This window comes from Neomonachus schauinslandi, chromosome 3 (assembly GCF_002201575.2).
Source record: "Neomonachus schauinslandi chromosome 3, ASM220157v2, whole genome shotgun sequence".
Taxonomy (NCBI): Eukaryota; Metazoa; Chordata; class Mammalia; order Carnivora; family Phocidae; genus Neomonachus; species Neomonachus schauinslandi.
In genome coordinates, this window is record NC_058405.1 from 108,991,786 (window position 1) to 109,063,874 (window position 72,089).

Sequence of the window (72,089 nt, forward strand, 5' to 3'; positions counted from 1 at the left end):
ATGGTGGACCTCTCTCTGACAAATGAACTGACACAACCTATGAGCACACCACTGCTCTCTTGGCCTGGCTTTGCCTGTTTTGCCCACTTCACTCATTCTCCTCAGGCCAACTTGAGACTGGGTCTGGTGCAGAGACCATCAGTTTCTATCTGTTCTTTTGCATCAGAAGAGGCTAGGAAGTATGAATTGTGTTCAGATGGAATGAGTAAATGGAAGGGAACTAAATGCCTTCCAGGTGGAGATGGGTTGGGTGTCCTAGGAAAGGTGTTACAGGAATTAGCATTAGTATTGGATTTATGCAGGTCTTGACCATCTTCACATTCAGCGTCATTCTCTCTCATCCCTTCTGCTTGTTCCCTGAGAAAACTAGCATGCTGTCCCCAAAGAACTGCCTTGACTGAATTCTGGCCAAGGCAATGCTGCCGCCTGGCACTAATGAACATGGTGCACTCAACCGCCCAAGCAGTTGGGCTCTGCAGGCTGGGACCATATTTTGAGGTGACTGTTTCCTGTTCTGTGCTGTGTCTTCTCGAGGAGTGCCACAGGGACAAGTTTCTCTATGGTCTCAGAACCAGGAATAATTGTGTCCTCCTGAGCAAATGGCATGTTCTTTGTTTTAGGGACACTCTGATCTATGTAATGAATCACATTTCCCTCTTCATATAGCCTGTCTGAAAGCTCAGATTCAAATTTATAGACTACTCCTGGCAAGTAGATAAGACTTCCTTGCAATAATTTTGTCTTTTAATTTCACTGCATTTTCCCTTAGACTATTTTATTCACCAATTTTAGATTTAGTTTATTGTATCAGATGCGGTTTTTGTTGTTGTTGTTGTTAAATAAACCAATTAAATCCTTTTGGGAAAAAAGAAATAAAAATAAAGACCAGTATATTCATGCAACACCTTTACTTTAGTTTTGTTGATTTCCCAAGCCTTAATTTTACACCTTTTCTTCTCTAATCTCAATATCAATCCGTACTTCTTAGCAGCATAATCCCTTCTGGATTTGTTTTTTGTTTTGTTTTGTTTTTTCTAATAGGAATTTGACCATTATATTAAAAGTAAGGTGTTAATAGCGATCCCTACAGTTGCTACTTTCTAGCTATGTGAATTTAACTAGATTACTAGATTACTTAATCTTTTTCATTTATATAAGAAGAGTAATACTATTTATTTTTTGTGAAGGTTGTGAGGATTATAAAAAATACTGTATGTAACATACATAGTACCTAATTTGACACATAGTAGGTCTTTTGTTTAAAAGTCTAAGTGGAAAATGCACTGGACTTGCAGTGAAATCTCTCTCTCTCTCTCTCTTTTTTTTTTCCCCACTTATTAGCTTATGACCTTGGGCAAATCATTTTACTTTTTTGGACCACATTTTTCTCACATATAATTTTATGGCATGGCAGAGAGAGCCCTTAGGATTCTAGCTGTGCTATTCTTGGATTCTTAGGCTTGTCCTGAGTAACACGTGAGAGTGTGTCCTCACTCTGTTCGCACTAGGAATGGTATGAATATATTCACCTGGGCATCGAGAGGTCTTGGAGAGAAGGGGATCCAGATCTGAAGCAGGGAAATGAAAAGGCCCATTGTTCTGGTCATTAATGTTCTTCACTGCTGTTGGTTATGGTATTTGCAAAGGTAGTAGCATCTTCTGGAATACCTCAATTGTGATTATAGTGATTATAGTCCTGAATTCAAGTGGATTTCAAAAGACGTGTCATTGTGGATGCTACTCTCTGTAGTGAATGATTTATAACCGGGTGCTTGGCAAATACTTGGAGAGGTAGCAGAGGAACTAAGGGAGATGCTGCTTCTGATCAATGACCATATTCGCCAATGACTACATTTGGTTCATCACGGAGTCAATCATAGCAAGTGTCTGTGTCCAAGATATAGTTTCTATTCAGGAGATATTGGGCAATAGGAAGACCCCAAAGCAAGAGGAAACTCATTTATCAAGAAGATAAAGAAGAGTTTGTGATAGATATAGAAGAATAATCTACACTGAAATGAAGCTACACTCATAGCCATTCATCAAGATGCAGGGTAGTTTTGTGGTTTAAAGGCACAGCATTTTTCAGTGTGTGGTTTTGGCCAAGTTATTGAATCTCTCAAAGCCTCAGTTTCCTCATATGTTAAAGGAATAGTGATACTTACCTCATAGGGTTGTTCAAAGGAGATAATTTAAGTGCTGAGATATGTTAGTTATAGGTAACTAGTATTATCAAAAGCTATTGGTATTATTATAAACTGCAAATTCACACCGGACTTCAAGGTTTTGCTATCCCTAATCTAATAAACTGTGCAGACTATAAGAATAAATGTTAAAAACAAAGCATTAGAGGGGCACCTGGATGGCTCTTTCAATTGAGCGTCCAACTCTTGGTTTTGGCTCAGGTCATGATTGCGTGGGTCGTGGGATCAAGCCCTGCATGGGGCTCCATGCTCAGTGGGGAGTTGCTTGAGGATTCTCTCCCTCTGCCCCTCTCCCCACTCTCTCTCTCTCTCTGGCTTTCTAAAATAAATAAATAAATAAATCTTTAAAAAAACATTAGATGATCAAATGATTGGAGTAGAGGGCATATGCAGAGAAAAAAGTTCTAATAAATTTTTGAATCAGTGCATCATGTCCATTAGTTTTCATCCTATCATTTTATCCCTGGGATCTTACTTTCAAAAGGTAGCCATCTACTTGTACTTTTGATTGATTTCATTCTTTGTATGTGAGGTGGGATTATGAATTAAAGACACTAGTTTCTATAAACTTCCCTCATTACTCCATAGTCCCATTTTGCCTACTTCTTGCACAGTTTCTGTCTCCTGCCTTTCTGTGGGATAAATTTAAATTTGCTTACCTTGTTCAAAGAGAAAGCATTATGACACTTAATCCTGAAAAAAAATCTTTATAACATAACTTAAAAAATGGTAAAAAAAAAAAAAAAAAAAAAAAAAAAAAAAAAGTAAAAAAAAAACAAAGCAAAACAAAACAAAACAACAAAAACCCTGAAGAAAGTGTTCAGATACAGTGGAATGATTGTTACAAAAAACAGAGAAACCACTGAAAACTAGTCTGGTTTGGGTTCAAGTATTTCTGTCTCAATGAGCTTCAACTTTTGCTTAATCCACTGAAATTCACTGTATTCAGGGAAATGTTGAGATTTGAAATGGTAAAATGTGTGGTAGTTACAGCCTCAGAACACAGCACCTGGGAGTGGTGGTTTTCTTGTGTTTCACTGTTTGAATCTTTCAGGAGAGAAGTGAAATTCTATAATCCAAATTTCATTGATTTATTTAGTTTTGACCTGCATTCTCATGTCAATTTCTCCTATGTCAAGTCATATGTTAGTCCATTTGGATTTGAAAACTGTACAGATAATTTTGTAGGCAGTATTTTCATAGAAAAGAAATCAGGACTAAAATCCAAGATATTGGCTGCCAAAATACTTAAAAATCAGGATATCCTTAATTCAGTTTTCAAAAGATGTTCCATAATTACTAATTTATTCTTGAATTAGATGCGCTAGTGTCTTCAAGCAGTTTTACTATTTTTTTTATTTAAACTTTTTAAAATTGTGGTAAAAAAATAACTTGAAATTTGCCATCTTAACCATTTTGAGTTAATTGCAGTTCTGTAGTAGATTCACACTGCTGTGCAACAGTGCTCCAGAACTTTCTCATCTTGCAAAACTGAAACTCTATACTTGTTAAACAAGAACTCCCCATTTTCTCATCCCCCAAACCCTGCTCAATTCAGTTTCTAAGTGGGGCATGTATATGTTTTGTGATTACGATTTGATAAGGCCAGAGGTCATTTAGGTGGATTGCAAATTGTAGGGTATGGTGTTTTTTTCACTTGAAAGTTGGACAAACGGTAGGAAATGAATGCTCATAGTTAGCACTTTTATTGGTTGAACTATAGGCTACTACTTAATGGCACATATGAAGTACTTGAAAAGCAAGCATCACTCATACTTTTGAGTAGTGAAGTTTACAATGAAAATCAAAACCAAAACAGGAATCAGACAGAAAATCCTGATAATGAAGGAAGGTAGCTTTTGAAATATAAAAATAATTGGAAAGTTGTGATATTATTTTCTTTTGAGATCTTTAGAAAGGCGAATATTCATTTCAGTATTGTGGTTTTGTTGAAGTACTACCAGCATGCCAAGGAACATGTTTACAGGTCCTGAGCTAGCCCCCTTCCTGGACTTTTCAAAGCTGTGCCTAAGGAGTCTGGTGTGACCACAGTACAAGGCAAAATCTAGAAGGAAGAAATGCTGAGATGTGGGTAGTGATATCTCAGAGCCCTCATTTGCTTAACTGAAAGCATTTTTTAAATGTTCAGGGAAATGAACGTGATGGAAGACGTTTCAGTGCCAGAGACAGTGAGGGCCCGACACCCTGGTGCAGTTCTCCTCCACTTATTTAAAAAATCAAGGTGATGAGATGTCATCTTATTGGCTACCTCCTGGCATCATCTTTATAGCCTCCATGCTCTAATACAATGGGCAAAATATGGCAAGATGATGATGATGATGATGATGATGATGATGATGGTGATGGTGTTGATATGATGGTGATCCTGAGAATAGTGGTCACCCAAACTCATGGATGCTCTATTCTTACCTCAGGTGTCTTGCCTGATAGGTCTCAGATTTTGGAAATGCAATGTTTGATGATACTACTTAAGCCTCTACAGGATTAAATTTACAGATCTTACGACCCAGAGGTGTTTAAGACTTGGTTCTAGTGTGTTTCACGTACATTTTACATTAAACAGGTTTTTATGTGTCAATTTGGGAACTTAATTGTCATTTATAAACTTGTTGCCTTGCTGAAAATGTATTTTGAGTCCAAAACAAATAAATTAAAAATTTTAGGGAAATGACCCTTTTTAAGTAGGAAATTGTTTCAATTTGTTCTTGTAATTCTATATCAGCATTTAATAAAATATTTTAATTTGGTTTTAGAATGAAAGCTATAGCTTAATTTTAATAATGGAGGAAAACAGTAGAGTGGCTAAAAAATGAACAGTATTAAGTATATTAAGTTCTTGATACATATTGGTTGAATTAATTAAATACAGTCATTTATATTTAGTTATTTGACTTTGAAATACAGGGTAAACTTCAATTGAATTTTATAGTGATACTTTTCTTACTCTTATATTAACGTGAATTTTCACATCTCTGAACTCACATGTTTTGCTTACTTTGGCCTTATTTTTATTTGGCCACTACTTATTCTGAGTAGTGGGGAGAGTGAACTTAAAGTTATAAATATGCTTCAAGCAATCTACAAATCCAAGCACAGATAATCAAGTATAGATGGTGTTAATACTACTTAGGTAGTGATAAGCTACAGGAAAATGTGAGGGAGAGGAGTAAGAAGTTACAGTGAGTCACTTAACCAAATCTGGGTTGCCAATATGCTATTGAGAAGGTTTTTTTGTTGTTGTTGTTGTTTTTTTAATTTTAAGATTCTTCCTTCAGTGGAATATAAAGAGATAACCTCAGTATTAATGATAGCATATTGGCATATGAAGGGAAACTATATGTTACATCTCTTACCTCATTTCTTGCTTGAAGTGATAAACTGATTTGGCCTCCAGGCCTGAGTTTTTTCCTTTCTCAAAGTCCCATTTGATTCTCTCTCTTGGTTGGTGGGGACAGCCTTCCTGGTTGGAGGAAGACCGTTTTTAAGGCAAGAGAATATGGGTGGCTGCATGCCTTTACTAGGACCGATACTAGAATTAATATAGCGAACTCACTCTTTCACCCAAATGGTCATCTATACCTTGGGGACATTAAACAATGTGGAAAGGGTCCAGGGAACACTAGAAATGGCACCAGATTAGAACCCTAGAGACCTTGTGGATAGGTGTACGAAAACTCTAATAATTTCATCAGTATTTACCATTAATCAATTAATATTTCTATGTGCCAGGTGCTATATGCTTCATCTTGTTCAATCCTCACAAAACCTTATAAGTAAATCTGATTAATCCCATTTCAAGATTTAAAAAAAATAGTTAGAGAAAAACGTGTTAAACATGTTTCTCAAGCTGATGCAGACAGTAAAATAGACCTGGAAGATCGTCAGACCCCAACACAAATATGTCAATTATTCTGCTAGTGGTGGTGGGGATTGGGTACAGACATGGTTACTGCTCTTTGGGTGATGATTTTACCTAGTTATTGCCAATTAGTTAAATTTAAAGTTATTTACATTTCTCATTTGTTCTCCTTCCTTCTTTTTCACCTCTGGTCATTTTCTTCCCACTTCTGATATCACTCCCAAGTTGGTAGTAAAGGCCATGATTCCTGCCCATTTTCTCCTCTCACCACAAAACCTGGATCAATTAGGACAAAGGAGCCAAAAGTATGGTAGCCTGTCAGTTTCTCTTTCTGTGAGCTTTAGCCCAGCTCTCAGGATGAATTTAGATTAGGCATACTCAAGGATATCCATGAGTAATAACTATAAGCTTTGTCATAGATAACTGTATCGGGTGTGTTTAAATGTACAACTCTGTTTTTCTATTATTATGTGATATTTCATGTTGACTTGTCAAACTGAAAAATACCCATATTGATTTTGCAGAAAGCTTCACATGTGAGATAAATGCACTCAAAGACTCCTCACAAGTAGCTCTTTGGAGCTTCAGATGTGAAATGGATCATTCCTCAATCTGTAATAGACCCTTCTGTGAAGCTCTTCAATCAAACCTGAGAATTCAAGGTGAAATTGAGGGGAGGATGGGAAACCCCTATAGGGGGATTTGAGTGGACTAGCTGAGAAAGGAACCGGGGGTATTTGCTGCCTCTTTTTTCAGTTTTTTTTTTTCTTGCACGTAGGAAGGCTGTCAATCACTGTGTGACCTTGCATGCCGTGCACGCCGTATGCGTGTAATACCTGGGTACAAGGGGACAGACATAGAGGTGCTCATAGAGGTGCTGTCATATGCGCCTTTGATTTCTTTCCACTTGCCAGTTTTTTTCCTGACAATTTGCAGGTTATCTTTAAAGTGGGTATTTTATACAAATTTATTATACAGGGTTTCTCTTTCCACCAAATCATTTATATTGTTATATTTGTTAGAGTGAAATTGTTATCTTTTGAGAAAAGCATAAATAATCTTCTAAAAAAGTTAGTGACTCAAAATAACTACTTTAGTTAAAAAGAATTGTGATATTTTGTTAAGTAGTGATCCTGGTAAGGGCATCTTATTTAAGAATCATGTTTGTAGATCATGTAAATGACTTTTAATTAGTTTGTTCTCAGGAAAGCAGTAAGAGTTACCCCTAGGAAGGAAAACAGCATCTTCTGAAATTAGTTTTGGTGTCACATTTTTTATTTATTTGGGAGCACATTTTCATTTGGACATTTCTACGTTAATTAAAAAAAAAACTCAAAAATGTTCAATGGGCTATTTAGTTTGGGGGAGCAGTGAATCCTGACACCAAACTAAGTAATAAAAACTGTGCTTTGGAATTTATGCTCAAACACAGAATATGTTTGATAATAGTTTTTGATGCTCAAGCTGCTACGAAATGATTGCTATCCCCTCGCTGTGTTGTAGTTTTTCCTAAGCCACGGAGACGGTGTTGTTTGTAAAGCTCGCATATTAGTATAATCTTAAGAGCATATTAATTGCCCGGGAGGTTTATGTATTTGTTCTGCACATGTGATTAAAGATCACGGCAGCTTATACAGCATAATTTTAGAGATGGAGAAAATGACTATTGTAATACTTGCTACTCTCAGTTTCCTCTACAGCTATGCCCTTACACCTTTCTTTTTCAGGCATTTTGTAGCATCCTAAACAGAAGGATATTGAAGGGAGCTGATTCTGCTTTGATCCTTGTGCTTGTTGTCAAAGCGCTTGGGATTGAAGAGACTGTTGGCTACAATTGACTGTGACAATTAGGAGATGATCAGAGCCCTAGAGTGGAGCACTTAAAGGGTAATTTACATGTCAGTTTGTCGAATAAAAAAAAAAGATATTCAGCTAAGATTTTTTTTTTTTCCCCCTCAGAGCCTTGTAAACTGCAATTTGTGCTCTGGTAAGAAAAACCTGGCAGAGGAGTTAGGATAGCCATTACCATTTGAAAAGAAGCAATCATAAGGCCGCTGCTGAGCCCTTTGTCCACTAAAAATGCTGATTTGCAGCAGTGAGTGAAAAAGTGGAACCATCACTAAATAAAACCTTGAGCTAGGTAATAACCCCCCCGGCCCCCACCCTTGCTGGCTTTTTAATGTTGGTTAAAGGTGTTTTTAAAAAACGTATCTTAAATCCGATACTTACTATCATTATAACATTGTTATTGGTCATGAATGTCCTTTCCTAAAAAAATAATATAAAGGATGCATTGAGGAAGTGGTAGGTGGAATACAGGCCAACAGCCAATTGAAAGGCTGATGCTGGCTATCAGTGGTATCTTAACTCTGGTCCCTTTGTATGGTATCACGGTTTTCCGCCAGTCAATCCTTTACACTCTGTTTTCCCCCTAACATATCAGTGTGCTCCTAGGTTTTCCCATTTTTATTTATACTCTGATTTTAAAGTGGGAACTGTATTCCTAACCTTCACATATTTAGCCTATTTGGGTGCACTTGGCTAAAAACATAATGCACTTTCTGTCACGATTTGCTCTTCATATGTGGTCATCTCTATACTTTTCTGTTTGGTAATCCATATACAGAAGTAAAAAAAAAAAATAGCTAGAAAGTGAAAAGAAGATAATTGCCAGTAAATATATGGTGATATATATTTAACTGTCAAATAGAGTCAGAAAAATTAGTTATTTCAAGAATTTTTGAGTCTTACCCCCTCCCTGGAAATCATTAATAATAGTAATAATAATAATAATAAATAACATGTAGTTGCAAGCTTTTCATTTGGAAAATTATCTAAAAAAGAATGTATCAACACAGCCATCCTATCCAGACGTAATCCAATTTGGTGTGTATATTTAATTCAGAGATACATATTAACTTTCAATGGCAGATACATTTTATATTCCATTTTTTTGGATCCTTGGCTACAATGACAGGCATTTGCAGAAAGGCAGCAGGTTAGAAATGTCTTTATCTTAAAACACCAGCTTTATTGATGAGAGCTAAGAATATGCATGACCTTCAAAAGCCAGATTTTCCAATAGCACATTGCTGTTACTCAAGTCCTTCACCTGGATACTGGTGTTGGGTTTTCAGGCCACCCTTCCATTAAAGACATTCACAATTCCAGATAAAAGGGCTTTATTTCTCTTCATTTACATCTAATACCCTCACAACAATAAAATTTTTTTTCAAGGGATGCTTTACGAAAGGACTTGCATTCTACTTATGGAGGTTTCTGAAAAACACAATAGTCAATGGGGAGCTGATTGAGAGAAGTCAGTAATTCACAGATACTCTGTTTTGCAGGAAGGCCCTGAACTTCTTTATAAAGTTTTTTAACTCTAGTTTTCCTTGTGTGCACGCCCCCTGCCCCCCCCACCCCTTGCTAAGAAAAACACACCAACAAGGGAAAAAAAAAAAAAGAATGAATAGGTTAGTAAGTGCTAAGAGGATAATGAGACAGGGAGTCAGAGAAGGTCTGGGCTTCCTTAAGGTGTGTCTGCAGAATGCAGGCAATGGTAAATCTGTATCAAAAATCAGGCACAGCAGGAGGTGTTCGTCTCCCAGGTAATGGGTAAATGATGAGCAGATGAGCCATCCTTGTATCGATTTAAGCATTTTGTTCCAGCCAGTCACAATTAACTTTGATTTGTTTTTACTTTCCTCTTATAGGTTTGCATTTAAAACACTCTTGGAGCACTAATTGTATAAAATTCTGGTAACTGCACATTCTCTTTTTAGAGAGGTAATGAGCGAATGAATGAAAAGGCAGGGATTATTTGCCATTCTAAGAGCTGGGATTGTCAGAACATTTCTACTTGACTGAAATTGTTTTGGAAGGTGAGCTGGAACAAGAATCTTGCAACTAAAATGAAGTGACTCTGCATGTGGTTTTGGGATGTTTCTGTTCATCAAAGAACTCTACAGAACTGCTCTGGGACTTAGAAGTTGATTTAGATTTTATCTATGAAAGAATATTTAGGTGAATCCTATGAAAACATTTTAAAGTACGCATATTTGACTCTTAACAAGTAAGTGGGAGTCTTTTGAAGGCTCATTTGGAATTATTTGAAAAGAGTTTTCCTATTACTATCACAGTGTTTTTTCAATATACAAATTGCCCTGTTGTGACAAAATAAACTATTGAAATGCTTTGAAAAGTTTTTAGAAATGTGCCCAAGGAAACAATATATAAATTGTTAAAGTTAATTCACATGTCAATTTATTGAAATGTTGCTGCTACTGAAAAGTCCAAGAACCTTTAGCACAACATTGCAGAACATTTACAGTCTTGTTTTAATGAGTAGCTCTTTCTTTGTATGTGTTTGGAGGTGGCAATAGAGTTGCCAGATATAGCAAATAAAAATAAAGAATTCCCAGTAAATTTGAATTTTTGATCAATAGTGAGTATTTTTTCATATAAGGATATCCCATGCAATGTTCACATTTTATCAGGGAACCCTAGGTGGCACTCTGATTGGACAGAAATTGCAACCATGCATTGAATGGACAATCTAATCATTTATAAATTATAAATTGTCACCTATAAATCATTTTACCTTTCACTGTCAGATTAGCTAGGCCAACAAGCTTGCCCCCCTTCAAATAGAAACCAAAAGGCTTTTTAACTCATTAATGCTGAGTTTAATTTCCCCATTACGTTCCCTGAACAAGCTGTGGACTCATCATTTCAAGTATTTAGTAATTTCTGCCTGACTAATATAATGGAGACTTCAGAGAAGGTGACGGAGAGGTCTGGCTTACCCACATTGATCAGGCTCTGACTGGAGTGTTTCCTGGTTATGGGGATAGAGAACTGAAGGATACAGCGAGAATATATTATCCTTGTGAAGCCACATCTTTCCTTTTGTGGCAGTATTATGACTACATAGGTAACCAAGTTGGAAACCCTGCAATTCCGATCCCAGTAGGAGCTTCTGGGAAAGAAAAGATTCTGTGTCCTTACACTTTTATTTTATTGCATTGAACTTTGTTCACCATAATCTAGTTGCCATGAAAGAAGCTAAGCTAGAACCTAGAGAAAACCATATATCTGATGTATCTTTGAAACCAGCATTCAATTCTGTCAGTAGTCGGTTTGAACTGCTATCACAAAGTATCATAGGCCGTGTGGACAAACAACAGAAATTTATTTTTCACAGTTCTGGAAGCTGAAGTCTGAGATCAGAGTGATGACACGGCCAGGGTGTAGCGAGAACCCTCTTCCATGTTTGCAAACGGCTATCTTCTTGTGTCCTCCTATGGTGGAGAGCAGGGAACTCTGATCTCTTCAGTCCCTGACAAGGGCACTAATCCTGTTTAGGAGCATTCTACCCTTATGACCTAACTGTCATCTCCCAAAGGCTCCACCTCCTAATACCATCACATTAAAGGTTAGGGTTTCAACATATAAATTTTGGGGGGGACACAAACATTCAGTCTGTAACAATTTTTCCCTGTCCTGGTGCTTTTCATGGTCTGTCAGAAAGACTATTGTGCAGGAAAGTTTAGAGTCCTGTTTCTCATCCTCTAAGCCCCATTTTGATTTCAGTTGTAGCTTCAGTGGATGGTTCTTCACAAGCCCAGTCCTCCAGAACATTGTTTGAGTCTTCCTAATTTCTGCCTCAGAGCCTTTTCCAGAATTGCAGAAGCCTGCTCAGTACTTCCTCAAGGTTGGCCTGGAAATGTGGGAGATAGTTAATACCCTCAAGGGCAGCCCTCAACCGATGGGAGGCAGGAGCTTGTGGACAAACTTTTCAGCCATCTACCTTTCAGGCAGTTCTGAGAAGCACTCAGCACGCTTATGTAGGTATCTTATTCTGGGATCTTATGTAGATTATTTGGATTTTCCACCAAGCCTACTTCATTCTGTATATTTTCTGTACATTTTCTTGAAGGTTCAAGGTTATCCCTATTTCTAGGGATAAACAACATGCATCCAATTCCTCATCTCAGGTTCTGTTTTAGGGCAACTCCAACTAAGAGACCCCTGATGCTATCTTCTTCCCAGCACATGGCCCTCTCCTTGCTCTGGGTCTAGATATTTTGCTTCCTTTGGTTCTACCAAAGTTTACTTTTCTTATTATCAGAGGAAGACAGTTCTGCCACTGTACCTACTATTAAAACTGAATCATACTGCTTAACAAGCACATCAAGCACATTCACTTCACCCAAACTCCATTAAAATGAGAGCTACTTTTTATTGGACACACACTCCACGTGAGGGTGTATGCTAAGGGATCCGTGAATAATGTCTTGTTTAGTCCTCAGCATATCACCAAGAAAGAATCAGTATTTCTGTTTCACAGATGAAGAAACTGAGGCTCAGAAAGATTAAGGGATTTCTTTCAAAACCACAAAGCCCATTTTTTAAACTACTATTCTATAGAGCCCACCATATAAAGCTCTTAGAAATTAAAATTAAAATTTTTTTATCGAATACTAATATGAGCAGCTAAAGAGATGATTGGGTAGGGAGTAGAGACAAGAATTGGCAAATATTTTTTTAAAAAAGCTCCCGCTCTTGGGGCACGTGGGTGGCACAGTCAGTTAAGCCTCTGACTCTTGTTTTTGGCTCAAGTCATGAACTCAGGGTCGTGAGATCGATCCCCATGTTGGGCTACACACTCAGCATGGAGAAAAAACAGGAAAGTTCTGGTTACTAGATTTGTTCACAAAGGTCATGCTGTTGGTGACATTCTTGTAGTCTGCTATAGTTGTTAAAGCAGTCAATCTCTCTTTCTTTTGGCTTTATATGAAAGCAAGAAGGAAAGACCAAGGTCATTTTTTTTTATTTTTAAATTTTTAAAAAAGAATCTATTTATTTATTTGAGAGAGAGAGAGAGAGGAGAAGGACAAGTAGACTCTGCACTGACTGGGGAGCCTGACACGGGGCTCGATCCCATGACCCTGATCTCATGACCCTGATATCATGACCTGAGCTGAAATCAAGAGTTAGAGGCTTAACTGACTGAGCCACCCAGATGTCCCCCAAGATCATAAGTTTTATTCATGAAATACAGTAGTAATAAATTTTCATATACCAAAAAAAAAAAGCCCAAAATGCTTCCTATATCAAATTATGATTGAACAAAAATTTGAAGTTTTGGTTTCATTATGAGACCTGGGAGCTCTGTGTATCTGTATTTTGGCTCACGGTGCCTTACATATGGTAGGACTTGATAAATATACACTGAATGAATTAATTTGAGTATTGTGGCATATAGTTTAAACTGACTTCAATAAGGTCAAGTTTTTAGTGATCTGCTTTACTAAACAACTGATTTTAGCATCTTTTAAGATTTGTTACTTGAAAAAAGTTAAAATTTTAACAGAGTCATATAATTTAAGACAGTGTCTGGAACAATATAATCACACGCTTTGCAATGAAATACGGTGACTTCAGTTAATTTAAATCTACTGGAGGCAAAGAGAAGTGGAAAGATTTCATCTGACGTTACACTAGGCACATGACTAGAGAGGTATGGGCGTGCTAGAGTGCAAAGGTCAAATAGAGTAAAAGGCGCCTTTGTGGAGACAGGGAGAGCTACCCAGAGCAGCCAGGAGAAGATCTGTTCTCCACTTAGAACAGGATGAAAGAGTTAGTAGCCCTTCTTTACAACTGAGGCTGGGGTGGGGGGGGGCATGTTTCCCTGGGAGCTTTCCTCTGTCTGACTCTCCCGAGCTTCTCCAAATTAACATATCTCATAAATATTAGAATTTTGACCTCCTTACAAACTGACTACATTTTGGGATCAGTCCTATAAACCTGTCGTCTTTATCCTATTGCATCCCTTGATGTAGAAGTAGGGGTTTACCCATGCAAATCTTTTTATTGGTAGAATTTCAAATTCTCTTCAAATTGCCATGCAGTTAGGAATCCAACTGTATGGCAGTTTCTAAAAACTTCATGAGGTTGTTTAGAACAATAAAAGGGATGTGCGGTATGCAATTTCTATTTGTGCTTGTTGGTTACTGTTGGTTTCTTGTGGCAACTATAGTAACTTATAGGCCCTCAAGAGTGAAAGTGGAAATTACCCCAGTGTCAGGGCCATCCTCACCGCAGCATTAGCTACACCAGTGAAAAATAACATCAGATATACTCGATCTTTCTATGCTTACTAATGGAAGCTATCTAACAAGCAAAAATAGGTTTTGTCTATTGGATTACAGACTATAAAAGAGAAGTCTAGTATTCTACCATTCAACATATGGGATGGGAATACTTTCAGATTCCATATAAACTAAAGGAACCTAACATGTATATAAATGTCTACAATTTTACTCAAAGGAGACTATATGTGTATATATATATATATATATATATATATAAATTTTTTTTAAAGTAAGCCCTAGGCCCAGGGTGGGGATTGAACCCATGACTCCAAGATCAAGAGTTACATGATCTATGACTCAGCCAGCCAGATGACCCCAAAGGATTCTTTTTAAGTTCTTTGTACAGCAGAACCAAACTTCTCCTTGCCTACGGGATAAGTTATTTTGATTGGCTAAATTTTAATGGCTCATTTAAAATGTAAGTAGCAGAAAAAAATATGATTATTATATGTTTAGTTTTATGCCAATTACTATGTCTAAATGCTAATTAAGATTAGGATATATGAGGGATGCCTGGGTGGCTCAGTCGGTTAATTGTCTGCCTTTCACTCAGGTCATGATCCCGGGGTCCTGGGATTGAGCCCTGAGTTAGGCTCCCTGCTCAGTGGGGAGTCTGCTTCTCCCTCTCCCTCTGCCCCTTCCCTGCTTGTGTGCTCTCTCTCTCTCTCTCAAATAAATAAACAAAACCTTTTTAAAAAAAGATTAGGATATATGAATCAGTGCAGCTAATAGGTGAATAAACATAAATTATGCAATCGACCCAGGTAGAAAAATTAGACTCATCTACACCTTTACGTAACTAATGCTCACAGTGAGAACAGACTCCATCCAGAATATTTCTTAGACCAAATTTAGGAAAGTCCAGGGCATCTTCTCTCAAAATGCCTAAAGCCATTATCTGATAGAGACTAGGTGACCAATAACATTAGTCCACTACTACTAAATAGTACAAGGTGTGCAAACAGAATGGTCTGGTAGAATAAAGCAGACCTCAGGAAATATGATTTCCCAGCAATCTAGTTAGGTAGACTTGCACAGTCCTATTACCTCTCGGATCTCCTTTCCCTAATATTTTAAATAAAGAAATAGAAACACAGAACAAAAAATTGTTCTTTGGTTAATAACACCCAACCAACTTAAAGGTGTTAGATAAATATCATAGATTATAAAGCTATATATGTGAACTAAGAACTATTCAGTACCATCATTGGGCAGACATTTGTGAATTTTACTGTTGGGAGCTTTCCCTTCTCTGTACTAATGCCAAGCATTATTTGATTCAGAACTTTTTTTTTTTTAAGATTTTATTTATTTATTTGAGAGAGAATGAGATAGAGAGAGAGAGAGCATGAGAGGGGGGAGGGTCAGAGGGAGAAGCAGACTCCCTGCCGAGCAGGGAGCCCGATGCGGGGACTCCGTCCCGGGACTCCAGGATCATGACCTGAGCCGAAGGCAGTCGCTTAACCAACTGAGCCACCCAGGCGCCCCAATAGTCTCTTTTAATTAAGAGACTAGATTTCTTGTGTCCAGGAGTCATCACTTAAGAGCATTTGATGACCATTTTATTTATTTATTTATTTATTTATTTATTTATTTAAGATTTTATTTATTTATTTATTTATTAGAGAGCGAGCGAGAGAGAAACAGCATGAGAGAGGAGAGGGTCAGAGGGAGAAGCAGGCTCCCCGCTGAGCCGGGAGCCCGATGTGGGACTCGATCCTGGGACTCCAGGATCATGACCTGAGCTGAAGGCAGTCGCTTAACCAACTGAGCCACCCAGGCGCCCTGATTCAGAACTTTTTGATCCTTGGAGTTTAAACGTTTGATGCACCCATACCCTTTCACAGAAAAAAGAAACATATTTTATTCTTACACATATATTACCTATAATTGTTGGCAGAGTTGGGACTACTACCAGAAGTGAGGGATAGAAGTGACAAGCGATGGAGATCCACCAGCTACTATGCAGATACCAATGAGCACTTTGGGAAGTAGCCTAATATGCTTGTGGGATAGCCATGCTTTCTCGCCTTTAGACTTTAGACTCAGGAAAACTGCTTCAACTTTGTTAAGTAAAGATGACTTTACTTGGGAATTTTGGCTGTTCTTTCTATTTAGAAGATACTAAGAAGATAATAGCGGACTGTAATGAACTTCAAGCTTTAAAAAGCTCTGACCTTTTGACTACCTTGCAAGTCAGTATTGACTTTGATGTAGAAAAGCTCTCTAGTTCTTCCTTAAATGAATGATAAGCAGCATGGTTAGGATTACATAGTGAGTGTTTTGTCCCTGGATCTCTCTGGTCTCTAGGCCAGATCAACATACAGGGTCCCTATATTTAAGCTATTCTTCGGTTGACAGCATCCTTACATAACTTCTGCTTGTCACCAGGGACCTGATTATATTATCACATAATTAATTTATTGACTAATAGCTTAGTTATCTTAAAGAGGTGCTGACTTTATATCTAGGCAACAATTTGGGAACTGGCAGAATCTAGTTTATTAACTTTTATATCATTATACAACGATTCTCTAAGTGTGATATTCTCTGAACACTGTATTATTATATAATATGATATTTAATAGAGTACTTAGAGAATAGGTGACCAATAACATTAGTCCACTATTACTAAATAGTATAAGATTTGCAAACAGAATGGTCTGGTAGAATAAAGCAGACCTCAGGAAATATGATTTCCCAGCAATCTAGTTAGGTGGACTTGCACAGTCCTATTACCTCTCGGATCTCCTTTCCCTAATATTTTAAATAAATAAATAGAAACACATGATCTCTTATTTTTCTCCCAGCTCTATGTTCTATGTATTTGTTGAATGATGATTAAGAATGTAATGACATCAGGGGCGCCTGGGTGGCTCAGTCGGTTAAGCGGCTGCCTTCGGCTCAGGTCATGATCCCAGGGTCCTGGGATTGAGCCCCACATCGGGCTCCCTGCTCCGCGGGGCGCCTGCTTCTCCCTCTCCCACTCCCCCTGCTTGTGTTCCCTCTCTCGCTGTGTCTCTCTGTGTCAAATAAATAAATAAAATCTTTAAAAAAAAAAGAATGTAATGACATCATAAATACTATAATTGAAAGGATATATTTTCATTTTTCTTGACTGTTTCAAAGTTTGATAAGTTTAATTTAGGATGAGTACTAACATTTTCTGTGGAACTCTAAGAGTACCTTAAGTTTATGACTAAAACCTTTGTTTTTTGATGGATAGGCAAAAAATAATTAAAAATTTATAAATGTTTTGGCTTTCTTCACATGTGTGAAAAATCCAGCAATAAAAACAAATACTTGCTTCATTTAGAGAAGGGTACACAGGGTTTTGTTAATTTCAGGATGATAACAAGGTGTAGAATGATAGGATGTAGGTCTGCAGATTTATGTTTGGTACACTGCCAGAAACTACAGGGTCGAAAGAACATGTCGATTTATGTATATTCTCAAGGTTTTGTTATCTAGTCCTTAGGCTGTTTGACCATTTGCTGTGAGTCATATTCTATTTCTAATTCTTAACCTTAGACTAATACTTAGAATAAAAATATGATTGACTCATGGTTAGCTGTGGAATTCAGTAGGTTATGAATACAGATGGCAAGAAAGGTAAAACATCAGGAAAAGTTCATTTGACCAAAACTAAGAAAAAAATTAATTTTAATGTCGTGTATTATTTGAAATACTTGAGAAACATACTCATTCATCAGGTCTGAAAAATGTGTTCAGAATTTGTTATTTTATATTATTGAACTATTAACTCTTATATTTCAGATCCATAGCTGCTTTATTGTTTTATAGTCGCTGTATCTTTGAAGTGGGTCATTTTTGACAATATTTCACACCTGGGATGGCAAGTTTAATATTACTGATGGTGTCAATAAGACTTGATTATTTTGATATCTTCTACTGAGCAGAGCTTACAATGTTAATAATGTTTTTCAGCACTTTACTGCTTTAGATTATCTTCTTATAAGCCCACATCCTGTACATATTGTGCCTTTCCCATTTATTATAATTGATATTTATAACTAGGAACTACTCATCATTATAATGTATCAATAATAAGACAACAAATAGTATTAATACGATGCTCAGCATTTGTAATTTCCAGAGGTTCAAGTACCTAAGGGTTCTATGGTGGGGCCAAAAGAAGGAATAAAGGAGCCTTCTAGACTCTAGATAGAAAACATTCAAAAATTGATTTGATATCAAATTTAAGGAGAAAATATGCCAATTAAAAATACAGTTTTTAGGATTCAATTCAGCATTTGTTACTTATTTGTCATTTTCCAATTTTTCATATGCAGCAAATTAATTTCAAATCATTTTGCTCTTCCACATGCCTTTGTGTATTGTGTTTCTTTTTTCGTATTCTTTTGGATAACATTTGAAAAGAAAATAAGACTACAACAGTCATTGATTACAGTCAGGATGGAAGACAGTTGTAAGACCGAGGAACAGGTGGGGCATGGATGATGGGAATATTCACTTTTTGTGCCACCATTTTGTAGCTGCTCAAAAAAATTTTTTTTCTTTTCAGCAAATGGTGGATATTGTGTCTTTATAAAAAATGGTTCTGTACTGGATCCATCTGCGAAGTATAAACATGTCATCAGCACTCATTTTCCATCTCCAAAAAACATTCCCCATGTCCATATTTGATTTTCAAGTGCATCTGTGCACTGGTGGAAATCCTCCCAACATGCTGCCACACAATTGCAAAACCCACACATTTCTGTCTTTGAATCAAGCTTTCACAAGAGCCTGGCCTCCTCCGGGTATAAGCTTGTTTCGAAGTTGCAAAGGTCCGCCGGGTGACCCCAGTAAAAGGAGCTTCAGTGTCTGTGGTAAGGTGAAATTATTCCTTTTAGGGGGATGATTTTGTCCATGCAGTTTCTTCTACTCTGTTCCAAAACTTTTTTTTTTTTTGCATCTCATAATTTCTCTTTTCGTGCCCACACTACTCTTCCCTAATTATTAGCATTATGCTATTGAGTTTCTCAATGACTAAACTCAAATTTAAGAAAGAAAGTTAGTTTGATTATTCTGAAAGTTTAAGTAGGAAAAGCAGGGAGTTCATCTCATAAAGTTGAAAGGCGAGCATCCTGAATTCTGTGAGTCCCTAATGCTATTGATGATCACATAACCTGAAAGAATTTAAAACATCACTGGAAAAATGTAATCTCTTCCTGAACCCACATTCAGAAGTGAACTCCTTGGTAAAGAAGGAAATTTGATTTTACCTCATTATTTTCCCTACGCAGAGCCGGAGTTACCTTCGCTATGGAGCAGTGGAGTAAGCCTTGCCTGTCATTTTTAATCAGGTTGTTTTAGGTAATTTTGGTTATGCCCCTCATTACTGAATTGTTTATCAATAGGCGCAGCAAGTGTCACTAGCTTTTCTCATCAAACCAGGTCTGACAAAGCCCCACAGTGCATGGGAAAGAGGCAGCTAGGTGAAGCTAATGCCATAGATGTTTGATTCATTAGGAGCTTATTGTTAACGGGGATGTCTGATTGTAAAGGCTCAGTCAAGCAAAAGAGTGCAGAGTAATCAGTCGGATTTATAGTTTGCACGGCTCAGAAAAAAAAATCAACATAAACCTTTGGATATAGCAGAAACAGAAAAATCCCCTTTGGGCAGCCCTAACCTGGAAAGAGCCAAATAAGGTCATGCTACATGAAGGTTTCCTGTTAGGTGATGGGAGATAGAGACGGATTAGAGCCATATGGCATGGCCTATCATACCTTCTGACTTAAGATAACAAAGCCAAGCTTTGTGCTTAGCTGTTTTTGACTGACATCATCAATTTTATTTTATGTTGGTCACCTCCGGTAACAGGAAAAAAATGGCCTAGGGTTGATAACACATGCTTTTTTTTTTTTTTTTTTAGTATTAAGATGCCTAGAAGCTAGTTTTGTGCTGTTAAAAATTTCAAAGAATTAGTAGCTTACTCTTCTATCACCCATCCTCCAGCAACTGTCAGCCCCCCTCCCCCCTTGTTTTCAGTTTGTACCTTGCAAATGAGAGGCAGCCTTATTCAGAACCAGATGTAAGGCTCCTAGAGAATGAGCATAAGCTGGTGTACTTTAAGCCTAATGGGAAGTTTTATATGCAAGGGCCTTGAACTGATTAGTATAATTCCCTCTTTAATACAGCTGTCCCTCCAGATTAAGGTAAACCAAATGTTGCAATCAGAGATTAGTGTACCTTGCCAGTTATTAACATCCCCGGTGCTCAGCAAGCACGTCAGATGCTAATGCTGTGTATTTATTTGCCATTTCCCCATTGTAACTTGAACTTCTGCACCTGTCAAAGCATTCCAGTGAAGAGAGGGGCATTATTGGAAAGCAAAAGTTTTATACCTGTACACCTGTTTTGTTTTGTCACAGCTTAGATTTTCCTTTGGCCTGCCAAGACTGCCAGGTGCTTTAATCTGCTACTCTACTGGTTTTGTAAAGAAAGACTTTGTGTGTTAAATTGCATTTGTTACTTTCATATGCTTTCTTTTATGCAACTGGTGAACTGCTCATCTAAACTGGTGGTGCGCACGCACGCGTGTGTTTGTGTGTGTGTATTTTCTTTTGCAGAAGAGGTAAAGGGTGAAGTTTCTTTCTCAGAAAACACACCTATGTCCTCTGTGCTCCTCAGATTCTGCAGTGTCTTAAATCACAAGGTGGGTCTCACAGCTGTAATATATTTGGCAGGATATCCTGCCTTCTTGCAGCCCAGATGTCAAGAAAGACAAAGTCCTGGCTATCTCAGAAAGATCTGGCTCTGTTTCTTTCCCTCCCCAGCCCCCATCCAGGGCATGCTTGGACTTGAGGGCTGAACATCTATAACAAACACATTGGAGAAGTTTGGGGTGGTCGCTCCAGTTGTGTTTTCAGTAACTGGTCCCGTTTGGGTGTTCCCCGATCCTTTTCATCAACATGGCAGGTGGGCCAGCAAGTAAGGGAAAATCTTGGCAAGTTTGATGAAGAGGCCTTACATGTGTCGAGTAAAGTGCCTTTGTGATTTTTATCTTCATTGTTTATTACTCAGAGATTGAGAATCAAGAGGTGTTTTTTCTGAAAAATGCAGAGCTTGCTGCGGAACCACTAGGGTCATCTCAGGGTCTGGTTTTGTTTTCATATGTGGGATTAAAGCATGTGGCTCTGCTCTTACAGAGCAGTCACCTGATGGCAACAGCACTGGGGCAGTAGCAGCTCCCCCTGAATTTTGCCACAGGTGGGAAGGAGCCCCAGTTTTCCAGCCAGCCTGTGACACTGCAAGCAGCCACCGGTTGGGGTTGGTGTCCGCCTTGGGGGCGCATTTCCTTCCCTTGCCTCCTTCTTCCCCACTCCATTGTTGTGTCCGCACGTTGATTGCCTGGTGCAGAGTTTCTACATATTATAGCTTAATTGCAGATTTTTAAAAAAGACAAAAATATGTTCCTATCTTAGGAATTATGTCTTGCAGCCTACTAAATATGCTAATGCAACACTAAGCAGGGATAAAGTTCTTGCCATACCCCCCAACAGTTGCGTGGAACCCGCTGCCAAGTGATTGTTAATTGTGAAGCACAGGCAGGCTTTGCAATCCATCTTAATTGTCGTACTTACTTCAGGTTTCGTGATAAGGCTCGATGTTCTGTTGAAAGTGACAAGGTTGACAAGGGGAAAGGGTGTGGGCCTGAGCCTGTGGTTCTGAAGGGGTTGCGTGCTCTGACCTGCCGAAGGTTGATATGGATGGTCTGCGAGGGGATTTTAGTTGCCATGGGGTCCCCAGGCGGTTGAATGGAGAGACTGTCTGTCCTGCTTTTTCCTGTTAGGATCCTGACACGTGGAGCATTGATGAACTCAGCACAACGTTGAATGGGAGCTTTTTGGCAGCTGAGACACTGGGGCTAAGCTGCAGGTCAGAGATAACACCAGTGCGGATCTCCTCCTGCACACAGTTACTAGCGCACTTTCTTCCCTCCTCAGTGCAGGAAATGGCTCATGTTAAATACGGTCACTTTTCAGTTTTCCTTTCTTCTAAAATGGAGCTTGACAGATTGGACTTTTCAGCTCCCCCCTTTTTTCACCACCTCTGCTTCTACCTCAGAAATACTCTTCAGGAAGCAGGAGTTAATCTTGGTGAGGAAACGATAAGGTGATGCTTGATTTTTCAGGGGAAAGCAGAAGGATATGACTGCCTCGGTGCTGCACATAAACGTGTAACTCCCCACCTTCGAGGCTTTTCCCTTCACATCTCTTCAGTACAGACCAGAAGGGGCGCAGAGTGGAGAGCCTCCTACCTAGACAGATGGAGGGAGCGCTTCCTAGCGTCACGGAGCGTTAGGTACGAAGGAGGACACTTCTGGGAGGTAATGCTCACGTTTAAAGAGGGGCCTTTCCAGCGCCTGTGTGGCCCTGCACCCGAAGGGCACGTTGCTGCTGACACCAAAGCAGTTCTGCATTGTTTGCCGTGTAGCTGAGTTGTTGCAGGTTTCCAAGATGTGGAAAACAAAGAGACACTGGCAGCAAGAGTTACTGTAGGTATCTTTTGCCAGCCGGATTCAGAGAAGCCATGCAAAAAAAAAAAAAATTCTGGCTAGTCTTAGTACCTGCCCTAAACTTGGGCTGCCCAGGCTCCGTTTAAAGAAAAGTTATTTGAAATTGATCTCTGTGTGGTATTGAGTAGTGACTGCGAAACTAATAAACTGAAACCGCCCCCAAGCCAAGTCAGGTTCTGACGTGGGGTGTAAGTACATGACTTCAGTGAGATCTGAATGCTTCCTTGATGCCCTTTGAAGCAACAGGGATGTATGTGTGTGTGTGTGTGTGTGTGTGAGTGCACATGCAGGTAGAGGGGATGAGATAGGAAAAGGAAGACGGAGTGGATAGAAAGGCATGGGAATGAGGAAAGGTTTCTGGTCAAGGTTTAGTACATATCTGAAAACAAAAGAGTTGTGGGTAGAAGTGAGAGTAGCAGTTCAGCCCTAGGGCTAACACCTTGGGACAAGCAGGGTGATGCTGCCCTTTGATCTGTCACCTCTTACCAATTCCGTGCACCCATTCTGTCTCAGGAGGGCAGAGGGTAAAGCTGAGAGAGATGGAGAGAGAGTGAGTGATCTGTATGAGAGCCAAATATGATGAGTCAGTAACCCTGAGGAGAATGATTCAGGTTTGGAACTCCATCAGAATTCACTCTGATGCCAAGTAGTGGTGCCAGGCCTTCCATATAAAACAATTTTCCAGTCTTCCTTATCCAATTGTTCTATGTAGCCTTCATCTGGCTTGAAGTGATTGGGGCTAGGTTACTCCTGGACTTGTTCTAGATATACCTCTCTGGCTACTGCTGGTGGGGACGTCCCAGGAATTTTGAATTTCCCCAAATTGAACTTTAGAGAGAGTAGTCAGGACTGAACGGACTCCCAAAGGACCCCAAAGAAATAGAGGGTGTGAAGTGTTCAGTGTTGTCGCTGACACATAATAGGTGCTGGGGTAAATCCTCACTATTCCTCTATGAAGAATGAAGCCAGTTGAATTTGTTGTTAAACATTCTTTGGCTGTGTTTTCAGTTGTAACACTGCCTGAGGAAATTGGAAAGCTTAGAAGAGACTCCTGTCCTAAACAAAAGGTTTAGATTTGGTTGTGTTTTCTATCTGCTTGGTCCAGATCCGGTGTGAAAGTTTGAAGTGACCTGAAACATTCTAATCCTAGACATATGTGGTCAATTGTCCTGAGGTCAAAGGGAGACAACTACCTATACAATGTGATTTCAAGAGCCTGGGAAAGCCCATATGTCCTCCAAGTATCTCCCCAGTTAACCATGGCACCTGTTAACATCCTGATACTTCTGCTGGTAGGGCAATGCCTCTGAGCAAACACATGTTTTCTTGATAAACCTCTTTCTCTTGCAGTTATGATCCTTGAGAGAGGCCATCTTTTATTATGTGGATAATGTTGATTTCTTATTTACTCTCCCTGTGACAACTGGAAAGAGAGAAACGATACAAATAGCAGTTTTGTTAAGAATAATACAACTCCTCAGCCACAGGATGGGTCAAGGAGGTTACACTAGGTTGGGGTTTGTAATCCTCCAGATAATTTTGGATCAAGATATGTAGATAGGAGGAGTTCTTCTAGTCAGCTTTGTGGAACAAAAAGAAATTAATTTGGGGTCCTTTCTTTCTTTTAGACAAGACCTTTCATTTCTGATCATAAGAAACTGCTTAATCCCATATTTTCTTGGGTTATCCAGAATCCTTCGCCTAGAAGATGGTAGGTTGGCGATTCTCAAACATTTTTCTACTCCAGAATGTACATTCACACATTGGACACTTCCACGGGTATACCTTGATTGTGATACAAGAGGCATTGTATTTCAGCCTTTATTTGAAACAGGTCTCCTTGTCCTGATGTTCTTCTGTGTCCTCTTGGGAAGGCCCACTCCTTTACCTCTGTTCCTGTTCTCCCATCTTCATATCTCATCAGTCTGTGAGAGTTGCTGCCTTAAATAATGTCCTAATTATAGGAGCTTTTTCTTTTTCACACAGTTTGTGTGCCTTCACCCTTTCTCTAGGAGCTTCACTCCCTGTAAGTATGTATAATATATGTGCATGTGTACATGTTGTATGTGTAGGTTTATGCACACACACGTGTGTGTATAATATTATCTTAGCAAGAAATAAGCCCATCCTATGTGTTTTGCAAAAGATTTAGGTTAATGGTTGTTTTAAACAATGAAGACTGTTAAGTCACCAATGTGTTCTCTTCGTTGCCTATTAATTTTAATTCTTTTTTTTTAAAGATTTTATTTATTTATTTGACAGAGAGAGAGACAGTGAAAGAGGGAACACAAGCAGGGGGGATAGGAGAGGGAGAAGCAGACTCCCCGCCGAGCAGGGACCCTGATGCAGGACTCATTCCCAGGACTCCAGAATCATGACCTGAGCCGAAGGCAGACGCTTAACCACTGAGCCACCCAGGTGCCCCTATAATCTTAATTCTTTAAGTTTTCTTTATCTATCACATGATTTTTACCCTTGGCTTTTTTTTTTTTGGTTTTAAAAGTATGTGTATTATTATTATTATTTTTTTCTTACTGCACTAGTCCTACATACTTATTGTAGAATGTTTGGAAATTATGGGTGAGAATAAACTCACCCCAATTTCACAATCTAGTTATCTGTTATTAAATTGGTTGTATCTTTCTATCTCTTGGCTCTATTGGTTTAGGTATTGAGAATGCCTGGGTCACTCTATAATTTTTAAATTGTTTTTCTCTTTCCTTTTCAGACTTTCAACTCTTAAAGCTCTCCTCATTCCTTTTATGTTGATGGGTCCCAAGGGGGACCGATATAGTACTTTAGTATCTAAAGCTAGATCTGACTTGTATTCTGGGAAGGTTAGCTCACAGCCTCTACATACTATATTTTGAACTTCTTAATATGCATTTTCCTGCTCTGAATCAGTGATTTATTTTTTGATCTTTGTTAATACTCCTTTTCAAGCTTGAAACAAAAGAAATTATCTAAAAATAACCAAAGACTGTTATCCAAGACTTTAAAGTAGCGTGAGCCAATAGGTTGACACCTTTGATCCTTAGGTAAAAAGTTACAGTTCTTTTGTTGGCTTTCTGCAAAAGGAGGAAGTGGGGGCAAATTACACAGTTGATGCTATTTTATGCATGAAGGAACCTACTTTTGACAGCTAGTAAACAAGTTTCAACATTTTTCTGGGTAAAGAAGCTCACTTATTTAACATTTATTTATTGAAGTAACCTCTATTATGTGGCAGGCACTGTTCTAGGCTTGGGAATTCAGCAGTAAATAAAACAGACAAAATCCACCTTTGTGGGAGCTTACTACTTAGAAATAAAATAGTTGAACTTTTTTACTTTCTATTTAAATTTCCACTTAAAGTAATTGTATTTCATTTTCTAAATTCTGAGTTAGTTTTGAAGCAGGTGGGGAAAGAGCTCTATTATCTATTATTACAATATTTCTATATCGAATAATGTCTTTCCTACCAGAAATCTCTTTTACTCATTACTCTCCACATTCCAGTTTTTCAGTAGACAAAAGGCAAACAAATGCAGTGTCAAAGATCAATTTTGATGAATTAAAATAGTTGAACTTCATTTTAATATATGTTGTTTTATTGAGAAGGGAGATTTATAAAAACAACCAAACAGGAGGGGTAAGAGTGGATATGTTCTTTCAACTATTTTGAGGAGTAAGTATGTGATGCAAAATTAGGAGAGGTCCTTCAATTTCAGATAAAGCTGAATAGTTACATATTTGAGATTATGGTTTTGCCATGCAGTTAACTTGAATAGTAACAGAAAAATTACTAGTAGTTAAGCAGAGAAATAATGCATGAGGCAGAAAGACATAGGTCAACATTTTATTTAATTGGAATGTGTTATCTATGGAGGCTCTACTGGATGTGAGTCACTGAAGGTATAAAGAAGTATGTAGAAACTAAGAAAAAAGCAGACAGTAGTTATCTCGGTGTTTTTTTTACCCACTTGTTTCAGTTTGAGTGTGTTTTAGGTAGTTTGTCAACCAGACATCAAGAGACAGGAATTATACCGATAGAATTGGACAAGTTTTTTTTTTAATCGGAATTCAGGATCTGCCATAGGCAGTTAGATTGTGACATGGAAATATTGAGAGTTTAAATGGATGCTCTGTGAGAAATTATCCTGGATTCTTCAGTTTGTGTGTAAGGATGGAGTCTTTGTTACTTTTTTTAGAGTTTGATGAAAAAAGTATGTGTTATAACTCAACTGAGGAAAGAAGAGTGTGTATTGGAGACAAGAACTTGCACAGTTAAATAACTCAATCTGTGGAATAGAATATAGCTGCTGACGAGTGACTGAAGACATGGACAGTCAGCTGGAAGGGTTGGCCAGATTATTCACAAGTGCTGGAAAATTCAGAAGAACAAAAGAAAGAAAGGAAGGAAGAAATGAAGGACAGAAGTGTGAACAAAGAGAAAACAGATGAACAGACAAAAACTACAGTGGGGGTATAATGAGGCATAATTATTCGGAGCTTTGATACTAGCTCATCACTAGGGAAAAATGATATTCTTCAGGTAGGGTTGTATGATTTACATCTGTGATTATTGGGATATGGGATAATCTAGGAACAAAGTACAATAACATTATGTTTACTAGAAACTATAGGAAATCCTGGCCAGATTAAGTGATGCTTTGTGAAGAAAGAGGTGGAGATTCCAAGTTTATCTTTTAATCGTTTTTAGCCCACTTTTAGTGTGCTGTGTTTAGTTTTTTAAAAAAGTAAGCCACAACTGATCCTTAGTTTAGTTTCAAATCCACACTCTACCTCTATTTCTCTACTTGACTTTCTTTGTCGTGTTGCAAAGCCCATCAAGATCTACCTACTCACTGAAGGTTTTTCTTCTCCTGTGAGATGAGATACAATACTATTCATAAACCTATAGAGATATGTGTGTTTTTTATTATTAACTATGGCCATGAGTGAGGTCTTTCTTGACATGTAAGACAGCAGACATAGTGTCTTCGCATTTAGAAAATGTGTACGAAACACAGCATCCATTCTTTGTCCAGTAAACATTAATTGATGTAGATGAGAGAGCACACATCACTAACAAGAACCTGCTGCCTAACTCTGGGTCTTCAGAGGCTTAAAGATTTTTGTGAGCTGGAATGATGCCCCATTGTAATTCCTTCTGTTTAGGTTAAATGAAGAGGTAGTTTTCTGTTTTAAAGGCAGCATTCCTGGTGAATTTAGCACAATATATGCATTACTTGTATTGAACATAAAAGTTTATTAATTCAGAAAATTCAAAAATTATTTAAAATATAGACTGTGTGCTATATATACACGGTACATGTAGTGTGTATATGCATATACATACACAGTATATGTGTGTAATGAGTGATATGGAATTTTAGAATAAATGAAAACATGTCATTTCTGCTTTAAGAAGAATCAATGTATTTGGGAAAAAGAAATGGAAATCCTTAAAATTGTTTATTTTATGTTCTACCTTCATTCATTAATAAATATTCATAAAATATCTACTAAATAGATCAAGAAAGCACCATTATATTCTCTGAGAGCTTTTAATCTGATGGGTTGAAGGCAACCACAATACAAAGTAGACTGATTTTTACAAGAAAGCCAAAGAATGCTGAAATGAAAATAACAAAAATATTGAGCACCAGAGAGTCCTTACCATGTGTCAGGAGCTATATGATATATTTTAGGTGTGTTGTCTCAATCCTTACAACCCTGAGTTTCAGGTACTCTTACGTCACCCCTTGCCCCACATACACTTACCAGATGAATCCGCAGAGATCAATCCATATTAATGAGTTACCTAGGGGCACACAGCTAGGACGAGGCAAAGGTGGGCTTGTGAACTGAGAGTCTGACCACAGCGCTGGAGACGTCAACCATTATACTCCACTGCCTCCTAGGGGATGGGAGGGAGAGATCACCTCTGATTGGGGAGGGGTCAACAATGGGTTCTTGGAAAGAGGTCCCTTGATCTAGGTCTTAAAAGATTGGCTGGATTGTGGGGCAAGGGGAGCTATGAAGAGGGAGAGTCTGTTTGAGAATAGTTATGGGTTGGGGGAGAGGGAGCAGAGCTCACGCTTGGGTAACACAGGGCCTGGTGGGGTGTTGGGTATATGTTGCATTGGGAGGTAGGCACGTGGGGGCTGAAAAAGAGAGGAAGGCCAAAGAATCTGGTCTCAATTCTACAGAGCTAAGTATAAAGTAGAGTAAAAGATTTATAATAAAAATGGAAAGAATGGATATTAATATGGCATTATCATTAGAAGAGTTTTAATCAGCAAAATCTTAGAAGAGCTGGATATTAAACTAGGGTTTGAAACTGATGTAAATGGAGTAGAAAAGCATGCCAGCAATCTAGAATATTGTGATTCAAATAGGACACTAGAACATAAGGAAAGCTGATAAAAGTCCATTCTTCATGAGTTCAAAAACCGCTGAGGGACGAAGTTTGTTAAGTGAGTCTCTACCTTTCACACCTAGAAGAAAGGGAATAAAATATCATCTCTGTCTGTTATAGCTTACCATCTACTCAGCTGTTAAAGTAAAAAAAAAAAAAGACAGTTTTTTTTTTTTTTTATCCCTTTTCTTGTTCTTACTCTAAAATATATCCTGAATCTGACCTGCTTGAATCCTTCCTCAAGGACTTCGCAGAGTGGGGACACTCTGCTGTTTGGAAGTCTCAATCAGATCAAGTCACTTCCTCATCTGATATTCTCCAAAGGCTGCCTGTTGCATTTAGAACAAATTCCAATCTCCAAGTCCTTCAAATTTCCAGGCTTACCTTATTTTGCTTTTTATTATGCTTCAGGCTTCTTGCTTCCTTCTGTTCCTTGGACTCACCATGCTCGTTCTCACTCTAGGGCATTTCACTCTTCTTTGTGTTTTTCTTTTTGTTTTTGTTTTTTGACTGGCTCTTCTGCAGAAAATCAGCTCAAATATCTTAGCCTTGGAAAGCCCTTCTCTGGACAACCGACCTGAAATGTTATAACCATGACTATTTTCTTCCCTTACTTGTTAAGAAGGTCACTATTCTCTTATTTAGAAAACTTTATTCAAATTAGTCTGAATCTCTCTACCTAGTTATATTTCTTTGTAGTTCTTATAATTTCCCCAAAGTTATTTAAGACAATCTCTGTCTTTGTCTGTCTCTCTCCAGGAGAATTTTGGCTTCAGAGGACAGGACTGGCTTTGTCTTCCCCAGTGCTACAAACTCAGTGCCTAAGTGCTTTGAATGTAATAGGTGCTCAATAAATATTTGTTAAATGGATGAAGAATGAGTGAAAAGAATGGGAGTGAGGATGGCTTCAGTAATGGGTAGAAGCTTATGTTTTATCCAGTAAAGGAGGTAGATTGTGGAATAAATTATGTGGCTATATTTTCTAATTATGTTCCATTTCAACAATTAACCAAGTTGCTTTCTTCTTTGCATACCAGCTAACTGAGGGTGTTAGGTAGAGGAAAAGTATTTTGTGTTGTTGGGTGGGTGGGGGGAGACAAGCCTGAGATTTAAAAAGGAGAAGAAAATGGTCTTAGTTAATCCACGGGGTGGGTGAGAGCTCAACCAGAATGCTCTTTGGAATCCAGACAATTCAGTGACAGTAACACTCTCATACAAGTGTTAGGGAGGTCAGAAGAGATGAGTCTGTGACATGTGCAATCACTCCTTATGTGTTCGAGTTTTCAACCGTATTTCACGATGACATTTAAATTTGAATGGGAAATGACCTCCTCGTTCCCAGTTCCTTTTCTAGCCAGTATAGGATTGCTCCTTCAACAAATATCCATATGTTTTGTCCAGGAGAGTTCTCCTGTATCTTAACAGATGGAGTTTATGAGTTTATTTTCTAGTAGAAATAGTGATTTCAAGACAAGAAGGAGGTTGTAGGAACCATTTATTTTTACTTTTTAAAAGGAATACCTTCCTGGCAAATAAGCGAGTACATAAGCAAGCAGACTCAACAGCTTTCTTGGAAGGAGTCAGCTGCTGCAGGTATGGGAGGAGTCCTTTGGCCAGCTTTTGCCTCCCTGTGCATTTCTCACACTTGTGTTGGCACAGTTGGTGGCATTTATTATTAGCCGTGTGTCCTACAAGACATTCATTCATGGAATATGGCCCTGGGAGAGGGATCGTCACTTCTTTTTCATTGGCTTAGGGGGCATCTCACATAAATGGAAGAACATCCTTAAATAGAAAGATCTCGATTCAGGGGGAAAAAAAAAAAAAGAAAAGAAAGAAAAGGTGAGGAGAGAGAGATGTTCTCCGTGCACTCAGCTTGGAACTGAAAAATTAAGAATTTGTTTTGTGCAATGCTAGTTACCTTGCCAGTCTCAAGTTGGCACTGTGGGCTTGCTGTAGCTGCTGAATCTGAGCTGAGCCGAGGAGACGGTTTGCTTCGGTTTTATTGCTCAGCCTCACCATGCATCTCAATATGTTTTTGATTTCATATTTTAAAAAAATAAGGTGAATGATCTCAAAAGGAAATCATTGCAGGCGATTTTATTCTTTGCTTTTTCTAATGGACAATTAAAAGGCAATCCTGGTCCTATTCCAGGGATTTTCTCATTTCTTGGTACAACTGTAATTTAGGCACATATAATAGTGCAATGGTATTATTAGATATTATCATGTTTATTTTATTCATGAAAATGTGTGACACACCTTATTTGTATTCTTTTTGAGCAAATGTCCTGGAATGGGTTTTTGTCCCAGTTCCTTTTTGTGCCTGTAAGAAGGTGTGTGATGGAATTTCTGTTCCTAGGAATAAGAATAGTATTTCTTTTTTTGGGGGGAAGCATAATAATTTTGAGCTTTGAGGACTTTCAATGGGTTATTTTTGCTTTTTTTTTTTTTTTTTTTAACAAGGCTCCAGCCCACCAAATCCTACTGTGACACACACTTCCTATCTGCAATGGCAGATATTTATATTTCAAATTCAATAAAATTATAATGAATTTTATTCTGAAAAGTTTTTTTGAATTTTGTTTTTTTAAGATCTGTGAGGTAATTGGAGATACCCCAGGCTCTCAGAAAACCAGGGCTGGGAATCACTGCTTTAGTGATTAGCACTTTGTAAGCCTTCAAAAAATATTAAAACCAGGATAGATTGTCTAATTTCTTGTGGGTGGATTCACTTTAGTATAATGTAATGTGTTAACAAATGCTCAGAGAGGAGGTTGTGGATCCAGAAAGATGGCTTTTGCAGAAGGCTTTTATACAAATTAATTCAAAGAATAACAGGAACAGTTGTGTATTGGGGCAGAAGGAATAAGGTGACTCAATTAAATGATAGAGAGATCTCCAGGAAAAAAAATAGTCTCATGTCAACCCAATACTAACAATAAAATTCTCATTACTGAAATCGATAATCCTGTAATAAATGCATAATAACTTCAAAAAGGATTCTTTTATTAAGTATTTTTTGTATGATTGGCTATGCACCAAATATTGAAATCAAATACTGCTTTGCTTTACTTTAAGAATGATAAAATTCTCTACTATGTCTCTAAAGAGAATCTTAAATGAGAAGCTTCAAAAGAGTAATTTGCAAATAAATTTACCTGCTGAATTTGTGCCAGAACCTCCTATATTTACCTAATTCATTTTTGGCTTTTGCTTAGCTCTAGCCATGATGACACTGTGAGAAATGAATGTCAAGTTCTCCTGGGTTGCTGGAATGTTTGTGCAAGGCAGTGGTGAAGAAGTAAGGGTAGTGCAAGCCCCAGGGTTTGGGTCCCATTCCGTTGGGGGTCTTGGGGGTTGGTCTTCCACAAAGCTTGAAGAACCAGCGTGAGGTCTGGCTAATCCGTACTGCTAGCCTGTTGCCACTTCGTGGGTCTGGGAAGGTAGTTCAGTCCCTCTCCACATTCGGAGTTGGGCACAGAGCACCTGGTAGTTCTGAATGGCGGGGGTGGGGGTGGGGGGTTCAGGATCCGTCCATTTGATACCAAAACTGAGCTTGCTTTGTGGCTTTCTGAGATAGATTCAGGACATTTTTGTAGCGCTCATCGACACACAACCCACTGACTTACAACTGTATCTGCAGTTTGAGAAGAAATTTGAGTAACTTAGTAAATAGGTAGACTGGGAGAGATTATGCTGCCCTGAAAACACTTCTGTTTTTTTTGGCAGGGATGTCTGTTTTGAGCTTCCTGAGCTTTTTTGCTTGGTGTTCTGCAGAGAATTTTGCATTCCAAAAGATAGGCGAGGCTGCCTTCCGGTGTCTGAAACCTCTAGAAGGTGCTCTGATAGCATAGAGGCTTCCCCAGCCTGTTTTCGGGAGATGACCTCCCCTCACCTGGCGGTGGGGTTGCATCTGATTAACGTTCCAGTTGCTTTACATATGTTTTCCCTAGAACCTTGCCTGAGCGATCAGGGTGGCTACTTCCTTTAAAAGAGCTAGATATCCGTTATATCTCAATAAAGCTAAAAAGAGTGAGAGCGCGGGAGAGGGGATATCTGACATTTGGAAAAGGATCGCTCTCATTTTTAACTTTTCCTTAACTCTACTGGCTAGACCTGTAGCTAATACAAGTGAGGAGATGCTTCATACCCATATAGATGCTGTGGCCCTGAAGGTCCCAGCCTTGGTACACTTTTCCCTCGTTCAATTTTTTCTAACTGTGGTTAAATCTTCATTCGTGTAGTTTACCTCTTAGCTCTCTTATTTTTTGCATTTATATTGCATATGTTAGGGTTTGCTTAGAATGCAAAATATGCTTCAAACTTGGGAGAGAGCAAAACTAGGCAAGTTAATGAAATATAATGCCTTCTTTCCTCTTCCAGAATTATGTAGAAGGGAGCAATGGAACTTTTTGGATTGGCTCCATTCTGCTTTGGCTTACTGTTGCTTTCAGTGTGTGGTTCAGTTCATTGGCACCAGATGCCGTAGGAACTAAGGTCAAGGGTTTGATCCTCACTTGGGCCAGGTGGCTGCATATTTTTCCAACAGGTTATATGGAGATTCAGTACAGTCACTGTAGAAATGCTGGTCTGACAGGGACTGCTGGACATGTGAATGACTGGGTGACAATCCAGCCCCATTCCGGGAAAAGCAAAGCCCGAGACTTACTGTCATTTTTGCATCTGGACAGGACGTGCCACTTAAAATGGGAGCTTGTTACTCAACCTCCCTGCGTCTCTGTGTCCTCATCTGGAGAATGGAGATAAGATTTGCTCCCTTTCTACCTCACCAGGATCTGAGAAGATTAGATAATGCCTGTAAAGTCCTTCTACAAAGGTATGAGCATTATCATAAACAAGGAGATTAGTCAACAAATAAAAAAAAATTCTTAAAAGACCCCCCAAAGTGTATTGCCTAATCATTTTTTGATTCAGTGTCAGTAGTTGGCAATCTCACCCCTTTTGAGTTTGGTTTAGCTGCAAAAAGTTAGGTGTGAATGTTTGACCTTCCTATTTATTTAGAAGGTGAAAAAATTGTTTGATAGCGAACATTTACATTAATCAAAACAAAGTGGGCTTTGAATCCGAAACAGATTTTATTTGAAAAAGAAGGTGAAGGCGAAGGTCTCTAGGAACATATGCGCCACTGAGGAATATTTGCATGCATTTGATCTGCAAGCACGCTTCGGTGATTTTCACAGTCTACCTTGGAGTTTAAGTTGTAGCAAGGAGCTGTTGCCATTGCTCAGCGACACCGTCCCCTTTTTCCTGCTTTATTATGGCACACAGCGACAACTTCATTTTTAGCATTAAAAAAAAAAATCCTCTTCACTTAATTCAGACAGTGACCTGCAGGCCTCATTCTGACTGAAGGAGCCATTCAGAATACTTGCAGACAAAAGCAGGGCTTTTTCCTAGCAACCAGATCAAAGCCAAATCTCCCAGAATAGCTCCCTCCCAGGTTTTCTTTGGCGCATAGGTTCACAAGGCTCCTGGTATCCAGTTCAAACTACTCTTTCAAACTGAAATGGAAAGGAAAACTCCTGAGGAATTTTCGCAGACTCTGAAAACTGGCGAGCCTTGCGAGAGCACTTAATCTTGGGAGAACACGGTGGTCATTTGGAGCATCCCTAACTTTGTTATCGCCCGCATCTGCATGTACATTCTGTCGGACTTCCACAGAATGAGGTCTCTGTTTCCTTTCTGCCAGTACCTAATATCAGCTATGCCCAGGAGCCGGCTGATGAAGACTTCCTGTTTGTTTTGAGTCACTGTTAGAGTGATAAATATACTTTAGCTTTCTGCTTTGAGAGGAAAGAAACCAGCTGCCCTGAACTACAGAGAAAAATGCAGAAATTCCACTGAATGGCCCTGTTATCATGGAGTTTCAAGGGCAGCATCAAAATGAAAACTATAAGCCAAGGCAAAGTAAATAATTTCCATATTAAAGCATCTTGCTGCATGCATCGACCTAAGTTGTTTGTCTTTAATCATTTAGGCGAGCGTTGCATTTTTCACTCTTCTAAGACCAACTCAGCAATGTTTAGAGATTTTTAAAAATGTAAACTTACGCTACAGAATAATGGTGAGCTATATAAATAAACAATTACAGTTGTGGTTTTTTGATCTGACCACAAGCTTTTAATACCATTTTTGCATGAGCGTATAATGCTTCTGGATAAACAATAATGTTTACATTGTCAGTGGCATCCACTGTTGCACTGAGTCATTTACATATGTGATTATTTGGATATAGAGTAACCCAAGAACAAAAGAATACTATAAAATTATTTAAAACAAGAGCAACAGGAAATCTTTTATAGCTTAAATAGCACTTCTTAAATAAAGCCATGGAGTTTTTGTGTTTTGATTTCATTTTTGTCCTTTTATTTTGGACACGTTTTGGATTTAATGACTTGAATGTCCTTTGAGTGGAATTTCTTAACTCTGATCTGAAGGGCAGTGAATTTAGGAAGCCTTATTGATCTGAATGTCTTGACCACTGCTTTCTGGCTTTTGTCTTTGTTTGTCTGTCTGTCTGTTTTTTAAGCTCAGTATAGATTTGACTTCCAGAAGCCATGAGTTGGAAAAGATGGCAACAACTTGCATGTGCTTGAAGTGGGAGTGAATTACTTATTTCCTCCCAATAGCTATAGCCTCTCCAAGCAACTTCTAATAGTAGAAGAAGAATACACAGTCATGCACAAGATGTCTTTTTGTCCAGGATAAGGGAAATTGTAAATAAGCAAGGTAAAGTTAGCATCAACGCTTTTAGGCTGTTGAATTCGTCATGCAGATGTGGAGGCAGGATGGTGTGCATTGATTGGCCTTAGGACAGTGTATCTGGTCATATTTGTAAACTGAGACTTGAAAATGCACTTGAATTGTTGTATATAAACAAGGTACCCCAACACATTGGCAGTCAGTGACTGGAACATCATCCCAGTGGCTTCCTGCATGAGAGAATTACAGTGCTGAAGGCTTTATGGAGATTGGGTCCTCATCTTGTAAATCCTCATGTTAAAAAAATTCATGTGTCATTGGCAAATCATAAAGGAGGACATGCATTTAGAAATGTTCAGCACATTAGTTAAAACAAAGCCAAGTACGCTAAATATTGTTTTGGCTTTACAAATATGTGGTGCATGGTGTATGTCTTTTTTATAGTCTCATCTTACTGCCACAGCAAGAAAAGAAGAAAGTGTTTTTAAATATGATTGAGGAGAGGATGGAAAGATTAAAGTACTAAATAATGTATTTTCTGTTCCAATGGAGACCTGTACGTGCATATACTTAGAGTAGTGTGAAAGAATGGCTGGTATTAGGAGGAGAGGGGAAAAAATAGTGGAGCCAGCATTTTCTGTGGGTAAGAAAGAAGGGTATAAAACAAATTCATGAGATAAAATGTATTTGCTGAGGTAAGTATGCCAGGGGATAATTTTGGTGGGTGTATCGGCCTCTGTACTTTAAAGAAGAGGTTAAAATTAAATAGAAATATAGAACGGTAGAGGTTTAGGTGAGGTTTTGGTAAAATCTATTATTTAAAATAAATTGGAACTCTAGCTGGGTGGAACCTATCACTTACCAAATATAAAAAGGCGTGAAAAACCGCCCTTTACCTTTTTCAGTGCTATTAAATGCCAAGTATCTGGTGCTGAAGTGAAACTATTATGGTCAGATTGGTGCTGTACACGTCAAGCCACCATTCTTCTCAGCAATGGCAATTGCTTAGATTGTTTAAAACTAGCTTTGGTTGTGAAAGCACATTTATGATCCAGCCTTGAGGAATTCCACCCACTGATGGCCAACATCCATTTCTTCATGATTGAACAACAGCACAAAAGTCCCATCTTCTATTTGCACATTATACTGCCATTTACAAAATGCTTTCACTTGCAACATCTCCTATGATCCTTGGTTGTATCTGGTTCCAGTTGTAAATGGAAACAGTAAGAGTTTGTCATCTGTACCCCTGGTGGTGGCTTCAGCAATCTGGTTTCTTTTAAGGGGGCAGAAATACTCCTCATGCCTCCTCACAACATTTCAGGAGCATCTTCTTATGAAACAGATGCTGCAAATCAGTATTTTTAAGTATAGCAACTTGAGGCAAAGTGAAATGAAAGGGCGTTCCAGAGCAATTAACCCTGTATCTTCCTGAACATATCATGATGCCACATTTCGGATCCCAGGAGTTTTAGACAATTCTGTTGGAGAAGGTGAAGCACAGGCATGGAGAATAAGGACTCTGGGATATTTAGAATCATTTTGTCCTAGTAAAGGGTGGTAAAAAAAATAATGCATTTATTAGAAGAAGTGGGGTGGGAAGGGGGGATGTTTTTCACACCTGTTTTCACACTTCTGAAGTGATAAGTCCAGCCCTCACAAAACAAAATGGCAGGTTTCACACTAAACCCACCCAGGCATATTCCTATAGTCTCTAGTCTCCCAAGCCATTTATTCTTTAAGAAAAAGAGGCGGGGCACGTGGCTGGCTCAGTCAGAAGGGCATGCGACTCTTGATCTCGGGGTCATGAGTTTGAGCCCCACGTTGGGTGGTTGGGTATAGAGATGACTTAAATAAATAGAACCTTAAACAAGAGAGTAAAGGGGTAACAAGGTCTCTTGTACAAATCAGTGGCTGAGAAAGGTCTCTGCCATCTTTGCTTTGTTCTCCTGTCTTCCAGATGTATGAGCCATCTTCTATATATCATGCATGGATCTCCAAGGCAATGCACTAGGTCTCCAATGACGTTGGTTCTAGATTAACAACCTTCTTCTTTGCCTTTTTTTTGATCTAAATACTCGGTGAATTAGGCACCCAAGTTCATGATTTTACCAACGGGATTCACACATGTCTTTTACATGTCTTAGATTCTCTTGGCTGCCGTTTCTATCCTATTCCCTTCACTCATTGACATGGGTATAACTTATTTTTCACCATCTTTCATCTCTCAAAATGGTCTATCTGATCATAACCTAGAGTCACAGAATGTTATAAGTGGAATTAACCTCAGAGATGATGTAGGGCAGTATCTAACAACCAATTCACAGAACTCTTGATTTACCAACCCCTCAAACTTGATCTTCACCATTTTTCTTCAGCTCAGTAAATGCCAACCTCATCTGTGCAGGTGTTGAAAGGAAAAACTAGGACTCATCCTCGATTCCTGTTGCCTTTACCACCCTAGATCTAATCCATCAGTAAATCTTATTTTTTGCTATCCTGAATATGTCCAGTACTCTTCCAAGAGCCACTGTCATCTCTTGCCTTGATAGAGTAAGAGCCTAGAATTCATCTCCTTGCTGCTTATTCTCTCACATTTCCCTGTGTTATTTTTTATATATTACTTTTTGAGGCTTTGTTTATTGACTTTCTTCCTTTGCAATTTTCTGGATCTGCTCTCCTTACTAGGATGTAAGTTCCAGGAGACTGGAAGCATCGGGTATAGAGTGCACTATTTAACACATGTAATTGTGCCTGGGACATTGTTGGTTCTCACTGAATATTTGTTGAATAAATTAATCTCCTCCTTCACAGACTGGAAATAAGGGTCACAAAGAAGTTACATGAATTTCTTAGGCTCACCAGATTAGTTTGTAAGTTTACAACGAGAGCATGGGTCTCTTGACCTAAGGAAAAGTTAGCAGTGAGCAGGAAACCTTGTCATAGATTGGGTAGATCTGTCCAATGAGGAAAGAGACCTCATCCAAGCACTAGGAGGAACTCTGGTTAGCTGATTCAGGGGAACAACAAATAATAATAACATTAGGTTCCTTTTTTTCTTCCTTCCTTCCTTCCTTCCTTCCTTCCTTCCTTCCTTCCTTCCTTCCATCCGAGAACAAAGTAACCAGAGTTCTTGCAAGTGTAGTGTTCAAGTACCTGCTGTGGGGCAAAATTACAGGTATAAAAAGCTTCTAGAAATTCACTTGGGTACTCAGTACCATGAATGTCTCTAGAAAAAGGGAGGTTACTCAGAAATGGAACTCAAGCAGATCCTAGGCTGTTCTCCAACCTACTGCCCTACCACCAAATGCTCACTACCCTACCTGCTCAAGCACAAACCACCAGCTTCATGTTTATTCAACTCATACTTAGTAAATAACATACCTATTATGGCTTTTCTCCTAACAACTACAAATATTTTTGAAAAAAGAGTTTCAATGTTTTATGTTAGTCAGAATGCTACCAAGGGCTAGTTATTGAAAATTAAATTGGATCAATCTTAATCGGTCTAGGTTATATGAAGGTCTTATATGAAGTACCATTGACATTTTGAGGCTTCTGAGGTAACTTGGTATGTGGTCCCTCAGGGTTTCACTTGCAACTATGTGAGTTTGCTTGAATAGAGAATCTATCTCCTTTTATTGTTTTGTATTATATTTATCATCTTCTTATCTTTAGTATGTGCCAAACAGTTTTCCATGGAATGATTTATTCTAATAATTAAAAGAAGGCAATATTCTTTTGGTGGATGACTGTTTTGTCTGAGTTATAAAATATAATTTACTTTTTTCTTTGTACCATTGTTCCAGAAGAGATTCATCTTTAATTAGTTTGAGGTGTACTGTGGCTTACCTTTGTCTCCAAGTAAAAGATTTTTCTTTTTCAAAATCAGATGAATTCTGAGTTGACAAGGTTAAAAAATCTGCAATAAGATTTAAAATGCTAGGATTTTCCATTAACAAGTTGCTTCTAGAAGTTGCTATAATTTAGCACTTCAGGTACTGAACACCTATTAAAGAAATGCTTGTTTGCATTATGTTAGATGTAAATTAGGTGACTCACTTTCTCCATCTCTTTCTCTATATTTATTTTTAATCCTGTTCTAAAGCAAGAACTAAGACCAAATGAAATTAAAGCATTCTTTTGGTTTGATTGGTCTAATATTCTTCAATGAGCTGACTATGACTCACAGCCTGTCCCCCTTTTATTAGTAATTAAACTGAGACACTGAAACATTATGTAAACTCATAATGGCAGATTAAATATCAGGGCTGTAGCCCACTGAACAGCACTGCTATGTTTAAACTGATACCTTCGATATTGTCCTTGGAAAATTTTAATATTTCACATTATAGGATTGCCACAGAAAAAGAGAGTAATTAAAAACAGTCATTGTATTTTATTTTCATTTTTGTTAGAAAGGGGTGTTCACTTTGAATGGTAAAGAACATAAGATAAATAATGTGCCTATAACATTTTTTTTGTTCGTTTTTGCTGCACTGATAAATGCTTCTGTAGTGTGATGGTGGCCATTTCTTCTTTATTTAAAAAAAACCCCATCTTTTAATCTTAACCAAAGTAATTCATATCCATCACAGGAAATTTAGAAAGCATAGGTATATAAAAGTAAGAAAGTAAGGAACAACCCACAATCCCACAATGAAAAAATAACCATCGTTAGTATTTTAGTTCACATGCTTCTAAACATTTCATCTATGCCTGTTAGATTATATGCACATTAAAGAAAAATGACACTCCTACTGTAATTTTTTTAAAAATCCCTTTTCGTGTAAGAATATATATTGAATATATTTCAGTGTCATTAACTAGTCTTTCACAATGCCCTTGTGAAATTCTGCACCATTTTTATTAAAATTTTTATTTGTTTTATTTTATTATTTATTTATTTTTTATTTAATCAATCCCCTGTTGTTGAGTATTAGGTTGTTTCCAGTCTTTTTCAAGATTATAAATATGATTGGCATAAATGTTCCATGTATCCAAATATTTGTCCATATTCTTGACTGCTCTCTTAGAACATATTTCTAGAAGTGGATTGTTGAGTCAGTATGTATGGATCTTAGACTTTTAGTTCATATTAGTTCCCTTTTCCTCAGAAATGTTACACTAATTCATATGCTAATTTGGTTATGGCTTATTATTTTGGTATTTTAATGCAGCTATTCCTTTTATGGCAACCAAACATACTGACTGTGAGGCACTCTAAACTGCTAATATAAGAGGGTTGAAAAATAATTGACAAAATTCTACAATGCCCTGATTATTTCGGTTACATTAATTTGACATAATTCTCTTTCTGGTCTGCTTTTGGCTAGTTGTATCTGGATTCATCATATGTTTTACTGTTCTTCTGTAAGAGGCCTCCAATAAATTGAAAAAGGGAGTCCGTCAGTTGCAGTCTAATATGGCATATTAACACTCAATCCAAATTCAGGCAGATGTCATCTGTTAATCACAGGCCAATATAAGAAGCAAGACTTGTGAGGATATTAACCAGGAAAAGGTTCCAGGACAACTGTGAAGCAGAACATGTAACCTATTCACCCAAGAGGCTATCATACAAATTAATGTGCTCACCATTAAAACTGGCAAAGCTTTCAAAGCTCAGCTAGGTTAGCTGCTCAGATGACATCAGTGGGAACATACCGACATAATTTCATCTTTTAATTTTGTCTCTTGTGTCTTCTTCTCTCTTTTTTAAATTTTTAAATATTTTTTTATTTGTAGTTGAATATAGTTGACATGTAATATTATATTAGTTCCAGGTTTACAACATAGTGATTCAACAGTTATATATATGACAACACGCTCACCACAATAAGCATCTCTTGTCTCTTCTAAGCTTTTTTTTTTTTTAAATCTTAGATGGACTATGGTAGAGATTAGGTATCATTTACATTTTTTAGATTCCAAGTTTTGAAAAAAACAAACATTGATACTGGTATTTTCATGAGTGTCTCTTAACCTCTCTGTAAGGCATAAGGTGTATTCATGAGTCATGCACCAGCAGATAAAAACAATTAAAATATCAAATCTTTCCCCACTTCCACCCCTAAAAATGTTTCTAGGCTCAAAAAGGAACTAGGTTCTCGGCAATTTTAACCTAAAATGCTTCTTCAGCTTTTCTTAGACTCTGGCCATCTCAAAATGCAACTGAAGACAAAATTGTCCCATAAGATTAATTTTTGGTGATTGAACTTACATCTTAAAAACTAAGCTGTTTCACTTCCTTGTGAAAAAACAAATTTCTTGAAGATCGGTTTCCATTCCACGTTTGTGATCCCCAAAGCACCCAATCTTTGGTACGTATTTGCGTGGAATGAATGAGAATATCCTATGTCCCCACAAAAGCAAGATAGGATGATTACTGGCAACATACCTAGTGGAGAGAACACCTAGATATGCAGGGGTCACAATACCCAGCTTCTCCTTCCTGTTGTGCCAGCCGACTTGCTGGGTCACCTTTGACAAGTTAATCAATCTCTTTGAACTTAAGTTTTCATAGTTATAAAATGATGACACAAATTTTCTTCTTTGAGAACAGATTGTTTTGAACATCATGGGAAATGAAATAGAATATTGTGTAACCTGATTAGCACATTTCAAATGAAAATTATTATTATTATTTTGAAGACATGTGTTAGTGTTTTCCTTATTGGAATTCTTAATTCTTATTTTCCAGTGTTGGGGATGGAATAATAAGTTAAGTCCACAGTCTCTGTATGTAGTCTTTTATCTTAAATCTTGTAAGTAAAGCTTTTTACTAAAAATTATATATATAACTTTAATTATTTTTCTCTTTCTTTCCTTCTTTTTTTAATTGAAAGATGACATACTTGCAGAAAAGTACCCAACTCATAGATGAAGAAGCCCATGTAAACAGCATCATAATCTAGGGATAGTACCCCAGAAGGTCCCCTCACACTTTTTCCAACCTGCTACTTAATTCTCCTTGCCTCCAGGGGGCCAGGATCCTGGATACCAGGATCCAGCTCTATTAACTTATTGTCCCGTGATGTCATGCTAAAATGGAGTGGAATCTGAGTACCCACTAAGCTGCCTGACATAGCAAATTGCTCATGGTTTCTTGGCGGTGCCAATTCTCATCTTTGAAAATAAGGAGGTTGAACTTTTAAGGTCCCCCCCATCCCCCCCGTCTAACCTTCCGTGGTTTGTTAGCTTAGGTGAGCTTCTCAGAAGCCATGTTCTAGATGAGAGGTGGTCAATTAACTTTATCCTCTCCCATGAATACAAACCAACCATGAACCCTATGGACTATATGATAAAATAGACCCAGGAGGAGTGGGTGAGGGAGGACTGATACATGGAGGTATCACGTATCTGGTACATACTCAGCACTGGGAGGATTGCCTCAAAGCAATCCTGGTCAACATCACATCACAGGAACAGTGGAAAATCCTTTATAATTTGATTGTTTTAGATCCACCATTCAGGTTTGGGATGGATATGGACTCCTGCCATTTAGCAACTAAAATACTGTCTGACAAGCAAAATGGAACTTAGGTAATAGGATTAAGATCTCCTTTTGCCTCAGTGATACACTATCAAGAAGGAACCTATAGTTCTACGACTTCTGTCCACAGAAGCTGAATGAGATGAGGAAGAACAAATGAGGATAACTTCCTCCAAGAGTCAAAACAGTAAGCACTGCCACCTTCCTCTACAATCTTGTGACACGTGCCCTGCCATGAATTGAGTTTCCTATATATGTAAGAGGCTCCTAGCATGAGGGATTTATTTAGATGCTTTCATTTTATAATCTCTTTTGAATGATTTCTTCAAAGAGAAAGATTTGTATTTAATACCAACCAAAGAGACGAGTGAATGACAACCTACCTTTCAATAGGCCTAGAAACTTGACACTATGCCCCGGAGGGAAAGTGTACAAATCTCCAGGATTCAGGGGACATCTTACCCACTTACTTCCTGCTCTAGGCTTGAATGAGGACACACCTCTTTCTTTATGACCCAAAGTGAAGTTTTCCCCAAGAAGCTCATGTAGTGAGGTGAGAAGTCAAGTCTCTTTTCCTTGAGAAACACTGGATAGAACCACACGGTCCCAAAAGAGAATAAGAACTTGATTGTTCCCAAGTACATTTTTCAGATCATGGTTGTGGCTGCCTAGGATAGGGGTATGGTGAGCCACAAGTTCACAATATAGTATTGCCACACCTTGATCCAACTTTAGGAGAGGTAGGAGACACATTTTCTCCTCTGGACTCTTGTGGAATGTGACTTTCGGCTCCTACCGGGAAAACCCATATTCAACTGGCTACGGGCATTGACTCCTCGGCAGCCTTGTTGCTTGAGGAGGACACTTTCTGCTTACCTTTGAGAAAATTGCTTAAATACAATTACAGTCCCAGCCAGCATTTCCCCCAGCTCGTCCGATGTCAAACAAGAAACCCAACCCCCAAATCTAAACACCAGACAAGTAGCTTGAAAAATGAAAATAAATTTTCAAATCCAAAAGCCGGGTTGCTTCTGTGATTGAAAATCTTTTTCTTAGTGAGTAGGAGTTGCTTTCATCATTGCTGGTCATATGTTTTTGTTTTTCATTTCTGGTGGAGAAGTTTTCTAGGGTATTTTTCAAACTTTCCAGCTTAGCAAAGCGTTGGCTAAAATTGAAAAGAGAACTAGGCGTTGGGTTGGAGGCAGCATTAGGTTTGTTCTGGTGGGGGGTGGGGGGGGCAGGTTGCTGACACAGCGAAAATAAGACAAAACATTTGAAACTTCTGGCTTTGTACTTCTCAAATGCCTCTTTTAGAAATCGCTTAAGTCGTTATTAACATCCACCACCCACCTTCCCTTTTTGGTCCTGACATTGGGTAATAATAGATAATGTTGACATATGTTCCCTGCTGGTCAGAAATACTATACTTCTGTGAAAGGTAACATTTTCAAGCTATGACAAAATGTATTTTACTTGGACAGAACATTAGTTATTGGACTAATCTCAGAATGTGGGCTGTGGGGTAAAAGTTTTAACATTTTAGTTGTGGGAGAAAGTTTGTTGGAAGAGTAAAAGCATCAGTATGGGGTGTGTTTAGCTTTCACCATTTCTAGAGGTATTGGCTCGATGTCAAACTCTTATGTCCTTAGGAATGTAAAGGAAACATTCCCAGTATGTATGAAGAACAGCTGTCCATGGACACAGCAACTTTTAAAAATGATTATACCCAACTTTACTGCAGTATGGATTATGGAATCAAAAAATATTTTTCACTGTGTACCAAAGAATTCTGTTTTACAGGCCAGTTTTAAAGCTTTTAACTGCATGAGACATATGCTGCAGTTCTGTTGTTTGTTCTCCATGTGATGTACTCTGAAATATGTAAAAGAGAGAGAGAGAAAGAGAGAGAGAGAAGAGAAAAGCATGCAAATTCTTCTGATCAAATGTGGTCCTCAAAACTACTTTTGAAACTAATTTAGGGGATGAGTAAGGAAATGCCCCAGCTGGCTTCCATGCTACTGAAGTCTGAACAGCCCTCTGCAGAACTGGAAAAATTGATTTTGTTTTGAAGGCTCACACAGACTTTTGTGTTGTGGAAATTGGACAGAGTTTTTATTGAATCTGGTCCTTTGTGTTTTATGACAGTCTGAATGGGTGTTAAGATTCCACGAATAAATCTCTTGCCGTTTTTGAAATTTCTGATATAAACATGGGCTCCGTCAATTTGTTCTCCGCACAAATGTCTTTTTGAATGTTAACAAACATGGCGCATTGACGGGTGGGCTGGCCAATGGGAAAGCAGTCTGCTATACTTGGTAGGACATACTGGTGTGATTTTTCTTTTGTTTCTCAAAGCTTTGGCCATTGAGAAGTAGCGGCGGCTGGGGGGGGTATGGTGGTGGTAGTAGAGAATGAGGACTTCGTGACAAAAAAGAGGTTAGGCTGTTGGGGAAGTGGTGTTAATGGCCTTCAATTGAAAGTCTGGCTGAGACACCACAACAAGGGGATTGTGGGTTGGCCCTCAGGAAATGAATTAATTATCTTCTTCAGGGCCTCAGGTGAGTCACTGAGAGGACTGTAGGTAGTGAAGGCAAGAATGTTTTAAAAATACAGTCTTCCTATATTCTGCATCAGTTTGTGATTTTTGAGTGTCCTTTAAACTCAAATGTCAAATGGATAATACCCTAAAATTAGTTTCCAAGTAAATACTGTAATTTAAAGCAGGCAAGCAAGCAAGCAAGCAAAAAAAAAAAAAAAAAGTCTCCATTTTTATAATAAAAATTAGGTCATGCTCTATATGAACACTTTTGAAGGAGAATCACGATTGAGTTTCAGGACATGTTATGTTCCACAATTAATGGTAGTGAAAAATTACATATTGTATAATTTGAAGTTTTCTAATGTATAACTCTCATTATAGCTATCATTCTGAACCTAGTATTGGGTTTTCATTTTGAAGCACGAGTCCAAGTCTCAGTGGCCTAAATCTTATTCTTCAGATATTTAATGCCCAGACTAGAGATGCGATGGCTCCTTTTTCTTGCATCAATAAGAATTTATTATGTGGTTAAACTGGCAAACAGCGTCCAACTCTTTACTTAGTTTGTACTTAATTGCCCTTCTAGGGGGGTTATTGGGTGTATGGAGCCATTGCCTCACCACATTCTGCCCTACACGCTACCCTTCATGGAGACTTGGTAAAGGATCTGAGTAGTCATTTTGGTGGAATTTACATTCATGATAAAATCAACGAGCTAATGCGGATGCTTCATGAGAGATTTTAATACACTCTGTTATTGGCATTATAAACTGGGCCAGTTACTTGATGTGCTTCTCTTTGTGGGCCAAATTCTGCCCTCTGTTTCTTGAGATTCCCACTGAAGTAGTAATTACCAAGTGGAAGAATACTAAAAATGTTCAGCCAAATTCTGTTCTAAGTTGCTATCATGTAACTCCCAATGAAGTTAATTATGACTTAGTAAGAACTAGTGCTACAGCGTCTTAAGGGCTTTGGAATTCTGTGATCTGCCATCCAAGACACCAGGCCAACAGTCTGCCTTTAAATATCCCATTTTAAGAGGCAGATTGACTCTGTTGAAGGTAGACATGGTTATGCTGTAACTACATATGAAATGGGGTTTAAATAGTAGAATTTAACATCTTTGAACTCAAAAAGTTTGATCTTGTCGCAGTTTCCCTCTTTAGGGGAGAGTTTGCTTTATAGAAACTTTAATTCTCTCTTGCATTCAGAATCCATTGGTATGAGTTACCTCCTGCCCCATTTTCCCAACATCCCTTAACTGTAATAATATATAATTTTTATTTCCATTAATTGTAAAACATTTGCTTAAGTCATCACTGCTTAGCTATTATTTCCTGGAGCTAAACCATTATCTTCCTTAAATACAGATGTTTATATTATGCATAATATAATTCCTGTCATAAGAATTCATTATAACTTTTCAAAATAGTTTGGTTCTCATTTAGCATATGTCTCAGTTTAGCCTTTTATTATTTTTTTAATGGGAAAAAAAGGGGCCCATGACCTATTGAATTTGTAGCCTTTTGTCATCGTGCACATAGGGTAGAAGGGGCAGGCCATTGCCCATAGATTTGGTATGAGCAGAACATACTGCTGTTAAAACAATTTACTGGATTATCTCGGATTAAGATTCTTCCGAAAGTTGATATGTAGAGCTGCCCAGCCTTTGGGATCCGCTGGTTTGTATCTGAGACTGGTGGTCCAGGGAGTTTCTTGAGGTACGTATTAGGAAGCAGGCAGGTCAGGGAAGGTGGAAGATAGCGACTAGTTATATATCCTGTGGGAACTCCAAGTTGAGACTGGATTCACATTAAAAGCCTTTTTATGTTAGGCTGGAGAACAATCAACTCATCCTTAGAGAAGACTGGGCTTGACAAGAACTGATTTTACCTGACTTCAGGGTTGCCCAAGTTCAAAGCTGCCTTTCTATATGTTGCTAACAAAGTTATCAGGGCAAAAGAGGCATTGAGAATTCAATTTCCAAGTAACAAGTACAAGATATTAGGCTAGAAGAAATGTCCTTCTTTCCTCCCTCTTTGTTCTTTCTCTCCCTTCTTCCCATCCATCCTCCCTATTTCCCTCCTTTTTCCTTCTGTATATAACGATTTATTGAACTCCTAGTATTTGGCAGGTGTCATGATGACCATTGTGTGTAAATAAGAAAAGCTGCAGTTCCTGGTCAGGAGAAATTCACATTCCAGTTGGGGTGATATTCAAGAAAAGAACAATTATAGAGTGTATCTTACATATGGGAGCACTAAGGAGGGATACCCAGGGTGTGCCACTGAAAAGATTATGTTCTAACCCTTTGTAATTAAACAAAAATAATGTTGAACTATAGAGCCAATGCAATGAAGACTAGCAAAGTTTTGATTTTGCCTGGGATAAATATTTATTGCCTTCAAAAAAGCCTTCAAAGAATTTCAGATTAGTTTTTTTCTTAGTTTTTGGGTGCCCTTCCCAGTTGGTGCCATTAGCATATGATGTCCTGACCCAAGTTAGACTTTCAAAGACTTCCAAGAGTAGATGAGACTTGGGTTGAATCTTGAAGTTGGAGTTATGTAAGTTATAATGAATTTGGTGAGGTGCCCTGGCTGGGAGTAGGAGAGAAAACAGGATTTTGGGGGTGGTGTATGTTATGGGTAGGCAAATTCTCTGTGAAAATGCACTGAGAAAAAAATGGTTCCCGTGGTTTGGTGTGGGTAGAACACAGAGTGGAGATTTGTGGGAATTAGGACCCATTATGACATATTGAGGAGTTTGGATGCCATCTAAAAGAAATGAGGAAACACTGAAAATTTTGAGTAATTGAATAATAGATTCATATTTTAGAATGAATAGCTCATTTGACAGTGTTGAAAAGAGATTTGGAGATGGGGTTAAGGCAATTGGGAGGCTATTGTAATACTCCTGGCAAATAACAGGAGACCTGTAAAGATATTTTGATAGTTGAATCACTAGGACATATGCAAATTTAAAAAATAGAAATGAGAGAGGGCAAGGCTCTCAGAATGACACTTATTTTTCTGGCTTTTTGACTGGGTGGACAGTGATTTTAAAATAAGAATTAGAAACATACCCAGAAGGGGAAATGATATATTCTGTTTTATGCACCTTGTGCTTGCTGTCCTTCTGAGACATCAAGAGGAGAGCTCTGTTGGTTTAGCCTAAAAGAAAGACCCCATACCTCAGAGCCAGAAGGTTGGGGTTGAAAGGAGTTGTGAGGGCTGTTTCGGTTCCATATTAAGGGATTTGGACTTCTTTTGTCCTCTATTTCATTTATTCACGTTGACCCAATTTACTCAGAGTTTGCAAATCTCTACTAATATATGTGGTTTGCGTGTTAGCTAGCATGAATCTCTATTGATTATAGAATACTCTTTATCAGCCACTGACACTGAGCCTCACGTTGAGCTGAACCAAGTCTTTATTTCTGTGGCAATGATCCAAATCTTCTGCTCTCAGGTAAACACAGAAACATTGCTGTTGCCCATCACCTATGGCCTGGTAAGTGGCAGGATAAGTGGGGGTGGGGCTAATTGTGGAAGCTGGATCAGCCCCAAATAATTACCTTCTATTTCAATGGTGGTCCAGCTCTGTATAATCTACATATGCTGGCCTAGATAAGCATTTCATTGACAGAAGAATAGGAGCTTGGGAACAGGCAAATAGACCCATTGTTAGATGAGGGCTGCTTAGCTGGGTCCATGATCTGCCAGAACTAGACTTGCTTGTAGGGGACAGTTAGGAACTTGCCCCTTGGGGTCAGTTCAGATTTGGAGTCCCAGCTTGACCACTCAGCAGGTGTTAAAAAATGTTCTTCAATTAAATTCCCTTATAAGAAAACAGGGTTGGTAGTATCTACCTCATAATGTTGTTGCCAGCACAAAATGTGATACAGCATGACACAATGCTTAACAAAGTGTCTGGTACTTAGTATTAAGTACATAAAATTAGCAAGTGTTAGTTTTATGGATGAATTTCAGGGAATTTGTGAACACCTGCAATTGTATGCATTGTGTTGTGAGAATGTGTGGAAGTGCTATTATTTTTGCTGGGAAGAGAATATATGGCTGTCATTGGATCCTCAACAGAGCTCATAATTTAAAAACAACAATAATGAAGATTGAGAGCAAACAAACGAAAAACAAAATAAAGATTAAGAAAGACTGTCCTAGAAAAGTTGTTATACAGTAGCTTTAAGAAAATAGAATTTATTTTTTAGGGCAATTTTAGATTTACAGCAAAATTGAGTGGAAAGTAGAGAGAGGTCCCATATACTTCTTTCCCCCACACCATCATGGCCTTGTCCACTTCAACATCCTATACCCGAGGGGACATTTGTTACAACCAATTAACCTACAGTGACGCATTATTATCACCCCAAATCCATAGTTTACACTAGGGTTCACTCTTGGTGTGGCATATTCCGTGGGTTTGGACAGATGTATAATGATATGTATCCACCAGGATAGTGTACAGAGTAGTTTCACTACCCTTAAAGTCCTCTGTACTTTGCCAATTCATCCTTCCCTCTCCTCTGACCCATGGCAACCACTGATCTTTTTACTGTTTCCATAGTTTTTCCTTTTCCAGAATGTCATATACTTGGAATCATATAGTATGTAGCCTTTTAGATTGGCTTCTTTCACTTAGTAATATGCATTTTAGTTTGCTCCATGTCTTTCATGGCTTAGTAGCTCATTTCTTTTTGGCATCACATAACAGTCTATTATTTGGATGTATCACAGTTTATCTCTTTACCTACTGAAGGACATCTTGGTTGCTTCCAAGTTTGGCATTTCAGATTAAAGATGCTGTAAACATCCTTGTGCAGTCTTCTTGTGCAGATATAAGTTTTCAGCTCATTTGTGTAAGTAGCGAGGAGTGCAATTGTTGGAACATTTTTTTCCTCTTGTGTTTTATAACCCTTTCCAATCATCCTTTCCCCTGCAAACATTCCTGATACTACCCATCCTATCAGAGGAGTTCTTTTATTTTCTCCTTCCTCATCCAGGTACCAGGACCATACTCACTGTTCACAGTAGCTCAAGGTCTCCACTGGTACCCAGTCTCCCTTAGGAGGATTCTACACTGAATACTTTGCATCCTTTATTCTCTAGCCAACTCACTTTCTGTCCTGGATCCCATTTTCTATAGTTCCAGATCTTAGTTGGGAAACGGAGAAATAAATTCTTCCTAATGATTTGATGGTTGGTATTGCTATTCCTACAAAATATGGTATTTACATTTTAATAGGTCAGAATTTTCAAGGCAACACTTTCCGTGGGGTGGGAAGGTTGGAGTGGAGATTTAGGCCACCTGGTCTACCAGTAATGGGGATATTTTTGGGTTTGGAGGCCTTTATGGACTGCTGAAATCTCGCTTTATGATTGATTGTTTCCTCTGTCTTGAATAAGAACCACACCTGTGAATTTTCATCCTTTGGCTGCTACTTTGTTAAGCCTCAGGAAAGCAACAAATTTACTTTGCCTCAGTTATTCTTTCATCAAAATGGGAATGGCTTTAGACTTGCTGTCTAAGAACTATATGTAGATTGATTCCTTTACTTTCCCTTTGTTTAAGGCAACTGGAGGATGGAACATGCTAAATGTTCTGAATTTAAGTATGATATTTAAAGTACAAAATATCACTGCATAATGATAGATCCGAGTTTTCAAGAAATCCCTTTGGGGAAGTTAAACTTCCATTTATACAACGAAAGTAATATTTATCTTGCCTCTTAATGGTATTTTGTAAAATCTACCTTAAAATAACACAAATCAGCAAAGCCTTCTTCCTTAAAAAGACCTTTATAAAGGGAGTGAAAACATAGTTGTAACATTGCTTTTTTGTGAGGCATGTGAAAAGAAAATCCTGGAAACACATGTTTATTTTTTTCAGTTCCTGACCACTGTGTTTGGAAAAACTGCCAAGTGTGACTTAAAAATTGCAAATACAGTAACTTGCTTTGAAATTTGGACCCATAATGTCTTAGGCTGGTTTTTGTAGAAAAGGAATTGTTATGTTAACTTTGACTTCTTCTGATCACTCTGCTTCCCTGAAATCAGTTGCATGCAGATTAACGGGACAGATTCCAATGAATGAATACACTAAATGTAACTGACAATCCTTAATATACAAATACTGAACATGGGACATTATCAGTTCTCCAAAGAAGTACTCTTCATGCTTTTATATAAGTGCTTAAGAACAGATTTAAAAAAGAATGTTGAAAACTTGCCAGACCTTCTTTGTATTTTGAAAGCCCACATCAAGAAGTGGTAGTAAATAGTCGTTTGAATATAGGAAAAAGGAAACTATTAGCATTGTTTTTTTTTTTAAGATAAAAAGACAGTCCCAAGGAAAAGTTTCATAATCTTTGAAATATGAATATGTTGTTTAATCAGTTTGAAACAAATGACAAGTTAAAATGTATGCATCTGTATAAATAGACAAAATAGTTCGTTTCCTGCTAATTAAATAAAGGTAACTGGCTGTTTTATTGAGGGCATATTTCAAGAGAACCATTTCTACTTTATATCATTTGATAAGTTGCAGGCAGAGTGAGATGGACATTGGTTTTGAATTTTCAAAGCTAAGAAAACATAATATATATGTATTTTCTTAGTTTTGAAAAAAATATAGTCTAAATACATCTAAATACATTGTGTTTGTTTTTCAAAATACAGTAACCAATCTTCAAACTTTTCTTTCTCAGCTCCTCATTTTTATCTCATAGAAACTGGCCAGTTAAGTATTAACATATTAAATTTTTTTTTCATTTGATTTGTAAGTAAACATCACTGCTGCACATTTTTGACCAGCATGGAAATAGAAAAATATTTGTAAAATTGTCTGGGATCCAACAATGGCATGATATGTTGAATTTCTAAAACCTGAGGGGCTGCTGATTTGTCAGTTTCCTTGTGTAACAAGAACAAACTTTAAAAAATAACATTTTATATTTACTAAAGACTTTGATATGTATTATTCAAGTTTAACAATGGCCCATACAGCAGGTGTTATTATTCCTTTTGTACAGATGAGGAAGGAAGATAGAGAAATTAAGAGTGGAAGTAGAGATTCATTTTCTCTCCCTCCCCAAGTTCCTGCTGCCTTTAATAAGCAACAAACAAACTCATATTTTAAAACCGTCACTTCTGTCCTCTCTTGGAAGAATTCAGAATGAGGAAGCTGCCCTGTTTCTTCATATTATTGGCAACTAATTAGAAGGAAGAGGGATTTATTTGTCTGATTGCTAAATGACAAGTCTGATAACCATTGGCCTGGGTATCTGTGGTGGGGTTAATATTCTAAGGTCTATTTCATAGGTGTTAGTGAAATTTTTAAATGGGAATGGATCCTCCTGGGCATCTTATGAAAATACTGATTTCAATTCAGTAGGTCAAGAGTGGGGGCTTAACTTTGCATTTCTAAGAAGCTTCCAGGCATTGATGCTGCTGGTCCAAGGATCACGCTTGGAGTCGTGAGGTCCTAAAGTGTCTTGCCTCTGTTTCCTAGAGCTACTCCTGAAGTAATACCATGTTCTCACCTTTTCCTCCATGTGGGAAAGGTCTACAGTTTTCCAGGTCTTCTGCCTGTCACCAGTGGGTGAGTTTCATTCAGGGGTTGGTGGGGGAAGGTGTAGAGTTCCCATTTTTGCCTTGGTTAAAAAGAAGGAGCATTCTCCATTTTTCAGTTGGTTCAGAGCTAGGAGGGAAGAGGATCATGATCAGACCAGCAGTTTATTTTCCAAGAATCTGTTTTCATGCCCTTGGGAGTTTACATTCTAGAGAGAAACAAATAGAAACAAATATATGGTATATCATTTGGGGCTTTCAATTTTTTGATAGGTGGTAAGGCAAACTCTCACTGAACAAGGAACAGTGGACGATTAAGATGATGGGGTCAAAAGGGATTCATTTAGTGCCTGATAAAAGGCAGGTGCTGAAAAATACTCCTTTCCCTTTCCTCTGCACACCTGAAGGGGTGGCCTGTATTTGTCTCTTGTGTTCAGGGCTGGGAAGAGTATTTCCCTGTTAGTGGGAGCCCACATATGTTGTATCTCCTCCATGATATTTTGGAAGTCCAGTGGCATTTGGAAATTCATCACAGGGACTTTAGCAGGTCCCCTGGCCATTTAGCTCCTGTAAGACATGGGCACTTTCCATAGGAGTCATTCACCAGTGACTGATGACTATCCTTCTGGGGAAATTCACTCTTTTCACCAAATAATTAAGGGGAAAATGCACAAAGGCTTACCCTTAAACAAGTTAGGAAAAGGCATCCTGTTCCTGTATTGATCGACATTCTCCTGGGCTCCCTAGGTTCTCCAAGTTGAGAGAATGAGCTTTAGAGACTGATGGTAGAATTTGATGAAGTGAATAGCACAGTGCCCGGCACATGGAATAATTTTTTTTTGAATAAATAAGAGTGGATGATTGCCTGTTAAATAGGCATTATCTAACGAGTGAGGCAGGTAAGCTTCCTCTCTTATTCTGGGCCAGTCTAGCTAGGGACACTGTTTTGGGAAACATGGTAGTGGTGATGCTGGGGAAGTATGTTTCTAGTTTAAGTGAATGACATGAAGTTGTTGTTTTGATCACTTATCAGCTTTGGTTTATTAGTATGTATAACTTGGCCTTAAGTGAAGACTCTATTCCAGTTTTCTATAATTGCACAGTAAATTAGACTTGCCACACTTACATGTGAGTTTCACAGAAGTCATCAACTAGTCACCAAAGAACTTATTCAGAAAACCACTGTAATAGCTATTTGTTTTAGGATTGACTCTTAGCTGTTTGGGTATGTCTTTCACTTTGTTTTCATTATAAATGTATTACACATATTTCTAGGTCAACATTGAAATAGTCTACAACTAACTGAGCTAATTTGGCACTCTGACACACAGTGTTCTAAAATGGATGTGCTCTGAATTTCTTATTCCAGATTTGACATGGTCACCTGAAATTCTGTTGACTCCCTCTTTGGTTTCTTCCTCTGTAAACCGGGTGTAGTGTTTTATTCCTACAGAGGAGGCTGTGACCATCAATTAGGTATTTGTTGTAAAGAGCTTTGATAGCTTGCAAGAATGACCTTTTATAAAAACAGGATACATTGTACTTATCCTTACAGTATTTTCTTGATTTTAATTATAACTCATCTTTTTTCCAACCATAGAAAAAGAACGGAAAAGGGAAAATGTGAGTACAGAGGGCAGCACTGATTTCCATCACAAAAAGAGATTCTACAAAACTCTGGAGGGAAGTCACACCACAGTATAGGCTGATCCTGGGTGGGTCTGGTGTTAAATTTAAATGCCGCCTTGAAGGAAGACTGCAGGGACTCCTTCAGAGTACCTACTCAGGACTGAAAAACAAAATTCACAGTTGGTGTGTATTATATTTGTAAACTTAAAAAATCACAGGTTGTCACGATTAGAGGGGGCTTTTTAGATCTTCTACTTTAACCTCATCCTTTTACAGTGAGGAAATGGAGATTCAAAAAGTTTTTATAACTTGCCCTAAACTACACAGAGAATTGCTCTCCTGATCTCAGACCTGTGGTCTTCTGTTGGCATATGACTGGGTCTTAGGATACTATATGCATCATTTGCAAAAGATGGAATAATATTGAGATGAATCCTAGTACACCAAGCTGAGACTTTAGGATCCGTTTCACTGTGGCATGTGAGCATGACTTGTTTGATCTAAGCTTCTTTAAGTTAATTTCTGCCTGTGTTATCAGTGTTTAGGGTGCCTATCTCCCTTAGTGTTCTTGGGGTTCAAAAGTGGACTCTGGCTAACTTAAATACAAATGAAGAAAAATAAATACATATATAAGTAAAGTAAGGATGTTATTGGAAAGATACGATGCAGCCCACAGGAAAAAAGGAGGCCAGTCAGGGCTCAGAATGTTCTAGACCAGCATAGCTGCAGAGATTCAAGTAACAGAACCTAATATAACCCCATAGTGGACAAGGCAGCTCCACTCATTGCTCCTACATCTTATCATCCCAGGAAAGCTGCATATTTCAGGGTCGGAGGGTCTATGTTGGGTTATGTGCCCACACCTTTGCTGGGCATGCGGTGAGTGGGTAGGGAGTACGTGGAACATTTTGATGGAGAAATTGCTAAGTCTGGATGTATAAGAAAGGAGTAGTTCCCAAAAGGGGGAAAATTGAGCAGTTGTTACCAAAAGAGGGAGGCATTCAGGGCAACAGAAACATACATATGTCCCAGAATCCATTTCATTACCTTAGATAGGAAAGAATGCCATGTGTACAAATTTTTACTTTATAAATTTTAAAATATTTCAGATGTTGGCATTCAGTCTTAGTTGATATTTTTCACTTTGTTCATTTATCTAATTCCAATGACATTTAGATTTTCATATTCCATTCAAGCCAACTAGAACAAATACCATACCAATAACAATGATTTTGTTCAGTTTGGTTATAAATATTCATTCACTTGGTCAGTTCATTTATTCAACCTATATTTATAATAGAATTTGAAAACACAGGATTCAATTTCTGATACTAAACTGCCAGGAGGGAGAAGCAGAGATTTTTTTTTTTATTAAACTATTTTATACAACAGACTAACCGAGTGGCTTTTGAAGCAGTACTGGGAGGTAGCTCTAAGTTCCCAGTGACCTCTGTAGGTAGTGGGGAGACAGCCAACTCGTTGCGCTTCAGTTCCTCTCTGCCTCTACCTCTCCTTACCTGCTATTCCCTTTTTCTACCCAGTCCTCTCCATTTACTTCAACCAGAAGAGTTTCAGTGTTGTTTGTTTGGTATCTGAGCAATATTTCCTTTTATGGAAAACAAAAAGTTTTAGAATTACTAAACAATATGTTACCATTAAGTGTTACCGTATTAACTGTTCATGTACTTATTAGATTTATCAAATAAGTATCTTTCTAGTTCTAACCCCGGGTAATAGGGAACATGTCTTTGTAGGCATGGAAAGCTCATCTTCTTAATTAAAAAAAAACAAAAACAAAAACACATTTTGAACTTATCTGGAATTAAATCAATAGAGAATGTTCACTGTGGATGAGGCTCTAAACTATCCCCATTGGGGGAATATTAAGACAGATAAAAGACAGCTCTTTAGTTTAACTTAGTTGGAAAGGCAAACCAAACATATAAAATAAGAAAAGCTCAACAGAAGAACTGATTTTATCAGGCAAGTACCCAATATTCATAAACTGGATCACCTCATCTCCATCTGGAGGGAGTTACAGGAGAGAGAGTTAGTATATCACCAGCCCAGGCAGAGGGACCCTTCTTGATGATGGCATATTCTATTTGGGTTTATAGTTCTAGGAGTCTAAGGGCACCTGGGTGGCTCAGTCATTAAGCATCTGCCTTCGGCTCAGGTCATGCTCCCAGGGTCCTGGGATCGAGCCCCGCATCGGGCTCCCTGCTCCGTGGGAAGTCTACTTCTCCCTGTCCTACTCCCTGCTGATTGTGTTCCCTCTCTCGCTATGTCTCTCTGTCAAATAAATAAATAAAATCTTTTTTAAAAAAAGTGAAGTTCTAGGAGTCTAAAGATGTTTAAAAATATGTCAGAATGTCCTTTTCTGTTATGGATGATTTCTGCATCTCCAAATTATGCAAATTCTTAAGTGCCTTTTGGATTTGGGGGCAAATATGAAAATAATATTTAAAATAATCTCATATTCGCCCTCTGCCTTTAATCTGACATTTCCAGGTCTGAAATGAAAAAACAAACTTACATAATTATATTCCCATATATGGAGGGTGAAATGTTTTTATTTGGGCTGTCAAGAAGAAACAATGTTAAATTCATAAAACTCAAAATTGCACAGAAAATTGGAGTTTTTGTAGCTATAGATTTTACTTTGAGTTTGATCTCTGTCACTGTCTGCGGGGTGAAGTCTGACTCTATGATTTTCCATTATGTCTGTGTTTGAAAGCTTGGTTCTGTCCTCCCTTCATTTAAAACATTCCTAAAGCCATTTTCCATCGAAATCCCACCCAGTGAATTGAGTCACATCAGAAGAATTCCAGAAATAAGAACAATTGTGCCCTTTTTGTCATTGATGTAATGGTGTTTTTCAGCATACTTTACTAGTCATGAGCGATATTTTGGCAGGCAGCTGAAATAACCCTAGATATCTGATTGCATTACTGACTGCTACCTTCCAAAGGGTACCTCAGGGGAAGAGACATTATTTTAGGAACATTCTTTATTTTTTAACTTGAGGATATTATCTGTTAACAAAATAGTAGATTAAAAAACATGAGAGGTGGTGTTTTTTTTTTTTTTTGAGAGTGTGTGTGTGTGTGTGTGTGTATCTGAGGAATACAACAACATATATTCAGAACACCAAGTTCTAAACATACAGATTCCTTAAAACAGACTGGTATAAAACATTTTGATAACGCCAGGACTTATCCTTTTAAGATAGTTTAAATTGTGACATTATTAAAATGTTTACCAACTAAAGGCAGCATTGTCTTCAAGATTTAAGTTTATAATTCTAGACCTTACTTTTATGTGAGTTTTTTCTAGAAATTATGCCTTCCTAAAAATTGAGCTAAACCTCTTAATTTTGCTTAGTTTTGTTTTGTTTCATATTAAATATAATTTGTAAAACTCTCTTTATTTTGCATATTTTGGAGTTCTCTCTAGGAATGCTTTTTGATCTAGAATTTTCTCCTAGGCTAGGTAATTTGAAACTGAATCTCTTACGTTAGAAAAGCTCAGTAGGTTCTGTATAGTTTGTTTGGTTTCTCTCCTCGGGTAAAAACTGTCTTTCTCTCAGTTTGGCAGTGTGATAGGCTTTACACTTGGTTGAATCTGAGGTGAATTTGTCAAAAGCAGGTTGTTTTAGTTAAAGTAATCCATGTACCCTGTTCTACCTGCTATCTGGGAGAACTGCCAAGAGAGTCCCCAACATTTCATTCAGGGGCAGAGTCTATCAAACTGTTAGTTTTTTTGTTTGTTTGTTTTTAAAGCAAATTTGACTTTGTCATGTTTCTGATATTTTCTTCATTTATCATGAAATCAACTCTAGGGCTGCTTGACTGGTTCAGTCAGTAGAGCATGTGACTCTGGATCCCGGGGTTCTGAGTTCAAGCCCCATGCTGGGCATAGAGTTTACTTAAAAAAAAAAAAAAAGGAATCAACTCTAGTCTTCTGGCTTCATGTTTTATGCTAGTTTTAGTTTAGAAAGTGTCTTTTCTGATAGACTTTTTTCTTTTCCTATAATTATATTATAATTATGGTTTAATTACAACTGATTAAAATTGTAAAGATCACTATTTTTTTTGTCAATGTCTAAGACAAAGTATTCTATGTATTTTATCAGCAATAAGAAACTGAAATATTTACCCTAGAGAGAGGCAGTGAAGATCTGACCAAAAGTTAAAAGATAATAATCATCTGAATGGTAATTACCATTAGGAATGCTAAACTACCCGAAAATAATCCTTGTTCTCCATCAAAAGTAAATTACAAGCTCACTCATGGTGGGTCATTATCAGCTGTTTTTAATGGAGCATAGTGTTTAAAAGCAGACGCTATGGAGGTAGAAATTTCTGGATCAAATCTCACACTACCCTGACTGGTCACATAATATTGAAATAGTTATTTAGTCTCTTAAGAACATCAGTTTCGGGCGCCTGGGTGGCTCAGATGGTTAAGCGTCTGCCTTCGGCTCAGGTCATGATCTCAGGGTCCTGGGATCGAGTCCCGCATCGGGCTCCCTGCTCCTTGGGAGCCTGCTTCTCCCTCTGCCTTTCTCTCTCGCTCTGTCTCTCATGAATAATAATAAAAAAAAATCTTTAAAAAAAAAAAAAGAACATCAGTTTCTTCATTTATAACATACTATAATGATACTTCATAGCGGATTGAAATGGTGAGCATAGCACCTAATTCAAATCAGAGCCTATGAAATGTCAGCTCTTACTTATTATGACTACTTGCAGTTTATTTTGCATCATCATCTAAATGTATTTCACTGTCAGAAAATCTTTTGTCACAAAACTGTTTATCTGTCAGCATCAGTTAAGAACATGGTGCCTAATGCCAACTGAATATTTTGATATATTAGGATCTATATATTACCCATAAAATGACTTCTACTTCCACAAGCAGAAGTTGTTATAGTCTGAATGTTTGTGCCTCCCCAAATTTATATGTTGAAATCCTAACTCCCAATGTGAGGGTATTAGGGCGTAGGGTTTTGGGGAGGTGATTAGGTCATGAGAGCAGAGCCCTCATGAATGGGATTAGTGCCCTCATGAAAGAGGCCCCATAGAGATCCCTTCCCTTTCTGCCCTGTGAGGAAGTTTGCATTCCGGAAGAGAGCCCTCACTGGACCATGCTGGCACCCTGATTTCAGACTTCCAGCCTCCAGAACTGTGAGAACTAAACGTCTGTGGTTTATGCACCACCCAGTCTTCGGTATTGTATTACAGCAGCCTAAATGGATGAAGACAGAAATAATCATCATTAACATATTTGCAGATTTCATTCTCATTTTTTCTATAGATATGTTTTTATCATTTGAAAAGTGGTCCTTGTAATGCATATCTAGCTTTTAGATTTCAGTGTTACCTGGTGAGAACAGTTTCTTTAGATGATCTTCAAAAATCACAATTTTAAGTAACTAAATAATATTCTATTATACAGAATAATAAGAATGTAGCTTATTTAAATATTCCTCTATTATTGACTATTTAGGTTGCTTGCACTTTTTATTCATTATAAATAACATTTCCATGAACATCCTTCTACATATATATTTAAAAGTATAAAGAACACATTCAAATATATAAATATTTTAAAAGAATTTGAGGTATTCCAGATGCTTTTCTGAAAATTTTGTAGCAATTTACCTGCCCATCAGGACTGCCTCATAGATATGTGAAACCCAAATCAAGACTTTCTTTTTCATTTTGATCTGTTAGTCCTACATAATAAATGGGCAAATTCTCACTAATTTCCCCCATGGTTAACACACAGACAAAATCTGTCCTAGCTCATTATGACATTTAACTGCATATCTTGAATTACATTAAAGTTTCAAAAGTTATAATTTATTTCTGAAGGAATTTTAAGTGGCAACAGAAAAAGAAAGGGATTAAAAGAGTTATATTATTGGCTATAAGAACTGTATGGACTTAAAAATGGCTAATCATTACAAAGAACAGAAGAGGCAGGCTAAAGGTTTTTGCATTTTCTGTCATCATTTCAAAGGGCAAAGACAACCAGAGGAAGAGACTGGATCATCATTATTTATTCAACTACTTGGTCCTTCCTGTGGGGCATATCTTTTTTGCATCACTATTCACAACTAGCTTTTCAGCCAAAGTCTGTTTATTGGATGTCAGGTTGACTGGAAAGGTGGCCAATGGAATTTATGTGAGAGGAGCATATCACACATGTGGCCTGCGTCCAGGATTCATTCATTCATTCTTTAAATATTTACTGAGGACCAACTGGGTGCTGGGCCCCATTCTGAGCATATCAGTGAGCTAAAGAGATAAAAACTCTTGCCCTCTTGGAACTTACATTTCTGTAGGAGAAGACGATAATAGCACAAGAAATCCGTTTTATGATACATTTGGAAGTAATTAGTGAAATAAGGTAGGGAAGAGGATAGCTTGGGGTCAGAGTGGATGTTAACATTTTTAAATGGGTAGTTAGGAAAGGTCTGCCTGACCAGATGACTCTTGAGCCAAATTTGAAGAAGGTGAAGAAATGAGTGATGCAGATGCCTGGGGCAAGCACCCATGGGGGTCCAGGCATGTCTGGTCCATTGGAAAATTGGCTCCACAAAATTATTTTTGAAGAGGGTTCAAGATATGTGAGACAGACCAAATCCTGAGAGAGAACAGAAAGCTGTATGCATGATGAGCTTGACCCAAGAGCCACTGAAGATGAGAAGAAGAAAGATCCTACATGGTGGTTCATGTTTAAACCTAGTTCTGAATATGTCTAGAAAGAATTCTGCTGCCCAAGTGACACTGAATTAGCACTGAGCATATCACAGTAAGGGAAGACCCACCTCCCTTCCTCCACAGACCTCACAGCAGAAAGGACTATGCTGCTTAGGGTGCAGGGTGAGAAGCCGCAGTGGTCGCTGTTGTATGAACCGCCCCCCCCCCCCCCAGGGAACTTGGCCCCTAGCAATTGGCTCTTGAATTGTGGATACTGGTGGGGCTTACTGTGTCTTGTGAGATGAAGGGCAAGCCCAGCGAAAACTACTGTTCTGCATCAGGAGAGAGCTGGAGGAGCCAAATTGTCAGGGTGGCAAGATTCGTAAGTTAGAGACAGAATAAGGCAGAGCCTGGTAGACATCAAAGTAATGGAGTACAAAAGAAAGAGATCTCTTGGGAACTTCTAGAAATAGGTGTGTTTGTGTGTGTGTGTGTGTGTGCGCGTCTGTGTGTGCGCATGTGCTTTATAGGAGGTCAAGGTCTGTCAGAGTAACTTATGTGTGGAATTTATTTTTTACAAGTTTTTATTTAAATTCCAGCTAGTTAACATACAGTGTAATATGAATTTCAGGTGTAGAATTTAGAACTTACATATAGCACCCTGTGCTCATCAGGATAAGTGCCCTCCTTAATACCCATCACCTATTTAACCCATCCCCCTACCCACCTCCCATCCAGCAACCCTCAGATTTTTCTATATTAAGAGTCTGTTTCGTGGTTTGACTCTCTCTTTTTTCCCCCTATGTTCATCTGTTTCATTTCTTAAATTCCACATATGAGTGAGATCATATGGTATTTGTCTTTCTCTGACTGAATTATTTCACTTAGCATTATACTCACTAGCTCCATCCATATTGTTGCAAATGGCATGATTTCATTCTTTTTTATGGCTGAGTAATATTCCATTGTATATATACCCCATCTTCTTTATCCATTCATCAGTTGATGGACATTTGGGCCCTTTCCATAATTTGGCTATTATTGATTGAAATTTGCTTTAACCTAATTTGTCTGCACAGGCAGACATGTAGATTATTTCTTAGCTTTTTTTTTTTTTTTTAGTATTGAATGAAAGTTTTGCCATAAGTACTTTCTCATTGTTTTTTTTTTTTTTCCTTTTTTAGGCCAACAATACCAAAGGCCAACAGTAAAGGACAGTACTAATCTCTGTAGCAGGGAAATGTGACTAACACCACAAATCTGTAATTTAGCAAACTCACCTAAGAAAAACTGAATATAAATGACCACAACTCGGGCGCCTGGGTGGCTCAGTTGGTTAAGCGACTGCCTTCAGCTCAGGTCATGATCCTGGAGTCCCAGGATCGAGTCCAGCATCGGGCTCCCTGCTCAGCGGGGAGTCTGCTTCTCCCTCTGGCCCTCTCTCCTCTCATGCTCTCTCTCACTCTCTCTCTCTCAAATAAATAAATAAATAAAATATTAAAAAAAATGACCACAACTCTTATAACTATTATTTTTACCTGGGCATTTCAAGGCCACGTCAGCAAGAGAGATTTAGATCAGAGACAAAGGATTTTGTTACTCACAACTTGTCAAGCAGCATAAACATCAGCATATTTTGTATCTTTAACCTCCTTTCTTACTGAGCGGACAGTAAGGGAGCTAGGTGACACCCACAGGTACAATTAAGTTGTATTATAGGAGAGAAATACTGCACTTGGAGAATCTGAAAGTTTCATACTGGGAAACCAGCTTGTTGGCCCATTACTTGGGATGGGGATAATATCTCTATCTTCCATGAGTGTTCACTACACAAATATCCTTGCACAGATAATCTGGGACAAAAGAAGTCAGTGCTTCTGCTTGCAAGATATGCAGAAAATGAGAGACCTACAGAAAACTGTCTTCTAACAACATTAGCAACTGGTTTCATGGAAAAAAGCCAAAAAGAGAAACACAAAACTAACACTTCCCTGCTTTTTGAGACTACATCTTTCTTGGAAGAAACCCTGCCACAACTAATAAATTCTCAAATTGCCATGACCTTCAGATTGCTAGCCATATTTTCTAGAGCAGTGCAGCCCTTTCTATTGCACTACTGGGGGACGGCCCCGGTGGGCATATACTCCAGGGCTCTTCAGGCCCGGTTACTTGAGGTGAATACCCTGTAGAGACTGGTCTCTCACTCAGTATTTCTTTGATACACTCTGTTTCATGTTCTGCAGAACCAATGGCATTTGGTCCTAAGTGGGTAGACCTAGCTATCTGGTTAGCTAGTGTCGTGGGATGGAGTCTGAGATGGAGAAGAGATTGTTGGAAGGGAAGCATGACACAATGGCCAAATCATAAACCATAACTCCATTAAGTCCCATTTTCATATTGAATAGACAATGAAATTGTATTACCTGTCTCTTACAATGGGAAGAAAAATCAATATGTGCCGTTTCTTCATGTGATGGATGTCTTTCTCTATCCTCCCTGCTGTTGCTACCCGCAACATTTTACATTAGCATGATAAGAAACATTGCAAAGTGTGGGATGGGCCTGGGTCTTCAGAAGGTGATTTCTCATATCAGTCAGTGAATATAGTGTTTAAAACAGCATTTGTCATTATGGTTAAAAAAAGTGCCCATAATCAGCATAGAGTAAAGCAACGTTAAATTATTGAACAAAGATTCCTTTACCACCCTGTAGGATATCTGGGAATAGCAGTCAAGTGTGTATTACATAAAAGAAAATGTGCTAGATCTGGAATTCACTTCCGTTCCACGTGGCTTAGTTATGTGGTCTTGATTAAATTTAACACTCTGACTCACATGTTGATATTTTGAATGGGGAGAATAATCTTTGTTCTGTTCTCTTCATAGGTTCATAATTATTAACATTAACAATGTACTATAAGCATACAAGGGCCTCAGTAATCATGTCTGATATAATTGTGAAATGGTATTACACTTATGACATATTTAAATCAAAGTAGAATCTTTTCATAATATTGATATTGAGGAACACGATCAATATTTCTGTGAGTTTCAATTTTTTGCAACATAGGGAACCTAGTCTGATTGGTAAGAAGACAAAATTCATGTAAGAACGAATGACATTCTAAAATATGATAGGGTAATCTAAGTAACACATTTCTAACATTGTTTTCATTTTTCACTAATGTTTTTCTTTTTTTTTTTTTAAGATTTATTTATTTACCTTAGAGAGCAAGTAGGGGCAGCTGGGTGGGGCGGGGGGGGCGGGGGGGGGGGGATGGACAGAAAGAAAGCAGGCCCGGGGGGAGGGGGAGGATAGAGGGAAAGAGGGAGAGAGAATCTCAAGCAGATTTCCTGTTGAACATGGAACCCCACACAAGGCTGGATCCCATGACCTTGAGATCATGACCTGAGCTGAAATCAAGAGTTGCACGCTTAACTGACTAATCCACCCAGTTGCCCCTCACTAATGTTTTTCTTAGGTGCACAATCCCCATATATAACCAAGTGGTGACCAAGTTGTTTATTCATATTTCCTGGAGTGTCCTCTATTTCTTCATCTCAGTCTTCTGTGATAACATCACCCTTAATTTATGACTCTAGTCATAATACTACTGTCTTTTCTTTTTGACAACTGGGAAATTAAATAGGAATCAACAAATATACTGGGGATGGGTAGTAGAACAAAGGGCTTTGTTTCTACATGTGACTAGAGCAATTCATGCAAACCATGACCTACAAAGCAATCTACAATATCTGCTTTTGTTTTAATAAAACATGGATCCACAGCAAAAATTCATGGATTTTAGCCACCATCACTGGGAATCAATGCACACAAGTACTAACTCTTTTTTTTTTTTAAACTAATTCACTCACCGCTAACTTATGTAAGTTCTCATCTTGAAACTGGTGATGGCTGACACAGAAATATTTCTAGGATCAAAACTGAAAGCAGGTAGATGCTGTGGTTGTGATGTTAAGAATATCAAATCTGCCTGAATTGAATACATGTTGAGGTCGCTGAGATTTGGTTCATTGAACAGCTGGGTGACAGCCATATAGTTCAGATATGACTGCACACTTGGAATTTCCTTTAGCAACTGAATAGGTGCTCTGTGTGTGTGTGTGTGTGTGTGTGTGTGTGTGTGTGTGTGTGTGTGTGGTGTGTTTACAGGACAGTTACCCGGCAGAGTTAGTTTAAGACTCAGGTGTTATTTCTTTCCTCAGACACCAAGAACCAGTGGTCTCACTGGAGTGTTATCAGCTACATTGGAGGGAACAAGAGAGAATGATAAAGAAGGTAAAAGGAAGCTGAGTGGTTGAGTCCTATTTCTTGGATAAACTAAGGTCAGTCAAACATTCCAGAATATCTGCTTGCTAAGACTCAACTTGTGCAGGTCTAAGCCACTCTTTTGGATATTATTTAATGGCTAGACTAAGTATTTTTTTTAAAGAAATTTTTAAAATTTTAATGCAGTCGAAGTCAGTGTGCCAGGTTCATTTCAGCGACTTCCTTGCCAAACTGAAGGGCAGGGGCTGCTTCAGTTTCTCTGCCTTCTCTTTGTCTGTGATGACAAGATATAAAGGTATCTGATGCATTGAACTTTAGACTTCACCTTATCCTTATTTTTCTTGATCTCAACAGATTTGGCCTCCTTTCGCCTGGCTGTGAGCAGAAAGCCCTTGATTTTATCAATTTTGTGAAGGATGGCTCCGAGGGGCACTCGAGAGCATGCGGCTGGCACCACAAGCTACAAGAAGCAAGGAGTAGACTAAGTATTCTTGAGGTCGCCAACTTTCCTGAGCAATGGAAAGTCATGGTGGTACATGTGAATGGTTTAAATAGGTAGCTCTCAAATTTTAGCATGCATCAGAATCATCTGGAGAACCTTTAAAGCACAGATTGCTTGGGCCCATCCTCAGAGTTTCTGTTAGAGGGTCAGAGGCAGAGACTGAGAATTAGCATTCTTAATAAGCTCCCCGGTAATGTAGATACCACTGGTTGGGGGACCACACTCTGTGATCCATTAGAATTGCCTTGGTTCCATGTATGTCTTTTATAATAATCATATCAAACTACATATTCAAATCACTATAAGTAAGCTCCATTCCAATCCCCAAGCCCCTAACCCTTCAAATAATAGATGGGTGGGGAGTTAAGTAAAGCTTTTGAAAGTGACCAGTGGAGAGTCATGGAAATGAAGTCCACACTCAGAGGGACTGCTCTTTTTGAGAACCTGGCTGGCTTATTTTGAAATAAGCTGAATTCTAGTGCTTGTGGCAGAGACTATGAAACACAAGATCCTCTTATGACAAAAATGATGACAACCTACCCCCCAGTTGATCATCTTCACTTGTAAGTATACCATGTGGAATTGGATGGACTCAGAGAAGAAGTGAAGAAGGATCCTGCAGGACAAAGTGGAAGGTCCGGATGCCAGGTAGCTGCATGTCCCCTCTCACTCTGCAGTAGACTCCAGAAATTTTCCTCAGTCATTTACTCATGCAATCATACATCAAGTGGTGTTGAGTGCCTACTACATTCCAGGAATCGACCTAGATGCAGGGATCAAAACAGGTAACAAGACGGACATAGTTTCTGCTTTCATGGGGCTTACTTCTTGGTGTGGGTGGGAGGAGGTGGAGGGAGGAAGAGAGAATGGGAGAGCAAACGATGGGAGGAAAGAAGAGAGACAGAACATGAGCAAATAAATAATCCAGAAAAATATCACATAGCATAAGTAAAGTGCAGAGAAATAGAACAGTGATTTGATACCAAGAGACAGGTTACAGAGTGGCTATTTTGGATTGGGTGTTCAGGAAGGTCACTCTGGATGACATTTAAGCTGTGATTTGAATGACAAGAAGGAGTCAGCCATGTGAAAGATCAAGGGCAAAGAGCATTTCAAGCAGAGGGAGCAGCTAGTGCAAATGCCTCAAGGTGGGAGTGAACTTGGCAAATTCAAGGAATGAAAGATCAGTGTGGCTGGATCATCCTGGGACAGAGTGTGAGTGATACCAGATGAGGTTGAAGGACAGGCAGGGGCCACTCTAAAGTCATTGATGGGATTTAATTGTAGGTGTGACAGAAAAAACTATTGGCTAGTAGTGTTCTGATGTGATTGGTATTTTACTGCTGCAGGGGACAGAACACCCCACGGGACAGGGGACAAAGTAGAAAGAGGTGACTAGTTGGGAATCTATGTTAGTAGTACCTGAGAAAGGTGATGGTGGTACTGAGTAGGTGTTGTGAGTTGGAAAATAGTCAGATTCTGGAGAAATGTGGTCGATTAAGCATTACCGATTGTTTGAATATGTGTGGGGAATGTGCATTAGGGAAACAGAGGCAATGAGAATTACCTCCAAGGTCCTTGCTATTCAATAATGTGATTTGAGGACCAGCAACATCACATCATTTGAAACTTGTTATAAATGCAGAGTCATAGGCTATAACTCAGACTTACTGAATTAGAAGACCACCAGGTGATTCATATATGCATTAAAGTTTGAGAAGCCCTGTGCTAGATTATTGTTTCAATCTTTAGGGAGATTAGTGCTACTTATGGAGATGGAGATTCCTGGGGCAGGTATCAGTTGGGATCGGGAAGAGGGAACCATACTTTCTCTTTTATGTGTGTGAATTTTGAAAGATTCATTTGGCATACAAATGAAGACATCAAGTAACAGTTGGTTATGTAAGTCTGGATTTCTGGGGAATAGTCAGGGCTAGAGATAAAGATGTTGGATTCATTAGCATTTGGGTGGTGCTCACTATCCAATGAATGAATGGATGAGCTCACTAGTGAGAGTGCGTTGATAGAGGAGAGGGCTAGGAAGGAGCGGAGCACTATAAAGTCTAGAAGCCTACACTTTTTAAAGAGGAAGACACAGCAAAGGAGACTAAACAGAGGAATGCCATGAGAGTATGGTGTCATGGAAGCCAGGAGCAGAAAGTGTTTTAAGAAAAAGCAGTCAATTGCACCAAATAGCGTTGAGGGAGAGAACACAGAAAACAGCACTGAATTTGGCAACATGGAGGTCAGTGGGGACTTTGGCCAAGGCAGTATCAGCATGGTGGGAATTGATACCTTTGGGGTACACAGAGGAGAGAAATTGAGGTGAGTGAGTACAGACAATGCTTACAGATGAGGTTTTTTTTTTAAAGATTTTATTTATTTATTTGAGAAAGAAAGAGAAGATGCGTGTAAGAGAGAGCACACAAGCAGGGGGAGGGGCAGAGGGAGAGGGAGAAACAGACTCTGTGCTGAATAGGGAGCCCGATGTGGGGCTTGATCCCAGGACCCTGGGATCATGACCCCAGCCAAAGGCAGATGCTTAACAGACTAAGCCTCCCAGGCACCCCTACAGATGAGTTGTTTTTTTTTTTTTTTTTCCAAGCTTCTGGGAGATAATATAGTTGTGTTTATTTCTTTTATATTCAGAAACAAATAATCATTCTTGGTTTCTCTTTCTACCATAGCCAAACTCCTAACTCTACTCTAGATGCATGGAGTACAAAGTACAAAACATCCTACCTATTACCTTTAAGAAACTCATAACCTAGTGAGATAGAGATGCACACAAATAATACAATGTTCTGATAATTCTGCATTAGAATTATTGGGGTTTATGGGCTAGGAAGAGAGTTCATATTTTTGCTTGCATAATGCTAGGCACATTGCATGTGTTATTTGATTTAACCCTTACTACATTCCTTTGAGGTTATCCCCATTTTACCAATGGGGAATGGATATTCAAAGATATACAGGACTTGCTTTTGTGTCAGAACTAGTAAATGGCGAAGCTCAAATTTGAACTCAGGTCTGCTGACCCCAGTGCTGTATTCTTTGTAGCACCATGTTAGTTTGCATGGTGGAAGAGGGAACAAATAAAAATTATGCTTAGTAAACTGTGAGTGATCCTTCACAAATGGCAATACAAGGATTCCTTAATACTGTAGCGTAGCACCTTATACAGTGTTTAGGGATAAAATTCCAATGGTGAAAATTTTTCAAAAAATTCCGTTATATCACTCATATGTCCCTGTGGAATGTTCACACTATGAGAGCCACTTAGGTGTTGGGATCAAATGAAGCAAATATCAGATTGTGTCTCACTTCTCATTCAGAGAAACACAATTATTGAGGGGACTCACCTATAATACTAGTATTATTATTGGCTCTGTACATATGGTTTTATTAATATAAGTTAAATATATGTGTCAATTTTTACCTCAATAAAAGATTAAAAATTCACATAACATGCAAATCTAATAAGAGTTAATTTTCTTTTTTTTGAGAGAGAGAGCATGAGCAGGGGGGACGGGTGGAGGGAGAGGGAGAATCTTTTTTTTTTTAAGATGTATCTTTTTATTTTAGAGAAAGAGAGAGAGAGCACAAGCATGAGGGGCAAAGGGAGGAGAGAGAATCCCAAGCAGACTCTGTGCTGAGTGCGGAGCCCAATGCAGGGCTCGATCTCATAAGCTTGAGATCACGACCTGAGCTGAAACCAAGAGCCAGAGATGTAACCAACTGTACCATTCAGGTGCCCCAAATAATAAGAGTTAATATTGACTGAAAACTTACTAAATATGGTCAGTGTACTAGGAATATTACATGCACAGTATTATTCAAATTAATCCACATACTAACCCTGTGGGGTAGGTATTTTTATGCTACCTGAAGGGAAGACTGAGTTTCCTAAGGTCACAGAGCTAAGTTGCTTTCCTAGCCCCAAATAATTCCCATGTGAGTATGCCTTCCACTTTGCACATGGTTTTTCCCAGCTTACAATCTTCTGCGCCAGCGAAACCCATCCTTACTGTTAGTTAACCCACAGGGCTTCCTAATCATGTGCCTCGCCCATTTCTCACCAGCAGTAGCTTTTCCCTTTATCTGCATCTCATGCATTCACTTCTTTCTTTACTGAGGCTCCATAAGACTCACTTTTCCTCTTAAGTCCCTGCTGGAGCTCATTACCATCTATGGATCAGTTAGGGAGTTTGCATGACTGAGTCTGTAAGTAGGAAACAAACTTCTTCTGAAGTCAGAAACTATTTAGGACCCTGGGACCTGATTTAATGTAAACACAATAAACACATTCCTGTGAAAGTAAAAATCAGTTATTCAAAATTTTCAGAGCAACTGTTTTAAAAGTTTAGATGTTTGCAAGTATCATCTAAAAGGTTCAATAAAAATACTACTTAGCTCAATTCAGATATAATTTGATATTTTTATTAACTAAGCCCCCTTTTAGAGATTATGTACAACTTTTGTTCTTCCAGTCCTCTGCAATGGCTCCCCGGAATAGTGCCCTATTTCTGTAGCTAGCAAATGGGCATTTGCACTGGTGCCTACTTGGATAATGCAAACCTGAATTTTAGGGTTCTACCTAAGGGCCTTTCCCCATTCCTCTTTGACTCTAGCCTGGTTTTGGATGCCAATTCTCTGTTTCTGGAAAATGCCCTGACCATTGTGAGTGACGATTGTCTCCCACCTTTCTTTCTTGGTGGAAAAGAGCAGGCGGTGACGTGACTTAATTCACTTCTTTCAAGATCAAAGTACAAAAGATGAGGGAATCAACAACGAGGAGGGAAACTGGAACTTGGTGGACTGTCCGGAATGACTCTCGAACCTTTATTTTTTCACTCTCTTGTATTTGAAGCTAGAAGAAGGTAGAGATGATGGTTACATATGGGAATCCATCTAGTGAGATTTGGCTTGGAAATTAATTCTGACACATTGTTTTAGACCAGATAAGCTAGGTAATATTATAGCAACAAACAACACTACAATATCAATGGTTAACCAAAATTTTAGTATTATTTTCAGTCATGCAAACCTTCTGCGGGCCCAGGCATCTCTCCAGGTGTCCTCCAGGTGGAAACTGAACATTCTGGGCTGTTTCTACCTCATGACACTTTTCTCTCAACATGGGGCTTTAGGGTTTGTCTAAACAGAGAAAGAGAACATTAGGGATTATGCATTGGCTCTTAAGTACTTCCTCCCCAAAGTGACCTCCGTGTCCCAACCCACTGGCCAGAATTAGTCATAGTCCCAACTCAACTGCAAAAGGGGCTAAGAAACTTAGTTTTCTGTGTATCTAGGAATGGTTGGAAAACCAAAGTGGGCACTAGCAATGTCTGTTACAGACACCTGTGGGAAATGTCCCTTCAAGCCTCATATTCTTTGACATTCAGGTGCTTAGGGCACAT

At 38.4% G+C, this 72,089-nt stretch overlaps 1 pseudogene; it reads right to left on the reverse strand.

Moving 5' to 3' along the window:
• The window catches only part of LOC110585695, a 2,497-nt pseudogene extending 2,054 nt beyond the window's left edge, over nucleotides 1–443 (reverse strand).
• Nucleotides 444–72,089: the final 71,646 nt, after the last annotated feature.